General features: G+C 38.8%; 1 protein-coding gene across 1 annotated transcript; it reads left to right on the forward strand.

The window, feature by feature from the left end:
- The first annotated feature begins 8828 nt into the window (after positions 1 to 8828).
- LOC134794774 (apoptosis-inducing factor 1, mitochondrial-like) lies at positions 8829 to 56407 on the forward strand. The gene is made up of 16 exons (XM_063766554.1): positions 8829 to 9071; positions 9916 to 10136; positions 26468 to 26605; positions 29382 to 29442; positions 31433 to 31569; positions 32722 to 32846; positions 38674 to 38861; positions 39744 to 39929; positions 44267 to 44428; positions 45594 to 45676; positions 46182 to 46307; positions 48399 to 48575; positions 49433 to 49554; positions 51373 to 51496; positions 53588 to 53712; positions 56197 to 56407. The coding sequence occupies exons 1-16, from the start codon at positions 8993 to 8995 to the stop codon at positions 56210 to 56212; spliced, it is 2070 nt and encodes a 689-aa protein (XP_063622624.1). The 5' UTR covers positions 8829 to 8992; the 3' UTR covers positions 56213 to 56407.
- The last annotated feature ends 15682 nt before the right edge of the window (positions 56408 to 72089 follow it).

Raw genomic sequence — 72089 nt, forward strand, 5'->3', positions numbered from 1 at the left:
AGTGTCTCGTGTGCTCGTAATTCTAGTAAGTCATCATGGGCAATGCAAATGATAATAATCGACCGAAACCATATAAACACCCAACACCCGTCAACCTTTTACAGAAAAGTTTTTAAAGAAATTCAATAAGCTACTTAGGTCAGGCAACGAATGCTCCAAAAGTTGTAGAGGGAAATGCTCGGAACACAATTTTTGACTCCGTAACTCGGTTTGACAAGTTAGGAGGTGAACATATCAAAAGTCCCCGGCCGTAGCCCTTGAGCGGGGGGGGGAGAGAGGGGGCTTTGAAGGTCCCATTTTCCCGTTTTTCGATTATATCTCGGAAACTATGCATCTCAGCGACATGGCCACTTATACAAAATGAAAGTTTATTTAATTTGTTACAAGTTTATTCAGTCAATTTTTTCGATATGTTGAATAGTTTTTGAGATATCCGCTCTTGAAAGTTTATTTAGGGCTCTCAATTTTATCTTGATATATCTATATCAGTGAAGGTGCTAGGCCGTGTTTGGTATCGTTTTCGTATAAATCTGGGGTGCTGAATCCATTTAAGATATCACATTGACACCATTCCACAAAATAAAAATAAATCTTTTTAGGGTTCCGTACCTCAAAAGGAAAAAACGGAACCCTTATAGGATCACTCGTGCGTCTGTATGTATGTCCGTCTGAATACACAAAATAGTTCTTTACCTATAGATGACAGGAAAACCTATTAGAAATGTGCAGTCAAGCGCGAGTCGGACTTAATGTACGGAACCCTTAATACGCGAGTCCGACTCGCACTTGGCCGGTTTTTTTGAAACTCTTCTTGACGCTTAACCGCTGAACCGATTTCGTTGAAATTTGGTATAGAAATAGTTTGCGTCCCGGAACAGGACATAGGATAGATCTTATAACCAAAATCATCTTTTGAAGGTGTGAAAAGTGGCGTGGAAATTTGTACGGGAAATCAATAACCGCTGAACCGATTTATATGAAATTTGGGATGGTCTACATCTTTGATTTAGTTAAAAATGATGAAAAAACATGACTTCAAACCTAAACTTAAACAGTATTCTTCAAGAAGTCAATTCTGAATTCCCCCCTACACCTCATTTCACACCTTTAAAGCATGATTTTTGAGATAACTTATTATATCCTGTCTCGGGACTCAAAATATATGTGTACCAAATTTAAATTAAAACTGTTCAGCAGTTTAAGCGTGAAGAGGAGTTTAAAAGAAAGTATTTTAATAAGTTTATATGTTTTTACTTCGGAATGGTGTCAATGTGATACCTTAACTAAATTTGGTACTGCGAATTTATACGAAAACGATACCAAACATGGCCTCGTAGCTTTACTGTTGTTTGTTTACTGTTGTAGAAGTCAAAATAAAATTGAGAGCCCTAAATTCTTATTACTTGGCCAAACTTGTGTAGAAGGAAAAGGTAAAATAAAAGTCTTCAGCAGGAATATAAGACACAAATATATTTTTTTTTGCGTTACTATTTCATTCATCAAATATAAACATACCTTGATTATACTATTCTAGTGAGATCCTCATAGATAAACAAAAACATTTACTTAAAAAATTACAAGGTCGAAATGTCACGGAACTTGTGAGAGTAATATGTGAAAAATATAAACTTTTATAACAAAAAAAATCTGGACACAATTTAAGAATCACCCAATTGCGTCGAGGAATCATCTGTATTTTTGCTTGTTTCATTACCTCCTCGCTTCTTTTTTGTCCTTTGTATTCTGTAGCAATTTGTTAGATCTGAAAATAAAGATAACTTGCGTCGTCACGGATGTCGATTTATAGGTTTTAGGGAGTGCAGAATTCGAAAACGATGATCATTTTATAATCCAAGATGGCGGCTACGTATTTTTTCATAAAAGTGGAATCCAAAATAGTCATCATTTTCGAAATCTGCGCCCCCAGAAACCTATAAAACGACATCCATGACGACTTTTATGACATAGTGCATGGCCGCCATCTTGGAATCCAAAATAGTCATCATTTTCGAAATCTGCGCCCCCTAAAACCTATAAAACGATATCCATGACGACTTTTATGACATAGTGCATTGCCGCCATTTTTAAATTGAAAATGTTATCATTTTCGAAATCTGCGCCCCCCAAAACCTATAAAACGACACCCATGACGACTTTTATGACATAGTGCATGGCCGCCAATTTGGATTCCAAAATGGTCATCATTTTCGAAAGCGGGGCCCCCTAAAACCTATAAAACGACATACATGACGACTTTTATGACATAGTGCATGGCCGCCATTTTGGAATCCAAAATGGTTATCATTTTCTAAATCTGCGCCCCCCAAAACCTATAAAACGACACCCATGACGACTTTTATGACATAGTGCATGGCCGCCATTTTGGATTCCAAAATGGTCATCATTTTCGAAAGCGGGGCCCCCTAAAACCTATAAAACGACATACATGACGACTTTTATGACGTAGTGCATGGCCGCCATCTTGGAATCCAAAATGGTCATCATTTTCGAAATCTGCGCCCCCCAAAACCTATAAAACGACACCCATGACGACTTTTATGACATAGTGCATGGCCGCCATTTTGGATTCCAAAATGGTCATCATTTTCGAAAGCGGGGCCCCCTAAAACCTATAAAACGACATACATGACGACTTTTATGACGTAGTGCATGGCCGCCATCTTGGAATCCAAAATGGTCATCATTTTCGAAATCTGCGCCCTCTAAAACCTATAAAACGACACCCATGACGACTTTTATGACATAGTGTATGGCCGCCATTTTGGAATCCAAAATGGTTATCATTTTCTAAATCTGCGCCCCCCAAAACCTATAAAACGACACCCATGACGACTTTTATGACATAGTGCATGGCCGCCATTTTGTATTCCAAAATGGTCATCATTTTCAAAATTGGGGCCCCCTAAAACGTATAAAACGACATCCATGACGACTTTTATGACACAGTGCATGGCCGCCATTTCGGATTCCAAAATGATCATTATTTTCGAAATCGGCACTCCCTAAAACCTATATATCGACACCCATCTCGACTTTTATGACAAAGTGTTTTGCTATCATCTGCATGCAAGACATTTCTATTATTTTTACGTACAAAAATGGCCCCCTGTCAACTTTCAATCGAGATTTAATCGATAATTTATTCGATTAATATTCAGATTAATTCAATTTCAATCTATGTTAGGTCGACTAAACTAATCGCGATTAAAATTTGAGAATTAACTTTTTTTATTCCATTAATTAGTCGAATAAACAGTTAATCGATTAATGCCCATCTCTGACCACGGCATTTTTACACTTTGAGAATATCTGAAAACAAATCAACACAAGGAGCCATTTTGCAAATCCGGTAACTTTGTTATTACTTTTGACAGCGCGTGTCATGTGTCAACACAGAGTCGACACAAAGTCGAAACATTGCAACTACTTTGTGACTGCAATATTTCTCAGCCTTAAACCATATTTATACATCATAATTAACAAGTTTGGTAGTATGTAAAGCGTTATTTCTGTTATTTAAGTATAGTATACGCATCGAAGTACTAAAAATGCTTCAAATAATATAGTTATGAACACAGGCACTGAGAAGTAAACAATTTCATTTCCGGCTAAACTACAACAATGTGGTGGCGCGTTGATTATATTACACTTAGTTTATCAAATCACTCGAGCAGTTTAATTCCCCATAATAATTTAAGTCATATTGTAATATAAATGCAAACAATATATAATTACGTCTTGTAATCCGTTTAAGAGATGGCGTATTAATGTCACTTATTTTTATTTAAGTGTTTTTCCATCTGACAGTTTCCATTTGACAGGAACAAAATGAACGAATGAACGAATGATTTTGGCATAAAGTAGTCGCAAACCCGAAACAATGTGTGCACACGGCGACCACACTTTATGTCACTTTGTGTCATGTGTCGACCCTTCCCCATTTCTGGTAACTGTGTCGACACGGCGACGACTCTGCGACTGGAATTGTGACCGAAACAGACGGTGTCGACACAAGATGTGTCAACACCGCGTCGTAACGGCGACTGGAAATGGTTGTATGGGTACCCGCCCCGGCTTCGCAGGGGTTACACAAAACCTTAATAAATTATACACATAAACCTTCGTTAAAAATCACTCTATTGATAGGTGAAAACCGCATGAGAATCCGAGTAGTTTTTGAGTTTATCGCGAACATACATACAAACAGACAGACGCGGCGGGGGATTTTGTTTTATATGGTGTAGCTGTAGTAGATATTGTATCTTCATATAAAATTTAGATTAATTTATTCTTCTCGCATTTATATTATTGACCCTAATTTTGTTTTATCCATAGGATGAACGGTGGTTGTAACAATTTGCTGCCTTGTTAAAATACCTAATTGTCTTGTTATTTTAAAATGTACTTCAATTCATTTAATAATGATTTGTATAACTTTTGATAGAAATGAAAGGTAAATGTTTGGTTCGATCTGATTACTTATAGCAAAAAAATGAGGTGTACCTATAAGTCTAAATGAGTTTTCAGTTTTGTTCATAATTATTATATTGGCGCATACCCGTTGCATGAAAGTTGGTAGAAAGGTTAAATTAATATTAAAATTGGACTAGACAAATTTGTAATCTTTTAAGTCTCAAAATTCCCTATGGGGATCTAAGTCTCGAGCAATAACAAAATGTTGTAATCGTATAAAGCGTTTCGTTTCATAGTTTTTCTGTAGTGGCGAAATAGATGCTTCTACTGTGTCATGATTTTATAAGCTGTATTAAAATATAGATGACAAGAAGTGAAAGTACCTACATAACTACTAGACTATTTATTAACTTTAGTTATGTGCCAAGGTCTCCTTTTGGAATCACTATGAGCAATTAGAGTATTAAATAAAAACATCCTGTTTACTGTTTTAAATGTCTGCGTTTTGTTATATTATGTACATAGTAGAAAAATGGAACTTAAGCTGAAGCAGTTTAATAATTGGTATTTAAAAAGCCTATCTAACTTAGTGAACTGAAAATACATACATAAATAATAAATATTATTTTTAAGTTTTTAACAAAAGGCTTGTATAATAAATGCATCAATGATTTCAAAGATGTACAAATTTTTCTTAATGTTTAATAGTGTTTAAATTGTTTTACTGTTGTAATTTCTAAATTTTCAAACGAAAACGATGGTTGTCGAATGTAAATATGGCCGACAGAAAGTGTTTTTTTGTTTGTTAGAGACTTTTAAATGTTGGCGTTGCGATATAAATTGTTTAATCGCGTAGCTAGCTCGCCCAATGATATTTTAACTCACTCCATATATCTACAATTTCATGGGAACACTATCGTCATTATGTCATACTTTACTAATCGGCCGCGCTTATTACCTATATACTTACTTTACTCTTTGGCGCTTATCATAAGAGTAGTTACTCATTTTGAAGCGCTGGTGGCCTAGCGGTAAGAGCGTGCGACTAGCAATCCGGAGGTCGCGGGTTCAAACCCCGGCTCGTACCAATGAGTTTTTCGGAATTTATGTACGAATTATCATTTGATATTTACCAGCCGCTTTTCGGTGAAGGAAAACATCGTGAGGAAACCGGACTAATCCCAATAAGGCCGAGTTTCCCCCTCTAAGTTGGAAGGTCAGATGTCAGTCGCTTTCGTAAAAACTACTGCCTATGTCAATTCTTGGGATTAGTTGTCAAGCGGTCCCCAGGCCTCTCATGAGCCGTGGCAAAATGCCATGATAACGCGAGGAAGAAGAAGAGTAACTCATTTTGAAATGTCATTCAATTTTGTACTTTGTGCTTGTACGATATGTTCTACAATTGAAAGATATTTCAAAATTTTCAAAAGGAGTTACTGCTCTTAGGTATGCCTAGCGCGGCAGCATTCCTATACTATCTATTCAAAAGTTCTAGCCAAAATAATAAGTCTGTTTATATTCGAACAAAGTTGCGTGCTAATGCCAATACACTTAAAAGTGGGTGAAAAAAGTTTGGCGACATATAATATAAGTAACTACAGTCAGTTGCAGTGAAATCTGACACCACACCTTAGGAAATCTATGCAGATCGGCTAACATGAGTTGCGTTGCGCGCGAGTCCATACTTGAAGTCGCGCTAGAAGTATGGAGTCGCGCGCTAGAAGTATGGAGTCGCGCGCTAGAAGTAAGTATTGAGTCGCGCGCGAGAATGCAACTCACGGCCCGGCCACGATATTGCACGACATAGTTAAGTGGGAACGAAAGGTCCGATCGCTGTGTGTCTGTTGTCCAACCTATGGTTGCTGCCGCCGCCGCCGGTCCCGCAATGTCGTGGCCGGGCCGTCATGCTAGCAGGTCAGGTAACTATATGTTTGTGGTATGAAATGGTTCCAATTCAATGCCACGTTAAATTGAGAAATGGCGAATATTATTCCCCGCGAATATTATTTTTATTCCTCGACTATGCGACAGCATTTACTAAGTACAGATAGTAACTGTAGTGTATAATTATTTTCCATCGTATTTTCACGGAAACGTACGAACCGTATGAACTTGCTATTTCAGTCAGTCTCGGTACAAAAAGTACTGAGGTTGACTGAATTAGCATAACAAATACGAACGTTTCCGAGAAAATACGATGGAAAAAAATTATGCACTAGTGTCTGTTCGAAAAGAGAAGAGTCTTCTCTTTCCGCACAGACGCTACATCTGTATGACTAGTTTTCTTATGTTACTGTTGTATTTTTAAAAGATTTTTATTTTGTTTATAAGTTAATATATCTAGATGTTGTAATTAATGTGGTTTGCCCACCATTTGGATTGTCAAGTATTATTTTAGTGGCTTAAGTAAGAATCGTGTTCACTATTAAAAATGTATGTATGATGCAATAGATTTGGCATTTTTGGCTGTTAATATTATTTGATCCCTTGATTATTATATTCTTACATCTGTAATAAACACACAATAAACATTAAGTATAATTACTATAATTAGCGGTTTCGTTATGTAATTAATAAAATAGATATTTCATAGTATGATGAGGATGAGTTAATGACTACAATTGTACCTATTTACATCGTTGTGGTCTTTTTGGCTTTTGGTATAGGTCTGGTACAAGCCTTTGAGTATTTGTAACTGGAGACGCCATGGCTGTCATTTTCTGTACAAAACAGTCTGCCGATTTTTGCGGGGGAGGGGCACGTCAAATGTATGGCTATTTGTACATGATTTGTACGTGACGTACAAATAGCCATGTCAGATAAACGTCAGTCCATACAAAAGTTTGCGCAGTTGTGCGAGGTTTTCGTAAGAGGGGTAAGCTCTTAAAGGCGGCTCCGGTTATTAAATGCTCTAAGGTACAAGCCCGTAATGCTATTTATTTTAAATTAAAATAATACCTGCCGGAGGTGTAAATTTTTCCATTATTCCTTTAATTTAAAATTTATAGTAACGCTCGCAGACGTTTTAATCCAGTAACTTTGTCGAATTTTGTAACCTGGCTCTTTTGCGTCAAATCCGGTAGTTCTGATTTTTTGCAGACTTGTTTATGATGTTGGCCCAATGAATAATCCAAGTTTGTGACCTCGAGCGCCGAACGCAACTTTGTCAAAAATCGAATAAACCGCAATTTTTTTAGACAACATCATAACACAAGTCTGCAAAAAATCAGAACTACCGGATTTGACGCAAAGGCAAAATGTATAATTTTACTGTATTATTTCTGCTTGATAAAAAATTAGTTTAATCCTCTATTTATTTTATACTCTAAATTATTTTTTAGTCTATGCATTTTGTACATTCCTCTAGTCTCGGACACAATATACCTACCTATTTATTAAACTAAAAATAGAGGCGCTTTGACGCTATGAAATAAATACCTACCTTACATTTGATAAATTCTTCGTTCACCTTCAATCTTAGATTTTTCGCATATAATATACCTATGTATATATCTATATCGCTTACCACTATTTGACAATTGTAACCTATTGTGACATAAAGTACCTATCCTCGAATTAAGAAATCCTTTCACTAGTTCTTTTTATTATGCCTAAATTAAAGAACAAAATTTTCTTTTTTTATGTAACAGTTACATAAAGTATTTTAGTCCCTTCCCCTGTTGCAATATTGCAACTTGCAAGCGTGCTTCATCCATAGGTTTGTTACAATATGTATGTATATACATATGTACAATATGTATATACATCTGTGAAAGCAAATGTGTGCAAATAGTATAAATAGGTATGAATTTCTATTTTGTACAAATATGTGAATAAAATGATGCAACAACCGTTTTGATTGTTTTACTCTTTGATAAAAAAAGGTTTTCTTTCTTCATAGGCCACTAACATAGAACCATGTCATACATAATGAGTAGTCTGTTCGGAAAGAGAAGAGTCGTGGAATGTATGGGGCCCAATACATTTCACGACTCTAAATTTGTTGAGTACCTAGTTAAAGCGACAAGGGTCTGTATAGTGGCCTAGGAGTCAAAATATAAACGCTATTGCAATCAGTATTGCATATTGCAATCATATAAAACTTTAACCACATGGCCAATGAAGCTTGCACGTCTTATGATGCGGGTTAAATCCAGAACCTGCATGCTACATCGTGCGTGTAACTGTGGCATATGTTACCTATACTTGCGCATGTTGTGTTTGCTCCAGCCACGCAGATTGCGCAGGTTATATGCACTGGTACCACTTACCCATGTCGTTGGACCGAGATGCTTAGTGAAACCATTATTTTTGATACGCAAGTATCCCAACGTGCGCCATGTGCAATGCAGCGTTGTAAAAGTACTTAAACCTTCATGGATAAAAATATATTTACATTAAAAACAAATGGCCATCAAAAAGCAAATTCCAGTTTCTAAATTCAAACATTCGACAAAATAGCGTTATTCTTTCAAAATGACAGGCAGTTTTTAGACCCAAAATAACTCAAATAATAAAACTGAAAAATTCCGAGTCTACCAAAATCACCACGTAAAAAATGTTAATGAACTCACTGAAATGCTGCAGTAAACACATTGGTTCAACCGCCTTCGATATTAACCTCTACAGTTGTGGGGGTAAGTAATTCTTGGTTAATTTCAGAAGGTAAAATGTAGGGTCAGTATAATTTTTGAAATAGGTACAATGTATTACGGTAATCCGACGGATTTAAGTCCAATTACCTACACATGGATCCTGCGATCTTATGGACATGATGCATGGACTTTATGTGCCTAACATATTGGTTTCGTAGTATCTATCTTAATTCATTGAACGCCAAGGTCCCTAAAAGGCGTCGTGCGTCGTCATCGTCAGTTGTAGTGTCTAATGACATGATGATGTTATTTATGGCGTACGCTGTCAAAGCAACATTCATGCCTAAGCCTGATATGGTTCGGTATGATTAAAGGCACTAAACTAACTGACTGAGATTGACTATATCTATACTCAATACTAAGGGTCGATTGCACCAAACCGTCTGTCACCGTTAAAGCATTCCGTAAATATTTATTGTATGGAAAGTTTAATAGATATCTGCGGCGTGATGTTGGTCAGACTGTTAACAAGTGTGGTTGGTGCAACTGGCCCTAAGAGTCAGTTGCACCAAACCGTCTGTCACCGTTAAAGCATTCCGTAAATATTTATTGTATGGAAAGTTTAATAGATATCTGCGGCGTGATGTTGGTCAGACTGTTAACAAGTGTGGTTGGTGCAACTGGCCCTAAGAGTCAGTTGCACCAAACCGTTCGTCACCGTTAAAGCGGAAATTTCATAGTTCACTGCTCTTTGTCGTTGATCAGTTCCTCAATTGGGTTTGGTACAACTGGCTCTAAGGCAACATGTAACAACTAACTTTAAAGCCCAACTACACTACCTAACACGACTTTTTTTTTATAACCTAACACGACTTAACCTCAACAGGAACACATCGAAGATGGTACGCCAAATCAAATAAATCCGGTTGTTGCACCAACGTGCCCCAAACCACTGGTAGAAACGTTGAGCCATGGCCGAAGAACGACTCTCCGCCGCCGCAGTGGCGCTGCGAGTGTCCGCAGGACCCCATGCCGTACAACAATGACCCGTACAGGATTAAAGTACCGGAGGTCGTTGTACCACCGATGCCGCCTGGGAATGCTAAGGTAATTTCACAAGTTTTTAAACACAACAGCTAGCTAAAGACTTAGTGCCTGATCGCGCGTGGAAGCCGCGGACGGACATGAACCAACCCGAGAATAGGTTACAAAAATCGAGGAAAAGGGCGCGAAATTAAGGTGATCCACACTTATGGTTCATGTTGGCACTAAGTTTGAAGCGAGCTTAAGGTTTTCTAGTAGATAAAAATGAATTGGGTTCTTCCGAGCAATTAATTATTTGGGATGAGAGCACTCGTAGATATCTACTTGTTGCTTAACTCAGAATCTATTGGCCAGAACAACCCAACCTTGTTTAATATAAATACAGGTTCAATGAGAATTTCTGGTCTTACTTTTCTGTAGTTTGGTACTCGATTGTTATTCTGTAGTAGTATTTTTAGAGTAAAATAATTTAACATTATAGATACTTATTCCAATTTGCTTTTATCATTGCCTTGCGACCTCCCGATGTTACCGAAGTGCGTTAGACGATCAGAGCCTCTCGTGGATTTAAATATCTAATGAAACCCAGCTTGTACTTTGTCATCAGAGGATGGGAGTCGTGCTCACGCACACAGTCCACACAGACCCCCGCGACCCCCTGGGCATGCAGGACTGGAGCCCGCAACACAACCAGAACGAACAAATGCCACATAACCCAAGCAGCCAACCCCAAGCTGAAGAGGAGGATGACGGCTTTTTCGCCAAGCTGAAGAAGTTTTTCAGAGGAAAACCCAATCAAGATCAAATGACTAAAGAGCTAGATGTCCTCTATTGCCAGACAGATAGTCAGAAAAATAAGGTATTGATTTCAATTCTGTAGAATTCTCAGAGGAGCTGATTTGTCAAACGCACTGAAACATCGGGAGGTAGCCGAGAAAATATACTAAAGTTTCTCAACAGGACTTCAACTATTTCACTGGAGAGCCAACCTGCCAGAATTTTGCACCGCCGCCCTGGTGCCAGAATGTGATTCCGAAGCATGTAAATGAGAAGTTTGCAAGGAATATGTGCAAGTCCGTGGTCGTCATGCCGAAACTCGGCTACCACGGACGGCGCAAATATAAATTCGCTTTTCATGAACCTTGGAATCCGCTTGACCGCCTTTCTCTAATCGCGCAGGCTGAAAAAGATGAGCAGGAACATCATAAAGAGATAGCTGCTGCGGAAAAAGAGAAACAACCATGTATGTAAACCACGGGAGGCCTGATGGGATACTTAGAACGAGTTTAAATTGAGTGTATAAGATATTTGGAGTGTCGCATGGGATTGATAATAAACTATTTGTTATTTCATTGTTTTATTTTTATTTAGCGTTCGATACAATTTCAGCAGCCAAAAATATAGTCGAACTCATATACATTTGAGTGAATAATGTATTGTATTGTAGCACCCAAAGTGGCCAAATAGTTTTCGCGATTTCGAAGTTGGTCCCATAGTAAAAGTTGCTCAGTATAATCCGAAAACCTCCCTGGCAATTATATTTAGCTCGAGAATGCAGTTATACAGGGCGTCCCACGGCTCTGCCATATGGAGGGAAAGTACCCTGAATATTGTAGATGGAACATTTTACTGAAAGAAGACATTATTTTAAATTAGAAAATAATTTAAACTGCATTTGTTAGATTTTTAAATAATTACAAGGTATAAATGTAAGGTTGAACCGGGAATTGAACCCGCTGCATGAGAAAAAAATAATAATTTACCAATGCTCAAAATGAGTCCCATTCTGTTGAATACAAAGTCGCACTCTTTTGATTATTTCGCTAAATTTCACATCAAATGTTAAAATTCATGGTCTTCCTTTTATTTCTGACACTATGTTATTTAGTACAAAATAATCCTTATGATGAAGCCTTTTGATCGGTATGATAAAGCTACAGGGTGAATTTTTTTCTCATGTAGCGGGTTCGATCCCCGGTTCAACCATGTAATTATTTAAAAATCTATGAATGCAGTTTAAATTGTTTTTAAAATTAAAATAATGTCTTCTTTCAGTAAAATGTTCCATCTACAATATTCAGGGTACTTTCCCTCCATGTGGCATAGCCGCGGGCAGTGTTGGCCGAACGTTGATGCAATTGACCATTAAAAATTAACCATTGAAAAGGTTAATTGCCATTAACCATTAACCATTGAAGAAATATAACTATCAATTGCATTGAACATCAATTTGCATTAATATTAATTAATTTCGAACCACTAACAATTAAAAAGAAATAATGGTTATTGCTTTACAAACCATTAAAAATTAAATCAATTTTTAATGAAATTTAAAAATGTGATTGATAATTAACAATTGACAAGAATAAATAGCGTAATCTTATAAAGGCGTCCATGGGATCAAAGGTCTAGTGGAACTCAGGTTTGGTGCAACATAGGCAAATGCTGTTTTAGTCACCTGACTCGTCTTGATGAGCACTTAGAAGAGCAGTACCCAAGACAGAGCTGATGTTGAACAATCGACAAATCCACTTCCACGAACAATCTTTCCCATTTGTACCTACTTCATTGGAGCGGGGACAAATGGGAATAGGCGCTGCATATAAAACAGTTCCATTTGTCCCTTCTCATGTATGGCGTAGGACACGTGGATGGGGGACAAATGGGTATACACCAATAATGCACCCATTATAACCAATAATGGGTGTATTCCCATTAGTCCCCGCGAGGAACATAAGGAAAAGCCTGCATATAAATATTTCCCATTTGTACCCACCTTATTGGTGTGGAGATAAATGGGATCATATCATTTTCCGATGTTTTCCCATTTGTTCCCACCTAGAACAGATGGAATAGGCGCTGCATATAAATCCCATTTGTCCTCGTTTCTCATTTGCCTCCACACCAATAAGGTGGAGACAAATGGGAACACATCATTTTCCGATGTTTTCCCATTTGTTCCCATCTGGAACAGATGGAATAGGCGCTGCATATAAATCCCATTTGTCCCCGTTTCCCATTTGTCTCCAACTCACATATGGCAGGGACAAATAGGAATACACCAATAATGAGTGTATTCCCATTTGTCTCCGCGAGGAACATGTAGGAAAAGACGCTGCATAGAAATATTTTCCATTTTTCCCCATCTCATTGGGGCGGGTCAAATGGGAACACTAATATCGGGTGTATCCCTATTGTTCTCCGCCGTTCATATTATTTAATATAAAACATTCCCATTTGTCCCAGCTTCATGCATGGCGTAGGTCACGCGAATCGGGGACAAAAGGGAATACACCAATAATGCACCCATTATTACAGTTATTACCAATAATTACCAATAATGGGTGAATTCCCATTTGTCTCCGCGGGGAACATATGGGAAGACCCTGCATAAAAATATTGTCCATTTGTCCCCACATTATTGGGGTGGGTACAAATGGGAACACCAATATCGGGCGTATTCCCACTTGTCCCCACTGGGAACAGATGGGAATAGGCGCTGTATAATTATAAATAATTCCTATTTGTTCCCATCTCATGAATGGCGACGGTCAGTTGGGGCCTTTCCCAAAATTTTCAGTGGTCCTAAAATACGCGGGAGTTCCTTACCTATTCAGATTTGCCATCTGAGTGTGTATTAAAAAAAATCATTCGTCTAATTTATTCGAATAAAATAACGAAAATTCATTTAATATTCGAAATTCTAAACGAATGGTTTATTCGCGAAAAAAATATTCGCGAATAATCTCACCACGAATAATTGTTTATTCGAATAATTATTCAGTGAAAAATGATTCAGATGATAAATGATTCGAATAATGCCCAACTCTACTGTGTACTGCCAGGGTTCAGCATCAGCCCTATCTTGGGTACTACTCTCCCAAGTGCTCATCAAGACGAGTCAGATTACCAAAACAGCGTGCGCCTATGTTGCACCAAACCTGAGTTCCACTAGGTACTGCTAGGGTTCAGCATCAACTCTATCGTGGGTACTGCTCTCCCAAGTGTTCATCAAGACGAGTCGGATGACCAAAACGGCGTGTGTCTATGTTGCACCAAACTGGAGTTCCACTAGGTACCTACTGCCAGGGTTCAGGGTTATTTTATTGAGTCTCATTTTAAAATATGTATCACGAATATCACTGAAGCTTGTATTATGAGTAATATGGTTATTTTTATTTATAATTTTAATAGTTCCAAGGAAAAGTAACATTAATTATTAGTTTATGAAAAAGAAATTAATTCCATTAAACGTTAATGCAATTGAGAGTAATTCTATTAAATTTTTTGAAACTTTAATGCCATTAAATAGGCAATTAGATTGACAATAAATGTAATTAAACGTTTCAAAATTCAATTCTAACTAATTTTAATTACATTGATGCGTAATGCAATTGATTAATTGCGGAATTAATGGTTAATGCAATTGATTAATTGTTAATTAGAATTAACCATTACGGCCAACACTGGCCGCGGGACGCCCTGTATTTAGCCATGCTGTATATGGTGTAACGAACTACATAAGTACCTATTTGACCACTTTCGCAACTATCAATAACTTAGTAGGTGAACGTTAGAAAATCAGAAAAAGCACGTTGTGTTTGGTGATAACTGTGTCCATACCATACAGGAGATTTTAATTCGATTACTTATTCGAAAGGCTATTTATTTCAGGGGCTTACCGACACCGAAGGGAGTGTTTTAAATCGACACTATATATAGTTGCAAATTACCTATTCGCACGTGTATCGTACAACGTTTTACAGTAGGTACATATTTATAGCCCTTTAAATTTTTGACATAGACACGGAAAGAGCTTATTGCCGCACTAGTGCGGGAAAGTAGCACCATATATACCTACTGTAAATAAGCAATTTAAAAGTGCGAACCATTAGTAGGGTGCTGACAATAGTTTAGGTTGCCTGTTATAGGATTATAGGATTTTTTTACATGGGTAATTCATCGGAGCAGCCGCTACACGGGCTGGTAAGTAGGTATATACTTGTATATCCTGTGTATAATTTACGTTCAGAGGTCTGACGAACGCGCCATTCTCAAACCATTTGCTAATTATATTGCGAATTAACCCATATAACCATTCCAGTCGCAGAATCATCAAAGTGGTAACTAAATGTCAGATGTGTCGTAACAGAGTCCACACAATGTGTCTAGAATTGTTTCGAAACAAAGTGTCGTCGCCGTGTGTACACTTTTCCGTAACAAGGTGTCGACACATTTGTGTGCACTTTGCGTGCGGTTTGCTACTAAATCTGACAGCAAATTTGTGACAGCAAATGTTAATATAAAATACCTCTTGAAAACCAAGGTTTGTCAAAGTACTATTAGTGTCTCGTGTGCTCGTAATTCTAGTAAGTCATCATGGGCAATGCAAATGATAATAATCGACCGAAACCATATAAAAACCCAACACCCGTCAACCTTTTACAGAAAAGTTTTTAAAGAAATGCAATAAGCTACTTAGGTCAGGCAACGAATGCTCCAAAAGTTGTAGAGGGAAATGCTCGGAACACAATTTTTGACTCCGTAACTCGGTTTGACAAGTTAGGAGGTGAACATATCAAAAGTCCCCGGCCGTAGCCCTTGAGCGGGGGGAAGAGAGGGTATTTTCCGGTTTTTCAATTATATCTCGGAAACTATGCATCTCAGCGACATGACCACTTATACAAAATGAAAGTTAATTTAATTTGTTACAAGTTTATTCAGTCAATTTTTTCGATATGTTAAATAGTTTTTGAGATATCCGCTCTTGAAAGTTTATTTAGGGCTCTCAATTTTATCTTGATATATCTATATCAGTGAAGGTGCTAGGCCGTGTTTGGTATCGTTTTCGTATAAATCTGGGGTGCTGAATCCATTTAAGGTATCACATTGACACCATTCCACGAAATAAAATAAAATCTTTTTAGGGTTCCGTACCTCAAAAGGAAAAAATGGAACCCTTATAGGATCACTCGTGCGTCTGTATGTATGTCCGTCTGAATACACAAAATAGTTATTTACCTATAGATGACAGGAAAACCTATTAGAAATGTGCAGTCAAGCGCGAGTCGGACTTAATGTACGGAACCCTTAATACGCGAGTCCGACTCGCACTTGGCCGGTTTTTTTGAAACTCCTCTTGACGCTTAACCGCTGAACCGATTTCGTTGAAATTTGGGATAGAAATAGTTTGCGTCCCGGAACAGGACATAGGATAGATCTTATAACCAAAATCATCTTTTGAAGGTGTGAAAAGTGGCGTGGAAATTTGTACGGGAAATCAATAACCGCTGAACCGATTTATATGAAATTTGGGATGGTCTACATCTTTGATTTAGTTAAACATGATAAAAAACATGACTTCAAACCTAAACTTAAACAGTATTAACTTCAAGAAGTCAATTCTGAATTCCCCCCTACACCTCATTTCACACCTTTAAAGGATGATTTTTGAGATAACTTATTATGTCCTGTCTCGGGACTCAAAATATATGTGTACCAAATTGAAATTAAAACTGTTCAGCAGTTTAAGCGTGAAGAGGAGTTTAAAAAAAAGTTTTTTAATAAGTTTATATGTTTTTACTTCGAAATGGTGTCAATGTGATACCTTAACTAAATTTGGTACTGCGAATTTATACGAAAACGATACCAAACATGGCCTCGTAGCTTTACTGTAGTAGAAGTCAAAATAAAATTGAGAGCCCTAAATTCTTATTACTTGGCCAAACTTGTGTAGAAGGAAAAGGTAAAATAAAAGTCTTCGGCAGGAATATAAGACACAAATATATATATTTTTTGCGTTACTATTTCAATCATCAAATATAAACATACCTTGATTATATTATTGTAGTGAGATCCTCATAGATAAACAAAAACATTTACTTAAAAAATTACAAGGTCGAAATGTCGCGGAACTTGTGAGAGTAATATGTGAAAAATAAAAACTTTTATGAAAAAAAAATCTGGACACAATTTAAGAATCACCCAATTGCGTCGAGGAATCATCTGTATTTTTCCTTGTTTCATTACCTCCTCGCTTCTTTTTTGTCCTTTGTATTCTGTAGCAATTTGTTAGATCTGAAAATAAAGATAACTTGCGTCGTCACGGATGTCGATTTATAGGTTTTAGGGAGTGCAGAATTCGAAAACGATGATCATTTTATAATCCAAGATGGCGGCTACGTATTTTGTCATAAAAGTCGTCATGAATATCGTTTTATAGGTTTTAGGAAGTGCCGATTTCGAAAATGATGACCAGTTTGGAATCCAAGATGTCTGCCGTGCACTTTGTCATAAAAGTCGTCATGGATATCGTTTTATAGGTTTTAGGGAGTGCAGAATTCGAAAATGATGACCATTTTGGATTCCAAGATGCCTGCTGTGCACTTTGTCATATAAGCCGTCATGGATGTTGATTTATAGGTGTTAGGAAGAGTAGAATTCGAAAATGATGACCATGACCAACGTGCACGGCAGACATCTTAGATTCTAAAACGGTCATAATTTTCGAATTCTCCACTCCCTAATACCTATAAATCGAGATCCATGACGACTTTTATGACAAAGTGTACGGTAGACATCTTGGTTTCCAAAATGGTCATCATTTTCGAATTCTGCACACCCTAAAACCTATACATATAGTAGTTCGCCCCGAACTGTGAACTCGCGGTTCGCCAAACAGATCAATTGAATGCAGTGCTACTTAGTCTGAGATGGGCATTTCGTAATTGATTCCTGATTCCACGATTACTTGAAATTACTTTGTAATCTGATTACCGATTCCTAGATTACTTTGTAATCTAACAATACCGAATTACTAAGTACAATTCCATTTGAGGAATCAGGAATCAATTTTTCGAATACTACAATTACTAGTAATAGAAATCAATGTCGATTCTTCATTATTAGGTACAGGAATATATATTACTTAATTCCTTTCAGATTACATTTCGTACTACTACATAAGTACTATCAAAAGTACATTTCGATAGTAGATATAGATGTTGTTGACTTACTAGGATGCATCTACCGATACCTTATTTGAAACAGATGTGCAGGTTTCGAAAATGATGATCATGACCAATAAAACGACATCCATGACGACTTTTAACATAGTGCATGGCAGCCATCTTGGATTCCAAAATGGTCATAATTTTCGAAATCTGCGCCCCCTAAAACCTATAAAACGAAATCCATGACGACTTTTATGACATAGTGCATGGCCGCCATCTTGTAATCCTAAATAGTCATCATTTTCGAAATCTGCGCCCCCTAAAACCTATAAAACGATATCCATGACGACTTTTATGGCATAGTGCATTGCTGCCATTTTGAAATCGAAAATGGTTATCATTTTCGAAATCTGCGCCCCCCCAAAACCTATAAAACGACACCCATGACGACTTTTATGAGATAGTGCATGGCCGCCATTTTGGATTCCAAAATGGTCATCATTTTCGAAAGCGGGGCCCCCTAAAACCTATAAAACGACATCCATGACGACTTTTATGACATAGTGCATGGCCGCCATCTTGGAATCCAAAATGGTCATCATTTTCGAAATCTGCGCCCCCATAAAACCTATAAAACGACACCCACGACGACTTTTATGACATAATGCATGGCCGCCATTTTGGAATCCAAAATGGTCATCATTTTCTAAATCTGCGCCCCCCAAAACCTATAAAACGACACCCATGACGACTTTTATGACATAGTGCATGGCCGCCATTTTGGATTTCAAAATGGTCATCATTTTCTAAATCGGGGCCCCCTAAAACCTCTAAAACGACATCCATGACGACTTTTATGACATAGTGCATGGCCGCCATCTTGGAATCCAAAATGGTCATCATTTTCGAAATCTGCGCCCCCTAAAACCTATAAAACGACACCCATGACGACTTTTATGGCATAGTGCATGGCCGCCATTTTGGATTCCAAAATGGTCATCATTTTCAAAATTGGGGCCCCCTAAAACGTATAAAACAACATCCATGACGACTTTTATGACACAGTGCATGGCCGCCATTTCGGATTCCAAAATGGTCATTATTTTCGAAATCGGCACTCCCTAAAACCTATAAATCGACACCCATCTCGACTTTTATGACAAAGTGGTTTGCTACCATCTGCATGCAAGACATTTCTATTATTTTTACGTACAAAAATGGCCCCCTGTCAACTTTCAATCGAGATTTAATCGATAATTTATTCGATTAATATTCAGATTAATTTAATTTCAATCTATGTTAGGTCGACTAAACTAATCGCGATTAAAATTTGAGGATTAACTTTTTTTCTTCCATTAATTCCATTAATTAGTCGAATAAACAGTTAATCGATTAATGCCCATCTCTGACCACGGCATTTTTACACTTTGAGAATATCTGAAAACAAATCAACACAAGGAGCCATTTTGCAAATCCAGTAACATACCAGTAACTTTGTTATTACTTTTGACAGCGCGTGTCATGTGTCAACACAGAATCGACACAAAGTCGAAACATTGCGACTACTTTGTGACTGCAATATTTCTCAGCCTTTCATCTCAGCCAACCATATTTATAGATCATAATTAACAAGTTTCGTAGTATGTAAAGCGTTATTTCTGCTATTTAAGTATAGTATACGCATCGAAGTACTAAAAATGCTTCAAATAATATAGTTATGAACACAGGCACTGAGAAGTAAACAATTTCATTTCCGGCTAAACTAAAACAATGTGGTGGCGCGTTGATTATATTACACTTAGTTTATCAAATCACTCGAGCAGTTTAATTACCCATAATAATTTAAGTCCTGTTGTACTTAATATAAATGCAAACAAGTGGAGTCCCCCAAGGGTCTATATTGGGCCCACTTCTATTTAACATTTTTGTGAATGACATAAGTACCTGCTTCCAGTTCTCTAAGTTACTCAGCTTTGCTGGCGACATGAAAATTTTTGCTAAAATTACCTCACCGGCTGATGCATATGCACTACAATCTGATTTAAGAAGACTCGATACCTATTGTATCATAAACAAATTAGATTTAAACCCTTCTAAATGTTCCACAGTAACCTTCTCTCGTAAATCAAATAATATATATACCCCATATTCACTTAAAAATAACATTCTTCAGCGAGTAGCAATCATGAGAGATTTGGGTATTATTCATGACTCCAAACTTATTTTTAGTGAGCACATTGATAGTATAGTAGGTAAAGCTTCCAGGTCACTTGGTTTTATAATGCGTAGTTCAGTCTGTTTTACCCGTCCCAAAACTCTTAAAATCTTGTATTGCGCTTACGTGAGAAGCAAACTAGAATACGCATCTCAGATATGGAATCCTCAATATCAAATTTATGTTGATAGGGTTGAGAGATTGCAGTTAAAATTCGTCAAATTTCTCTGTTACAAAATGCGAGTTAATTATAGTTCTACCAACTACCTCAAGCTGTGTAAGAAACATCATTTGATCCCACTTGTTAAGCGCCGTGAAATTGCAGATATAGTTTACTTAGTAAATATTATAAAAGGTAATGTAGATTGTCCAAATTTGCTTAATAAGATCTTTTTTAATGTTCCGTCAAGGAGGCTTAGGCATTTTCGTCCCATTAGTAATAACCAAGCTGCTGCTACTAGGTATAGGAAAAACAGCTTCATATGCAGGGCAGGCATGAGTTTAAATAAAGTTCTTACAAATTGTGATATTGACATATATAGTCATAGCATACCAGTAATAAAAAATAAATTAATTAGATACTTCATGGGTGACAATAATTCTGGCGCAGGTCAGGGCTCGGTACATTATTAAATGTGTACTATCCGTAAAAGGTTTTCTTCTCTTTATTTATTTTTGTAAACATAGATCATATACATATAGATCATCTGTTCTTGTGCTTTGTGAACTTGTATGTGTAACTAAGTTGGGCAAAAACTTTCTATAATTTATTATATTTCTATAAGTGAGAACCTATAATTGGCTCTGTGATTCTATTGTAATTTCTGGATATATATAGCGCTGTTGGTTTTCCATGTACTAAAATAAAATAAAATAAAAATAAAATAAAAAATATATAATTACGTCTTGTAATCCGTTTTAGAGATGGCGTATTAATGTCACTTATTTTTATTTAACTATTTTTCCATCTGACAGTTTCCATTTGACAGGAACAAAATGAACGAATGAGCAAATGATTTTGGCATAAAGTAGTCGCAAACTCGTAACAATGTGTGCACACGGCGTCCACACTTTAGGGGTCATCCATTAATTACGTCACACGTTTAGGGGGAGGGAGGGGGTCAAGAAAATGTGACATATTGTGACATGGGGGAGGGGGGAGACACAAACTTTGTGACGTCACTTTAACTTCATCAGTAACCGAAATTTTTTTTTTAATTATTTTATTCGCTGTACATTTAAATAACAAGTTTTTAAAACGATAATCGTTTTTATTCTTTTAATTTTCTTTCCTAAGCAGTTTTGGGTTATAAAATTACTAATATTTATATCGTCAAAAATATTTTGATAAAATATTAATAATACTTAGGTACTTACTTAATTCGATTTGACGATTTCGTAGAAAAACGTGACGTCACACTAGGGGGGAGGGGTTTGCCAAATGTGACCAAATGTGACAAGGGGCGGGGGGGTCAAAAAACCTAAAAATTCGTGTGACGTAATTAATGGATGACCCCTTATGGGGCATTTCATATGAAGCGGACAGGAAAAAAAAAGTGAGGTTCCCGAATTTGTTTATATTTGGTTTAGTTCTTCTTCTAGTAGGTATAAAACCGGACGCCAAATATTTTTTATATATGACGTTTATTTTAAAAATTATTAGGTTTTCAAAAATTTCCGTAATTGAAATTCCGATTTTTTGAAACTCGAATATCGAATAATTAAAATATATAACTTATTATTAAACCAAGCGTTTTGTATAGAAGTTTTAATGATCTTTTTAGCGAAGAAATCAATTTTGAAAAATAAAAAATAAATAATGATTAAAACCGGAAGTAAACTTTTCGAAAACATTTTTCGAAAACTTTGACCAGTTTTTTTTTATTTTTTTTCATCTCAAAATATAGCCCTAAGTATGTACAAAATACACTAGATTTTGTAGAATGGGATCTCCATTGGTTAAGACAATAGGTCAATAAATGTACATACGTGTCGCCCTGAGTGCGACGTACCGTACTGGTATATAGCAGCTGTTAGGCGATATATGAAGTTAAGATGTCTGCCATCTTTTAGCAGTGAGAAGAACTAGTTACGTATGCAAGAAAGAGATGGCAGTATGACGCCACGCCATTTTGATTTTCCGTTATTGTTTTAGTTGTTACTGTGACCTTGCTGTGAATTGTGCACATTTTACGACACTTAACAATTTAATTATGGCTCCGTACGGATATCGATGTAATAATCCGTTTCGTTTAGTAAATCATCGAAAGACTAAAAATTTAAGAAAAGTTTCTATGTGCTTAGTGCAAAAGTGGGGCTGTCCACCAAATGTGTATGTGTGTGCATCTTGTAGGAAACGACTTTTAAATGAATCACCTCCAGTGCCAGTGCCTCCAGTAGCTAATGAAAACGTTGTGCAATGCAGTCAAACATCGAGTGAATTTTCGCAGAACAACCAAGATGAACCTTTTATTCCTGAAGACAAATTCAAACATAATTCCACTCAAACTGATACAAACATAGAAAGTGAAGAAATTTTACAGCAATTAAAGGAGAAATTTAATGATCCGTCGACGTCTATTTCCATGAAAACTATGATTTTGACAGTAGCACCAAAATCGTGGACAGAGAATAAACTAGCGGAAGAGTTTGGAACATCTAGGCGACAGGCAAGAAAAGCAAAACTACTTGTAGACAAGTTCGGTATATTTTGGTCTCCCAACCCGCGTGGTAGCAGCCGTAAACTGTCAGCTGAGGTCGAAAATATGGTAAAATGTTTTTATCTCCGAGAAGACATTTTGGTGCTACTGTCAAAATCATAGTTTTCATGGAAATAAACGTCGACGGTTCATTAAATTTCTCCTTTAATTGCTGTAAAATTTCTTCACTTTCTATGTTTGTATCAGTTTGAGTGGAATTATGTTTGAATTTGTCTTCAGGAATAAAAGGTTCATCTTGGTTGTTCTGCGAAAATTCACTCGATGTTTGACTGCATTGCACAACGTTTTCATTAGCTACTGATGGAGGCACTGGCACTGGAGGTGATTCATTTAAAAGTCGTTTCCTACAAGATGCACACACATACACATTTGGTGGACAGCCCCACTTTTGCAATAAGCACATAGAAAATTTCTTAAATTTTTAGTCTTTCGATGATTTACTAAACGAAACGGATTATTACATCGATATCCGTACGGAGCCATAATTAAATTGTTAAGTGTCGTAAAATGTGCACAATTCACAGCAAGGTCACAGTAACAACTAAAACAATAACGGAAAATCAAAATGGCGTGGCGTCATACTGCCATCTCTTTCTTGCATACGTAACTAGTTCTTCTCACTGCTAAAAGATGGCAGACGTCTTAACTTCATATATCGCCTAACAGCTGCTATATACCAGTACGGTACGTCGCACTCAGGGCGACACGTATGTACATTTATTGACCTATTGTCTTAACCAATGGAGATCCCATTCTACAACTTCTAGTGTATTTTGTACATACTTAGGGCTATATTTTGAGATGAAAAAAAATAAAAAAAAACTGGTCAAAGTTTTCGAAAAATGGTTTCGAAAAGTTTACTTCCGGTTTTAACCATTATTTATTTTTTATTTTTCAAAATTGATTTCTTCGCTGAAAAGATCATTAAAAATTCTATACAAAACGCTTGGTTTAATAATAAGTTATATATTTTAATTATTCGATATTCGAGTTTCAAAAAATCGGAATTTCAATTACGGTAATTTTTGAAAAGCTCATAATTTTTAAAATAAACGTCATATATAAAAAATATTTGGCGTCCGGTTTTATACCTACTAGAAGAAGAACTAAACCAAATATAAACAAATTCGGGAACCTCACTTTTTTTTTCCTGTCCGCTTCATATGAAATGCCCCTTATGTCACTTTGTGTCATGTGTCGACCCTTCCCCATTTCTGGTAACTGTGTCGACACTGCGACGACTCTGCGACTGGAATTGTGACCGAAACAGACGGTGTCGACACAAGATGTGTCTACACCGCGTCGTAACCAGGGCTGCCATATCGTTGAATTGGATACGAAATTCGTATAATCGAAAAATGTTCGTATCTATTACGTATAGTTGGTCAACCGGTATAATTGGATACGAAAAAAAACCGATGTCAAACTACTGACAATGCTTCATAAAAACAGTGTGCCAATACTGTTATACGATTTAAAGAAACGGCAACTACTTAAATACACGTCAACGTGGGATATAACTGCGAAAATCCATGTTCGCAAATTGCGGGCATCTTTCTCTATCATTCTTATTACGCCTTCATTGGAGTAAAAGAGAAAGATCCCCGCAATTTTGGGGCTTACCGCGAAAACCGAAATTGGCCAGATTTAAAATATCGATTCAAAAATAATCGTTTTTTTATTATTTTGTACTCTTATAATGCAATCGAATTTCGTATAATTGCGGGCATTGGATCGTATAATCAAGATTTATGTACTGGCAGCCCTGGTCGTAACGGCGACTGGAAATGGTTGTATGGGAACACTCTGCTCGCGTCCTTTTCGTAAAAGGGAATAATACGCAAAACGCTGCGTAGGGGGAGCCACTACTAGCATAGAGGGTGGGTCTACTGCGAAATACGAACATCGAAATCTCGTTTTATCTGCCTCTCTATCACTCATGCATATTCGAACGATATAGAAGCAGTAGATCACAAAATTTAAATTCAAAGGTCCTTGTAAACAAACCGCCTTGATGCATCAAAAGGTGATTTTGTGCGGCCGTTCACTTTCTTCTTAAGCCTCCTCCACACTCGTGCGCGAATCGCGGCGCGAAGCCGCGAACGCGAGTGTGGAGTCGATTTTCGCAGACAGCGAAATCGACTCCACACTCGCGTTCGCGGCTTCGCCCGCGATTCACGCGCATAGTCTGGAGGGGGCTTTAGACCAAGCCGCCTAGCCAACATGCCAATCGCTTACGCTCCGTAGCGAACGAAACGCAACTGTCACTGTTGCACTAAAGGGTACACAGTGGTCAAGGGTGGTCCATGCCAAGCCTTGCTTTGCAATGCGCAACTGTAGGCCTATATCACGTAAATGTTCACACAACGCTGCTTCAAAAAAAAAAAAAAAAAAAAAATTGCAGGTTCTGATTGATATAAATTTATAAACTGAAAGACTTCTGATTGATATAAATCTATAAACTGAAAGACTTCTGATTGATATAAATCTATAAACTGAAAGACAGTCTTCATTGCTCCACGATAATGACATTTTGGGCTATCAACATTTAATCAAGCGGTCAAAAATTCACGCTGTCAGTGATAAACTAAACAAACAATAGAATAGAATAGAATATGTTTATTGCTCACATATTGATCTTACTCTACAAGTACAATAAGGTTACAACATGTTACCCTACAAGGGCATTGCAAATACACGTGCATATAAAATATGTATACACAATGGCGACTGTGTGAACACCACAGACCACGGTACGCCACGATTCCTTTGAAGTGTGCATAAATAAAAAAACCGGACAAGTGCGAGTCGGACTCGCCCACCGAGGGTTCCGTACTTTTTAGTATTTGTTGTTATAGCGGCAACAGAAATACATCATCTGTGAAAATTTCAACTGCCTTAGCTATCACGGTTCATGAGATACAGCCTGGTGACAGACGCACGGACGGACGGTCGGACAGCGGGGTCTTAGTAATAGGGTTCCGTTTTTACCCTTTGGGTACGGAACCCTATAAACCGACAACTTCTCGATTGCCCACCACGGCTGACAACTGACGGCCAGTCGTCCGCCATCGTATACCATTGCCCCCTGTACACAATGGCGACGGCGTGGCATGGCCGCCCATCCTTCACCACTGTGTACTGGGGCCTTAATATGGAAGTGTGATATGGAGAGACACACAGCGTTTCGTTGTCGTGGCGTAAGCGATTGTCACCTTGGCTAGGCCGGCATAGCAGGGCACACTCTTCGTATGCGTGTGCGTGCGCGTTCGCTAAAATGTTGAAGCCGTACACACAAGCAGTGTGCCGTCTCTTATAATGATTTGCATATTACAACGTGCACTTACATGTGCATGTCTACGCACAGTCCTCCGCTGTGTTCAGGCTTTTATAAATGGCGCGTAAGCAGGCACTCGCGAGATCTGGACGAACCATAATATTTTAGATAAAGGTTGCTTCTCAATTTCGTACAAATTTAGACACTAGTATGGCATTGAATATTTTCAGGCTTCAATAGACTGCGCGCGAAAAGGCACTTGCACACCGCACCCGCCGCCGCCGCCGCCATGCCCGCCGGTCCCTAAAAAGCCGTTTTCGTGGTTCTACATCTTGGTTACCACCGCGTTCCTTGCTGCCATGGGTGCGGTTAGTACAATCTTTAGGCGCTTAGCACACTGGATACGACTCCCACGTCGTTACGATATGCGATCATACGTGCGCTGTCTCGCTCAAACATCGGAGCGATGTGCGATTCGTATCCAGTGTGTTAAGCGCCTTACTATTAACTCCTCATTTCTACCTCAGAAAGATAGTGAAAAGAAGATTATCTGCATACTGCATAGGTAATCACAATCACAATTTATAGATATTGGGAACCTTTTTAGGGTTCCGTACCTCAAAAGGAAATAACGGAACCCTTATAGGATCACTCACTAGTGCGTTTGTCTGTCCGTCTGTCACAGCCCATTTTCTCCAAAAGTACTGGACCAATTAAGTTGAAATTTGGTACACATATTTACATTCGTGACCCAAATACCACTTTTGGGGGGTAAATGAGAAAATTTAAAAATAATGTTTTTTAAACTATATAGTGTTACATGTCAAATCATGTCATTTGAGAATCTCAAATATATTTTTTTTGTAATTTTAAAATAAATCGTTTAACGTTATTTAAGAAAATAAACAAAAAATTACCATTCCTCCCTTTATCTCCGAAACTAATGGGTCTAAAATTTTGAAAAAATATACAAAATAGTTCTTTACCTATAGATGATAGGAAAACCTATTAGAAATATGCAGTCAAGCGTGAGTCGGACTACTTAGTTTTTGATCCGACCCCTACGGGTTTTTTGAAGGCAATTCACTCGCGTCACATACGTATAAAAAATACATTGTTAAAAATTGGGTAATATACGGAACCCTTGGAACGCGAGTCCGACTCGCACTTGGCCGGTTTTTTTTTTAATGTTGGGGAAATGCGTTTACGCATGCCACCTGGCCCGGGGGAACCAGGGGGTAAGACGGACTAACCAGTGGAGGACTACCGTCTAAAACCACCAACGAGTGCCGACCCCGCCTTAGTCGGGGTGCCGGGTCGCTATCAGCATTCGACCACGTGGCATATTGGGAACCTGGCTATGAAGGGTGCCCCTTAATACGCCTAACATTAATTGTCATAATATGAATTCGCATAACAGTTTTGGCATAACATAATTGTGCATAACATTGAACAGGCATAATATTAAAAAAGCATACCACTTATTGCGCATAATAATGAATCCGCATAATTTAAATATGCATAACATTATTAACTATAACTTTATTTGGCACAAAATGAATTAACATAATTTAATAAAGCAAGAGAATTAGATGGATCAAGGCAAAACCAACTCGGTTAGGTCAGGTTCACAAGACTAAGGCAGGATCGAGCGAAACGAAGCGAAGCTGTTGTAACAAATAATAATCTATGAGCTGTAAAGCATTATTAAGGCGTAGTAAGTTCGTGTTCTTTTTTTTTTTAATAAGTTTTGGTTTTTTAAGGTTTTATAAATATTTTTCATATTTTGATTTTATTGTGCAATTTTTTTTAAAGTGCGTTTTAGACCTATTTTAGTGATTTTATTTACAGAGCAAAAGTCAAAAACTCAAGATTCGAATCGCTGAAAGCCCTAGAGAAAGGCCGCAAGATTGCTAATTAAATTTTTGGCAACCGTATTGTGATATTTGTGATCTAAAAAAGCGCTACATTGACTTAAAACTTCGTTCTCTGAACCTACTGAACCAGCCGTTCTACATTTTTATTAATTTGCCTTATATTTATTTTATACCATTTAATAATTATGCAAAGTAACTTTATGCTTATTATATTTATCCCAAGTCATCGTTATGACAATTTACGTTATGCGCATTAACATTATGCGTAATCAGTAATGCGGAATAATGTTATGCGATTTAGAAATTATGCGTAACATACGTTATGCCAATTTGAATTAGGAGTATTACGTTATGCGAATTAATATAGACCCGGCTATGAATGTTCAAATACAATACGACCATTCACTTTGATAGATTTAAAACGGCCATAGAATTACCATTATTCATTATTTACTGAAAATGTTCCTGTAACTAGTTAGATTACTATATATTCATATTCACCTACTGTAAAAAATCTCGCATAAATATGTATTATGGCTTAAAAACTAGAATTTTAAAGTCGCCCCTGCATTTGAAAGTCACCCCGGTCAATGGTACGTAAGCGTAGGGATGGCATCATTCGATCGATTTATACGATATTTTGACGGCCTCCTAGCCTAGTCGGTAGTGACCCTGCCTACGAAGCAGGAGGTCCCGGATTTGAATCCTGGTAAGGGCATTTATTTGTGTGTTTATCACAAATATTTGTTCCTGAGTTATGGATGTTTTCTATGTATATAAGTATTTATATATTATATATATCGTCGTCTAGTACCCACAACACAAGCCTTATTGAGCTTACCGTGGGACTAGATTGATCTGTGTGAAATTGTCCTATAATTACAAGCTTTTATTTAGTTTCACCTGACCGTTGTCTGTCTGTCGGTCTGTAATCAAATCTTGCAAGTTAAATTTGATCCACTTCCCGGTTTCCGATTGAACTGAAATTTTGCATGCGTGTATAAATCGGATGACAATGCAATATTATGGTACCATCGAGCTGATCTGATGATGGAGACAGGAGGTGGCCATGGGAACTCTGTGATGAAATAGCGCAACCTAATTGTGTTAGGGGTTTTTAGAATTGTCTCAATGAGTATTAGTTGTCTGTCGTAAGAAAAGTACAGTCAGCCATAAAAGCTTGTACCTAAAATGAAATTTTTGCCAAAAACTTATATTTATTGATTTATTAATTATTATTATTTTTGACATGGTTTATCTTTGCCAGGTGTACAAATATTGGGCATACAACGAAAAAATGACGAAATCGGGGATTTACGACGCAGTATGTAAGTTGAAATTAATTTTACATTTCTCATGCTCTGAAAGAGGGTCATTGTTGTTCTAAAAGGAGTGCAGAAAATGATACGTTTCTGCACTAGAGCATTTTAGGTTCTAAGTACGAGTCTTTTAGAAATTGATTTTCGCTCATGTCGTCTCGGATATGGGTGAATCTGGTATCGATGCATTCAGTGTAATGCCCTGAACGCAAATATATGAGATGACAAGCGCGAAAGTGGTGGGGGGTGCTGTGACGTCATAAAGTCAGCTGCACGCACTTTTTATTTTTATTTTCTTTTAAACATACCAGGCACCAAATGAAAGAGCTTTGTGAGTAGATTACAATTATATAACATACTGTAACATTTTCAATACTTGTTCTAACAAATTATTAGGAAACAATCAAAAGGGTCTAGCAGGCTAAGCGAACAAGAAGTGCCCCCAACGACGGATTTGGTCTTTCTTTCAGGTGGTGTACTGGCAGTTCCTAAGAACACTCTATGCTTAATATCAGTCCTCGATCTTCTTTTGCTTTCGAGTTATTCAGGATAATGTAAAATAATCAGTGTATCATTCAAAGTGTAATATTTTGTAAACTGTTCAAGTTAGATTAACCAAACAAAATTATATTTGACAACAATAAAATAGACTACATAATGCATATTTTTAACCTGCATCATGTCCTTATATTTCATTAAAAAAAAAAACATTTTATTTTTCTGCTCCTTTTTTTTTCTTTTCGCGGAGGTTCACCTACAAAAAAAATATGCAAGAGTAGCCACTAATACCCAGTAGGTAAATACACATATTAAAATAATTGCATAAATATTCGTGCGTCATGTCAAAAAAAACATTATCGAACAAGTAGTTACTAGCATATATAAATAAAGTACCAGTGCAGTGTGAAGATAAGTTAGTATGTAGGTACCTATACAATCTCTTCTAATAAACCTAATATCAGGGAGACTGAGCTTTGCTCGAAAAACATAAAAAAAAAATCAAAAATGCGCGTTTTCCCTAAATCAATTTATCGCCCCCGAAAACCCCCATATAGCAAATTTCATCGAAATTGTTAGAGCCGTTTCCGAGATCCCCAAAATATATATGTGACCAAATCCGTCGTTGGGGGCACTTCTTGTTCGCTTAGCCTGCTAAACTCTTTCGCAATCCACAGTTGACTTTCAAGTGCTCTAAATTGAAAATGGCTGAATAGATTAGTCCAAAATAACTAAGTCCTAGTGACTGTGAATATCCTCTATATAATGTTAAAAAATAATTAACCAAATATATCAAAAAATAAGAAAAGTATACATCAAGTTGAAAAATACCTAGTATAATTTTCTGGTACGTTAAACTGCAACTATTATAAAAAAAATCTGACTACACACATTTTTGAAATGTTCTTTTCACTAGCTTTCATTTGGTACCCATATTGCTACAGTAAGAAAAGAAATATTCCCCCACCCGTCCATTTTTTCATTTGCGGGCGTGATTATCAAAATTTATATAGCCTGTGTCACTACCACAATTCTGACGAATTCAACCACACCTCATGTGTCAAAAATCGTCCAACCGTTTGGGCAGTAGGGCGTGTCAAATAAATAGACATTATATACGTCGGTACCCATGCTCGAAAAACATTAGTAACATTAAGGGTAATGTTACTAATGTTTTTCGAGCATGGGTACCGATGCAATGCTAATGCGATGCAATGGTATTTTTACCCATCTGATGCAGTTGGGTAAAGATACCATTTAAAACTATTTTGTTACTAGAAACGTATTTTTACCCGACTGCATCAGAAGGAGGGTAATGTTTTACGAGCGTGGGTATGTATTGTACATAGGTACCTATATGTCTATTTATTTATGCTCAGCAGTGGGCGATAAAGGGCTGATATGATGATGATGATGTCTATTTATTTGACACGCCCTACTGCCCAAAAGAGCTGGACAGTTTTTGACATATGAGGTGTGGTTGAATTAATTTTTATTACAGGGCGGCCTCGGAAGAAGGTGAAAAGGCCGTACCACGACGCCGATCTGCCCCCGTGCGTGCAGTACCTCATTATAGGCACCGGACCCGCGGGGTGGACCGCCTATAACACTATCATGCAACATGACGAGAAAGCCAAGGTATTAGCACAGAATAAGTAATAGTATTATCGTACAGAACGACCACGCACCTCCCCGCCCCGACTCGCATTACCTCGCCCCGCGACTCGCCGCGACCAGGCGTGGCTCACTCCGCGATTTCGTCGCTTTGCAACAGGTAGCTAAAGGCTGTACACAATGGGCCAGCGCCGGCCAGTCCAAGGGACGCAGCCATGCAGTAGAATGAGATAGTAATATCACTTGCTCCCTCTAACGCATAAATGCGTCCCCCAGACTGGCCCACGCCGGCCCAATATGTACAGCGGCCTTTAGAAATTCCCCTTCATCTTGGACCTCACGATTTTTTCGGCAAAGAGAAGCCTAGTATTCAACACGGACATCAATTAGCCTAAAAACAGTCCGACACAGCTAATTTCATTACCATTTAGATCTCAAAATTTCGGTACATTTGGTTAAGTTTTGGAGAAGGAAAGAGTCGAGTACGAAACCTCGTTTTACGCAGGATTTTTCGCCTAACCTGGCGTTGTCCCTATCGCACTAGTTTTAGGAGCCACTTCCGTTAGCGAGACGGATATATGTAGTGCACCTAAAATATTTAAATCTCAGCTCCCGTATAAAATATCAAATACGTCTGTATCGTCGTGTGACAACCAAAGCTCACTAAATTACATAAAAATATTAAACAAAAATAAACCTTATTGAGGTGTTAATATGGTTCACTATAGCTATTAACTTGTGGTAGTAGGGGAGACTCAGGTGAGTTGTGACCGAGGGGAGCTGTAACAATGAAGATTTCTCGAAAACTATAAGTGTTAGCGAGCTGGTACCAGCACTCTTAAGCCCTTTTAGAAATGCGCTTTTTGACGTAGTACCTGCCAACGGCGCATACAAAGTGGTTTTGGGTACAACATTAGGTACCTACGTACAGTCGACGTCAAAGATATGTTTACACTTTTGCACCTTATGCCTTTGTAATAAGGCGAAAAATGTAAACATATCTTTGACGTCGACTGTCCCTGCGGTGGTTCTTAGCTACGTTTGATAAATTGATCCAGTAGTTTCCAAATTTGTGTTAAGCATTTTTGTCATAAAATAGTTTTTTTTTGTCATATAGCGTAGGAGTTTTATTAATTTAATAGTTACCTATAGGTATAATATATATCGTGTCTGCAGGTGTTCTTCGTGACGAAAGAAGACATATTGCCATACGAGAGGCTTCCAATGTCCAAATTTATGTGGTGGAACAAATTGCCGCCTAACATGAAAACTCTGAAATACTTCGATCAGAAGTACAAAACGTACGTATTGTAAATAGACGAACACCTTAATCTTGGGCAAAGCTAAGCACCGGTCGACAATACACAAAACTATTCTCAAATATATTTGGGTGTTTAAATGATAAGTACCTACCTATAATTATCAAAAATTGATAAATTCTGACATGGAATAATTTCGGAAAGTTCTCATATTTTTATATACAAATCAATTTTTTTGATTTTCAAACTGGAAACCTTTGACTCTTGTAAAAATTTTGAAGTAGGTACCAAAAATTGCACATCCTCACATTCATCATCAACTCATCTCCTAGCCGTTTTCGGCTACAGCGACTGCTTTTCTACCGCTGAGAGCGTCGCTGGTGCGCTCTCAGGTGACTGACGTAGCCAATCTCCAATCCTTAGGTACATTATATTGGCTACAAATATAATGACCACCAAAAAATACTTTGGTACCCTAAATAAAAAAATCATGCATACCAAAAAAAATTACTGAACACCAAAAACATAAGGTCTAAAATTACAAAAGTACCACCGTTTTAATTACGACTGCACTTCGAATTGTATTCGAATACCAAATATATTGAATAATCACCAAAAATCATTAATGATCACCAAATCTTGAAGACCATATTAATGCGATATTTTCACCTAAATAAACCACTATGATTACCAAAAAATGTATACATATTACCAAATAAAGTAAAATGATGCCAAAATTACTAGCCCCTCCCGCTCAACCCCCCGTACCCCGCACCGTATACCTACCTAACCTAACCTACTCTTCTAGTAGCATACTGAAATGCTACTAGAAAAGTGGGTTAGGTTAGGTTTGAACTGCGACCCTTACAGAAAAGAAATTCTACTAGAAAAGTGGGTTAGGTTAGGTTTAAATTGCAACCCATACAGAAACGATATGCTACTAGAAAAGTGGGTTAGGTTAGGTTTGAACTGCGACACTTACAGAAACGAAATGCTACTAGAAAAGTGGGTTAGGTTAGGTTTGAACTGCGACCCATACAGAAAAGAAATGCTACTAGAAAAGTGGGTTAGGTTAGGTTTGAACTGCGACCCTTACAGAAACTAAATGCTACTAGAAAAGTGGGTTAGGTTAGGTTTGAACTGCGACCCATACAGAAAGGAAATGCTACTAGAAAAGTGGGTTAGGTTAGGTTAGAAAAAGGTGAGGAAGTGGATTAATTAATTTAATAGGATAACGATATATTAAATATTTGCACATTTTTAATTAAAATGTGGTTACAGTTTTGGTAGTCATGTACTATTTTTGGGTATACAATGATTATTTTGGAGTATTTGCTTTAATAGGATAGCAAGATTTAAAAATTTGGTTAGAATTTTACATTAAAATGGAGTTCTAATTTTGGTGGTCATTTACTATTTTTGGGTTAACAATGGTTATTTTGGTGTCATTTTATTTAATAGGATAGCAAGATGTAAACATTTGGTTATCATTTCACATTAAAATGGGGTTTGAAATTTGGTAATCATTTACAATTTTTGGGTTAATAATGGTTAGTTTGGTGTCATTTCCTTTAATATGATAGTAAAATGTAATAAAATTGGTAATCATTTCACATTAAAATGGTGTTATAATTTTGGTGATCGTTTATTATTTTAGGGTGGTAAAGTAGATTTTTTTGGTATTAAATTTTATTAAATCTGGTGATCAGTTAAATAGCAGCCCATTATATTTGCGCTGTCAACCGTTTTTTTTATTCTGACGCTTTATGTCAGGAACGCAGAATGTCAGATTAGCAGGATGCCAGATTCGCAAAAAGTCAGATTCTCAGAATGTCAGTTTCGCAGAATGCCAGATTCGCAAAATGTCATTTTCTCATAATGTCAGATTCGCATAATGTCAGATTCGCATAATACCAGATTCGCAGGCTGCCAGATTCACTTAACGCCAGGTGGTTACTGTGGGTACCAGGCGACGAAATACTTACTTAAATAGAATAGGCATCATTACTTAATTCTCCCATTGCACCATTTTTTCATGTCTCTGTTTGGCCTTATGGTTGACTGATAGAGAATGCCATTAGGTATTAAGCCCGCTTTTGTTCATTTATGGGGTTCCGTAGCCAAAATGGCAAAAATGGAACCCTTGTACTTTTGGTGTGCCGATCCGTCCGTCCGCATGTCACAGCCACTTTACTCGGTAACCATAAAGCGTCTTCTTCTTTGTGTTCTTCATTACTGAAGGTCTTGCCTGTCTTGAAATGCCTTCACCGAGGCCTCGACGAGCTGCTTCCATTTCACCCATAAAGCGTACGTACATGAAATTGTTACAAAAGTGTGTTTTGTTGGCCGCTACTTAGTTTTGGACGTAAATTGTAAAAAAAAAATATTTTTTTCACATCACCTATTCGGAAAAGGGCTTTTTCTTCCCCGCTAGGAGGGATCAAAGTGGCACTTTTCCTCCCTGCTACACACAGGCGGATTTTCCTAAATGTCTGGCCAAAACTAATGGATTGAATTAAAAGTTAGAAACGCTTTAGGAATCAAATAAAAACATTTAAATTAAACTACAGCTTTATTTAAGGTCGATTCACTGTTTCTATATTTATTTTATTAGTTTTTTTTTCTTACATGTCCAATAAATACTTTAGTTCTTTTGGATATAATCATTTATTTTTGAATCCTTCTTGTAATGTTTTCGTGAAATATCTGTTATGTAAGGATCAGATGATACAAGAAGGTTATTAAACACATCCTCTACATTTTGGATCCGACTAAATTTTCTCGAATAACTTTCTCTGTACATTTTTATGTCTTTATTTCTCGATTCTTGAGCTTCTTCTGAAAGTAACCCCAAAGGCACTATACAATTTTTCATTATTTCATGGCCATGAAATAAGATTTTATGTACAGTTGTTGGTAGGGGGTACCATGGATAATGTTTGATAAAGACAACATCTGTCTTGCAGCAATAAATTTTAAATTTATTTGGATTAACTGGAAACGTACTTGTAAGTGCCAAAAGGATTATAAGAAAACGATATATAATATTTTTGTTTATGTCAGTAATTTCACCTGAATCTTCGAAACAATGAAAAAATTTTCTCGCTGTATTCCCGTCATTGCTACTACCAAATCCGGGTTTGGGTTTGTCCAATATTAGGCCCATTTTTTTTCTAAATTCTTCTTGGATATATTTTTTTCTAACGTCTACTTTACTCTTATTCTCTGCACTTCGAACTTGCCACCTACATATAGTTAGTCTATAACTTACATGAAGTAAACATTCAAAAAGGCGGATCCAGGCATGTAGTGGGGATATCCAAAAATTAAAAAAATCCTCGTTGACTTTTTTCCTTGATAAACTAAGACGTATACTATTAAAGTCTTTTGATGTCAAATGACATAGGTAACATCTTTGGTTTGATTTAGTGTCAGTAATAGCATTAACGGTTTTCCCATCAATCATACACAAAATTAAATTATGCTTTAACTGTATTTCAATACCATTCTTAATGATTTTATTTGAGTTTCAATGTCTTTGACGCACTGCTTAATCAAATCGGTCGACTCTTTGGCGAAAAGGAGCATTAAGGGTCTGCAACTTCTCGGGGAAGATGCAGTTGGGTTTCTCCATATAATTGTTTTACCACTTCCGCTTAGGTTGTCTACTTCTAACTGTATAGGAGCAATAGTAATCAAATATATACTAGAATCTGAAACCGTCTCATCCTGAAATAGTTGTTTATATTCAGCTTGGCCAGATGTACCATCACATCCCATTTCGTAATCAAAGACATGGTATCAAGTTGGTCTTTAGAAAGCGAAGAAATTACTTCATGCAGTGAATGAACAAGTCTCATTGCTGTATGATCTAACAAGTCTTGGACAGCTATTTTTACAGATGATTCACTGACCAATATATTTTTAGGATAACATCTCTTTTTGGCGGAAGTAACATTTTCGTAAGGAGGATAGATGTTGCAGTAATGATCACTTGCACTTTTCCTAATTAAATTGTATTGGAACTTGGTAAGTTTTGCTCCAACAACAAGTGCTAAAGCTTCATCTGGTGTGAAAGGAATGTGAGATTGTCCAGAAGTGGCTTCTTGTTTTGTAATTATAGTTTCACATTCTTTAGCAGATTTCAGATCACCATCTCTTTTGAAGTTCATTTTAGCAGCAAACAAAAGTTCACTACTAGTTTTTTCCTTACGTATTAAGTCTTCGGTTTTTCTGCGTTTGGACCGATCACTACTCTCACAGAAATCTTTCGAAGGTCTTCCGCTTACTTGCTTTGAAACTTGTTTCTTAACTACGAAACAAATACCATTACTAAGCCAATTACATTATTTTCTATTGAAATAGGCATTGTTTCTTCTAACAGATGCCCACTTTTGTTTGTAGTTGAATACGAACTTAGATAATAATTGTTTTGAGTCATTTGTTAGACCATCCTCAACACCTAAGAAACTTGCTACTTGGTTAAAAAGATTGTTAAGTTTTTCATTATTATCTTTCGAATTGCACTTTCTATAATATTCAAGCAATTGTTGACGACTTATAATGATATTCTCAGAAGATGAACCTAAAAACAATGAAAAAATAATAAAAAAACTGTTTTCGTGATTTTTACTTCTAACTGATAATTGTCTAATAAAAAACAGATTAGCACGTATTAGCAACCTAAACTATCAAAATAGTTTAGCTAATATGTTTGTCTTTACTATAATATTCATTCAGTAGTCAGATTCTATTGAATATTGAACTTTATACACTAATATAAGTAACCAACAGGTAAAAATTCGATTGTAAATTAACTTTTTTTTTCCTGTGTATAAACAAACTGAAAAGTATGGACATTCATGTTAAATATATAGTTACATACCTCCAGCTTCACAATCCATTATATAAATCACACCAAACAACTTCAAAACAATAGAATATGTTATATAAATACACTTAGTTTTAACAAGTAATTAACCTTTGGTCAGAAGTCGATATTTCGTTAATGTGGGTAGTTATGAAAACGTTCGTTTAAATTGTTATGAGGGTTGTCATTAAATCTTAGGAACGATACAGATACAAAAAATAAAGTCACGTGACTATTATCGTTGATTTGGTACATTGGACTTTTGGCCAGAAATTTACGAAAATCCGCCTGTGTGTGCTAGGGGGGATCAAAGTGGCACTTTTCTGTTCTAGGACACTGTTTTTGTTATTTTTTGCATTCTTTTTTTAGCTTGAATAATATTTTAAAACATAATAATTTCCTCATAGATTAAGATTTTTATATTTTCCTCATAGTTGATGTGAAAAGCAGTATGTGTCACACGGTATCAAAATTATTTCGTCTTGGGCGTTAACACTTGAATCCCTCATTACGCTCAGGATTCTACTTTAGAATCCCTCACTACGTTCGGGGTTCTATTGTAGAATCCATCGCTTCATTCAGGATTCAATGTACGCCCTTGACGGAAATATATCATTTTGATCCCTTGTAACACAAACTACTATAGTGGTTTATTACATACATGATATTAAAAAATGGTGCAATGGGAGAATGAAGTAATGATGCCTATTCTATTTAAGTAAGTATTTCGTCGCCTGGTACCCACAGTAACCACCTGGCGTTAAGCGAATCTGGCAGCTTGCGAATCTGGTATTATGCGAATCTGACATTATGCGAATCTGACATTATGAGAAAATGACATTTTGCGAATCTGGCATTCTGCGAAACTGACATTCTGAGAATCTGACTTTTTGCGAATCTGGCATCCTGCTAATCTGACATTTTGCGTTCCTGGCATTAAGCGTCAGAATCGCTTTTTTTATGACGTCACTTTTATCAATCTCTTTCTACTTTTCTCAGAATGTACTTATCAAAGTGTGAAAACTTCATGGATCCCGTGAAGTTCTACAATAAAGAGGAGGGTCCGGCGGTGTCCATCGCGTCCGGTTGGTGTGTGCTGAGGATTGATGCGGAGAATCATATTGCCTACATCAAAACGTTGTGCGGGGAACGACCCATGTATTATGAGAAGGCGTTGATTGCTGTTGGTGAGTGAACTTAATTACAATGCCAAAGTATTCGTAGGTACAGTTTTTAAACTTTACGCATCATCGTCTTAGCGCCACTCGCGGTTAAGCGGTTAAACCGTTAACCCAGTATCAAATTGTACTGATAACCATGGTAACTCCAGTCCAGGTTTAACCGGTTAACCCAGGATTATTGAATAATGCAAGTGGCCCTTAGCGTTAAAACGACATTTAACCACGGCTCGCTAAAAGACCCTGGGTCCACTCAGCAACTCTATCTACAAATTGACACAGACTGAGTGATGAGTTGTCCTATCAACTCAGAGCGAACTTAGTCCAACTTAGATCTTGCTGCATAACTCCAACACATCTGAATTTAGAGCGATGTGACAGCATTGACGTATATCTCAGGAATGGCCTTACGGGCAATAAGAAAGGGGCCACAGCCAGTGGCGGATTTGCAGTGTTGGCCGCCCTATGCCCCAGGCCCTGTAGTAACTACTAGCCGCCCCTTTCTCAGCACCCATCTCTAAACTGCGGCCTTGCTGCCGCCCCTAATATTTTGCCGCTCTAGGCCCGGGCCTACTGGGCCTTAGGGAAAATCCGCCACTGGCCATAGCGGTGTGACACCGCTACAACGCGATTGGTTGATGAGTTCGCAACACGCGCGCGATTGGTCGCAACTAGTTGCGTTAGACTCCACGATTGGCTCGAATTCGTACACCGCTGAACTAGTACTATATTTAGAGCCCGTAAGGCCCATCCTGAAATGTACGTCAATGTGTGACAGACAGACAGACGGACAGACTGAAAAAATCGCACCATAACCTTGGTACCTTTGCCTGGTTTAGTACCTTTGTGGCTTTGTGGTACGGAACCCTAAAAAGAATGTTTCTATTTCAGGCTCACAAGCAATAAATTTGAACATGTTCAAGATAGCTCCCAAAGAGGTCCGGGACAAGATGACGACGTTCCGGAAGATCCGGGATCTCGAGACCGCGTTCCGGAGGGTCAGGGACGCGCGGCACGTCACCATCGTCGGCGGCGGCCCGCTGGGCTGCGAGCTGGCCTGGCATCTGGCTAAGATGGGTAACGCATTTGTTTTTGATTACTGAACAATAGGGTGTATTACTGCCGCCAGAGTGTAGCGCTAATTAGTTTAGTAAACCATACACTCGCGTGCAAAAATATTGCATCACTTTGCATTTTTTCGTGCGCACCCAATATATTTGTAAACTAGTTAATTTCGCTAAATTATTTTGTGTAATCATGTTCCTTGAAGTTTTAGCTTTACGAAAAGTAAAGAAACATGGAAAGCGGCCCAGTATTTTTCAAACTATCGGCATTTTCCCAATTTGTGGGCGGTTTCACGTTATCACGCGCACGAGTTGCGCTACCCTTGACCCCTATAAAACGGGGGGTAGAGAAGGGGTTGTTATCAGTCACTTATCAGAAGTCGATCGTTACATATCTCCGCGTATTTTCCCGTGAAAAAGACCTGGAAAAACCGGGCAAGTGCGAGTCGGACTCGCACACGAAAGGTTCCGTACCATTATCTATAAAAACGGTCACCCATCCAAGTACTGACGGCCCGACGTTGCTTAACTTCGGTCAAAAATCTCGTTTGTTGTATGGGAGCCCCACTTAAATCTTTATTTTATTCTGTTTGTAGTATTTGTTGTTATAGCGGCAACAGAAATACATCATCTGTGAAAATTTCAGCTGTCTAGCTATCACAGATCACAAGATACAGCCTGGTGACAGACGGACGGACGGACAGCGGAGTCTTAGTAATAGGGTCCCGTTTTACCCTTTGGGTACGGAACCCTAAAAATGGAAACCACTGAAGTTGAAGTCCGCCAAATCGTCCAGCCCCTGCAAGCGGGGCGTAGCCCACGTTCAGTAGCTGTGCCGAGCTGAATCTGCAGTTTGCAGAGTTTACCAGAGGTTCCAGGGGACTGGATCCTTTACTTCAAGATCAAGAAGCGACCGCAGAAAGTGTACATCAGAGAGGGACGACCGCTTCTTTGTCACAACATCTCTCCGAGATCGACACCAGACAAGCATTGCCAACCAGCAGCGTCTGCGTGAGGTACGAGGAGTGGCTGCCAGTGAGTGGACAATAAGAAGAATACATAAGAAAGCGAACTTGACACCCAGGAGGCCCGCAGCGGGGCCCAGATTGCTGGCGCGACACCGTACAGCCTAAAGAGAGTTTGCTGAAAATCACAAGGACTGGACCATTGAGCAATGAACCCCAGTTCTCTTCTTGAAAGAGTGCAGAATGTACTTGAATGGATGTGACCGAATAGGAAGAGTCTACAGAAGGCCAGAAGAACAGTTCGCTCAATGTTACTTCTCCGAAAGGGTCGCCTATGGCGGTGGATCCGTAATGTTCTGGGGCGGCATTTCCTACGACGGGCGGACAGAGTTGGTTTTCGTGCCTGGCGGGGGCCGTGACAGTGGACCGACCGCTGCCTATCACTGATATCCTGGAGGAACATGTTGTTCCTTATGCCGGTATTTTTTGATGAGGAACCTCTCATAGTGTTCATCCCGCGTAGCATTATTCCCGGTCGCATTTTTCCCCACTAGCGTTAGTTCCGCGTAAGCATTCCCCTAAGAAATAAAAAGAATGCGAAAAAAACGACTTGGAAAGTATTAATGATAGAGAAAGGAACGCCGGTGAACACATGATAATGGTGACATCTATGAACGAAAACAAACTCTAGTGTGGAAAAATGCGACCGGAAATAATGCTACGTGGAACTAACTTTAATGGGGAAAAATTCGACCGGGAATAATGCTACGCGGAACTAACGCGTTTGGGGTCTAGCTACTCGAAAAACCGGGTACGGACGAAAAAATGCAAAGTGATGCAATACTTTTGCACGCGAGTGTAGAGTAGGTAACTTATACATACTAGGCCTTTAACTGTTTTTTGACAAGTTTTTACTATGACATTGATGCATCAAGGCGGTTTGTTTACAGGTGGCCGCGGAAGGCGAAAATCGAAATTTCGTTATCTGCCTCTCGTTATCTATCTTAATAGGCAAGAGTGATAAGCCGGGTACTCATTAGCGAGCCGTAACCGTAACATGCGTGATACAGTAACGAGGTTCTAGTGTGTACGCGTGTTACAGTTTCGGCTCGCGACGTCGCCGGAAGGCTGTCACCGAGCGTACTCATTTTGCGAGCTGTAACTGTAACTAAACAGATACAGTACGAGGTTCTAGTGTGTACGCATGTTACAGTTTAGGCTCGCGACGTCGCCGGAACGCTTTCACCCAGCGTACTCATTTTGCGAGCTGTAACCGTAACCAAACAGATACAGTACGAGGTTCTAGTGAGTACGCATGTTACAGTTTCGGTTCGCGACGTCGCCGGGACGCTTTCACCGAGCGTAGTCATTTTGCGACCTGTAACTGTAACGGCCTGGCCACGACATTGGTCTAAGGCGACTGGCGGGGCGGCTGGCGGCGCGGCAAACGCGAGCGACCGCCAGGCATGCCACGTACTTTCAGTAGCGGCGGCAGCGACTAGGAGCGGCTGAGACGTAGACGTATATAAAAACATGTTTTTTTTCAAAAGTGCCTGGAATATATTTAATTGTTTGTCAATGGGTGCATGGGCTAAATACAGGAAGACAAATTTATTTACATCTAGTTTTGTATTTTATAGATTATATATAGAAAGCACCCAGAAAAAATACGAGTACACAAGAATGAGTGTGGAGACGTTACAACATACTTAAATACGCGAAAGTACATTTAAAATTTCAATATAAACGCTTCCGTGTCCATGTCGCTCGATAAAAAAACAAAATGTTTTGTTCCGCATGGCACCGCCCGATCCGTCTCGCCGCCTAGGCCGGTCGCGCCGCTCTAAAGTCGTGGCATCGCCCGCGCTGCCCGATACAAATGTTCGAGTCGCGCGCCGCCCCGCTCGCCGCCGCCGCCGGTCGCCCGGTGCACGCCGCGCGCGTTGCCGCTCGGCGACAAGGCTCGTGGCATGCATTATGCGTCGCCGGGTTATTGTTTTTGCGACTTACCGCCAGTCGCCGCCGCCGATCGCCTTAGACTAATGTCGTGGCCAGGCCGTAACCAAACAGATACAGTAACGAGGTTCTAGTGTGTACGAGAAGGCCACTGACAAGCCGGATCTGATCCGCAGTTTTGGTTTGTAACTCCACGATGAAGTATTTCTCGCTTGTGCAGCATACATACTAGATGCCTACTCGATGATCATAAACGGCCATGATGATGGGGGATTCATAGAATGTATCGGGAAAGAAGATCCATAGTATACTTACTTAGTATACTACATAGTACACTATTTTCCCTGTAGGCATCTATCAGCAAAATACATTTACATCTTCTGACCATTCACTCATGACGAAGAAATACTCGAATAATATAGTTGGTTCGCAGTGGCTAGCAACAACTGATCTTGACGTCCTCGAGCGCACTGCGAGCGCCCTTTGGTTCGCGGCAAAAACCGACAATCGTCGGATCGCTGCGAGTCGCTCGTGTAGCGTTCGTTGCAGGCTCGCGAACCACGTACACACTATGTTTTTGGTAACAGTCACAGTTACAGTAACGTGCAACGTTACGGGTTCAGAAATTAGTACGTTGTAAACGTCGGATCGCTGCGAGCCGCTCGCAGCAGGTTTGCGAACCACGTCCACACTATGTTTTTGGTAACAGTAACGGTTACAGTTACGTGCAACGTTACGGGTTCAGAAATGAGTACGTTGTAAACGTCGGATCGCTGCGAGCCGCTCGCGTACCGCTCGCAGCAGGTTTGCGAACCACGTACACACTATGTAGAGGCAGACACCAAAATTTTGATTGTCGTGTTTCACGGTAGGCCATGAGATTGACCTAGTGACGCATGATGTGTCATTGATGATGTCAATGAGGTTTGTTTACTGTATGTGCTAACCTACGCAGAGCTTTGCCTAATATTCCCTATTTAACATAACCAGGCCACTTATGGCCTCTTGTCTAGTCGGTAGCGGTAGTGATCCTGGCTATGAAACGGAGGTCCTGGGTTCCAATCCCATGTATTTGACGTTAATCAATTTGTCAATTGTGGTTAGTACTAATAATTCCACATTCTCTCACAACCATTTTTAATAAATGCTCAGTGTACTCAGATTACGTTGTAAATATGAAATACCTACTGAGATTGACATGTAAATCTATGTTTATAAAGGAACTAGCGACCCGGCGGCTTCGCACGGGTTAACAAATTATACACCTAAACCTTATTCAAGGATCACTCTATTGATAGGTGAAAACTGCATGAAAATCCGTTCAGTAGTTTTTTAGTTTATCGCGAACATACAAACAGATGTTTTATAGGGTGTAGTGATAAAATATGACTTATTATTACTCACAAATCTCAACTCAATTTATTTACAGAGGAAAAAGTGGAAAAGGACGAGAAGGACAAATACAAACCGCCTCTACAGGTTGCCCTCATGTACAAAGACGCCGGCATACTCGGGAGCGTCCTGCCCGACTACTTAGGCGAGTGGGCCGCGGAGAAACTCAAGTGCGACGGCGTCCACATCATGCCTAAGAGTTAGTGTTACAACTATTAGCACGACTTGCATCATCCCACTTACCCAGGGTTAACCGGTTAACCCCGGGTTAGTGACTGCCCACATGTACAAAGACGCCGGCATACTCGGGAGCGTCCTGCCCGACTACCTGGGCGAGTGGGCCGCGGAGAAACTCAAGTGCGACGGCGTCCACATCATGCCTAAGAGTTGGTGTTACAACTATTAGCACGACTTGCATCATCCCACTTACCCAGGGTTAACCGGTTAACCCCGGGTTAGTGACTGCACACATGTACAAAGACGCCGGCATACTCGGGAGCGTCCTGCCCGACTACCTGGGCGAGTGGGCTGCGGAGAAGATCAAGTGCGAAGGCGTACACATCATGCCTAAGAGTTAGTGTACTATTAGCGCGACTTGCACCATCCCACTAACCCAGGGTTAACCGGTTAACCCCGGGTTAGTGACTGCCCACATGTACAAAGACGCCGGCGTACTCGGGAGCGTCCTGCCCGAGTACCTGGGGGAGTGGGCCGCGGAGAAACTCAAGTGCGACGGCGTCCACATCATGCCTAAGAGTTAGTGTTACAACTATTAGCACGACTTGCATCATCCCACTTACCCAGGGTTAACCGGTTAACCCCGGGTTAGTGACTGCCCACATGTACAAAGACGCCGGCATACTCGGGAGCGTCCTGCCCGACTACCTGGGCGAGTGGGCCGCGGAGAAACTCAAGTGCGAAGGCGTACACATCATGCCTAAGAGTTAGTGTTATAACTATTAACGCGACTTATCTAATTACATAGGTCACTATAGCCGTTCAAACAAGTTTGTCAGTAGAAATAGGCGCGAAATTCAAATTTTCTACTGAACAGTAACCCTTCGCGCCTACGTTTTTTAAATTTGCCGCTCTTTTCTACTGACGGAAATGGCTTGACAGAGTATAGATACGTTTTGCAATAGACAAATAAGAAACAAAGAGGTGGCCTATCACGTATACTTTTAAACACGATATGTCCATAGACAATGTTGGGCGCCAAGAATATTTACTCTCTTTTTAAATTTCCTTATAGAAGTTTCCTTTCTGTACGGTAGTACAATTACCTACTTATTCTGTGCCTAGAGGTTGTAGCATTCGTCGTGAAAGCTAATGATTTTATTTTATGACAATATTCTTCATTTCAGCGACACCATACGACGCTTTCCTGACAAAGGACGGTCGGCTAGAATTGACGCTGAACGATGGGTCATCGTTTATAACAGATTATGTGAGTTTTTTATTACAAACTTAAGTTTAGAGCATGGGGTCCGCTTGGCTACTAATGCCGAGAATTGGCGTAGGCACTAGTTTTTACGAAAGCGACTGCCCTCTGACCTTCCAATCCAGAGGGTAAACTAGACCTTATTGGGATTAGTCCGGTTTCCTCGCAATTTTTTCCTTCACCGAAAAGCGACTGGTAAATAATTAAATATCAAATGATATTTCGTACATAAGCTCCGACATACTCATTGGTACGAGCCGGGGTTTGAACGGACGACCTCCGGATTGAAAGTCGCACGCTCTTACCGCTAGGCTACCAGCGCTTCGGGCAAAAGCTAGTATCGTCGGGTGACAAGCAAAAGTCACTAACTAACATCATTGAAATTATTGGACAATAAACCGTGTTACAAGTGTAATAAAGTGCATTGTTACTTTAATTTTTTGATAGTACTTAGTGAGTTTTGTTTGTCACCCGACGGTATGTTATAAAGCTAAAACTATATTTTCGCCAGGTTTTCGTGTGCATCGGCACAAAACCTCGCATGGACATAGCCGAGCCCTCGTTCTTGGAAGAGGACAAGGTCAACGGCGGTTTCCTGGTCAACACCGAATTGGCGGCGAGGACACATCTTTATGCAGTAAGTTAAAAAATAACAACGGGTTGCACTCCGGGAGTGCCGGCAGAAGTGAAAACTCAATGACATTGTAACAGTTTTTCGATCAGGTCACGTGTCCGTCTTACGAAGCGTCTTACGTCTTACGCTCTCGCGAGTTAAACATTTACGCTGTCGCGAGTTTAACATTTACGCTGTCGCGAGTTTAACATTTTTTCCCCATCACGAAATCTTACGTCTTACGGACACATGACCTGTCGCGAGATTAACATTTTTTCCCCATCCCAAAAAGCGCACAGCGCCGCTAAAGAAATTTTCACTTCAATAAATATAATACTACTAACTGAGGCGCAGAAATCCCGGCTCAAGGTTTGCCAAAGGGCAATGGACCGAAGTATCCTGGGTGTCCGAAGTCTGACAGGGTGAGGAACACAGAGCTTCGCTCCAAAACCCGAGTCGTTGATGTTGGGGTGAAGACCGCCAGGCTAAAGTGGGACTGGGCTGGACATGTCTGCCGGATGCATGATGACAGATGGGCCAAAATAGCCACTAGCTGGCATCCCCAGGGTAGTCGAGGCAGAGGCAGACCGAGAAAGAGATGGCGGGACGACCTGGATGCATTCCAGCGGGATTGGCGGGATCTTGCTCAGCACAGGGAGGATTGGAAAGGGAGAGGGGAGGCCTTTGCCCAGCAGTGGGACACACACATAGGCTAATAAAAAAAAAAAAAAAATATATATATATATATATTTACAGTACATCTGGTGCTTCATTACGACACCAGTGCTATAATAAGCACATTACGTAACTACATCGAAAATTTAAAGGGCCATATGCACTGTAAAACGTTGAACGATACATGTGCGAATAGGTAATTCGCAACTCTTGTCGATTTAAAACACTCCCTTCGGTCACTCGTTGCGAACATACAGTCAGAGCCGCCATTTTACTGTGTAATGTGATAATGTCATACACACATAGAGATTTTCATTGACTCATTCGTTCCATTCGTGCCAGCTCTTGTGTATTTACCTGTACACAGAAAACATCCATAACTCAGGAACTTATTCATGATTAATAATAAATAATTTAGCCTATATATACGTCCCACTGCTGGGCACAGTCTTCCTCTCAAGCACGAGAGGGTTTTGGGCTATAGTCCTCACGCTGGCCCAATACGGGTTGGGCACTTCACATACACCTTTTGAATTTCTTCTCCGAGGTATGCAGGTTTCCTCACGATGTTTTTCCTTCACCGAAAAGCTAGTGCTAAATATGAAATGATATTCCGTTTATAAGTTCCGAAAAACTCATTGGTACGAGCCAGGATTTGAACCCGCGAACTCCGGATTGAACCAACGTCAGATCCACTCAGCCACTACCGCTCATGATTAACACACATCATCATCATCATCATCTCAGCCATAAGACGTCCACTGCTGAACATCCAAGGGGGAGGCTTGGATCTCCATACGTGCCGGTTGGAAGCCACCCGCATCCAGCGTCTTCCGGCGACCTTAACAAGGTCGTCTGTCCATCTTGTGGGTGGACGTCCTACGCTTAACACACAAATATAATATTTTTTTACCTGGATTCGAACCCTCCATGCTCGTAGGCAGCAGTAGCAGAGGCGTTGTTTAATTCCTGGTATTCCTCATATAGTCAGCAGCAGGAGCTGTTAAGCGGGCCATGTTCAAAATGATCTTGACGCGACTTTATTGTTAAGAGAATAAGAGCGTCCTCTTTTTCATCAAATTTCTAATATAATTTTAAAACAAATACTGTTGTTCAATTGCCAATTAACGAAGAGCACCACTTAACCTCTTAACACAGGTATTTGTTACTTAAAAAGAGGCGCCAAAACTTACAACTACCTATTCGCTATGTGCACGACTGGTGCTGCCCTCATTTTGTCGGACTTTCTACGTTAAATCTTATTGAGTAAAATTAGTTCAAGCGGCTGCCGCTAGTACTAATGTCGGACATTCCATAAGATTACCCGTGTTTGTGACGATCAGCGCCAGTTCCCCCTCCACCGACTTCGCATCACCTTCCCAATATAAGTAATTTTAAAACCGAATAATCATTTTTTTTTTTTTCTCATTTTAATTTCAGGCGGGCGACGCAGCGAGCTTCTATTCCCAGTGGAAGAACATCCGCCAACGGTTCCAGAACTACATTCCCGCCGTGGAACAGGGCCAGCTCGCCGGCTACAACATGACGGGGTACTGGGACCCGTGCAACGTCGAGAATTCCTCCTGGCTTACCCTGGGCGACGTCTTAGAGATGCAGGTGTGTATCTCATGCTACTTCAGTCAACCTCAGTACTTTTTGTACCAAGACTGACTGAAATAGCATGACTCGTCGTTCCGTGAAAAAATGATGGAAAATAATAGGGTACCGTAAAATGGGGTGAGTAGGGTTCGCGGGGAGAGTTGGGTTATGAATGGGGAGAGAAGGAATGAAAGGGGGGTGATATGGTATTTTAAGGCTACTGCTACAAAAATAATGTATTCCAATTTAAAATGGAGCTATAGTAATACTCATAATAAAAAATATCGATCCAACAATCTTCCAAAATCACCTTTGTACGTAAACCCAACTCACCCCAAATACGAGAGACTACGGGGTGAGGTGGGATTTCCTGTTTATCGTCAAAGTTATGAAATGAAACTACCCAAAATAAAATAAAAACTAAAATACAAACGTCCGGAACACTTATTATATACACCATTCAGTTTGCATATGTAAAAATAAAATGTTATCTAGGTTTGAATGTCAGTTTTGCACCTACTCACCCCATTTTACGGTATTTGACTGTATTTAAAATATTTTATACCATGCGTATAAAGCATTAGAAGATTAATAGAGAAACGTAGATTTCAGCTCCCCATATAATTATATCGACGCGCATTCGGCAAAAGTCGATAGGACAAAGCTTTATGTCCGCGCAATAAGAGCGAAATAGCCGTCGACGCGTCGGCAGGCGCCGGCCGATGCAAGCCGAGCCTCGGATTAAGTACACGTATTTAGGACAAAATGAAGATAAACGATTTACAGCTTTCTGGTTATTAATTCCTCCAAAAACTCTAATTTGATGGACCTATTCGGAGAGTTCAGTCTGTAAAAAAAATGATTTAATTTTTCAGATCGTTGGCGACGTAGGTGCTTGTATGCCGATCATAGCGCTGTTCAAGCCGTGCCGCCCAGAGGATTTGCCTCCTAAGGACAGAGAAGAAGAAGCGAAAAAGGAGCTGCGTTGTTACAGGGAGTAAGAGATTTCACACAAAGTCAAAACCTGATTTGTCACAAAAAAAATTGAGTTAATGTTATCAGTCTATAGAACATTAAAAATAGCACCTATATAAAATGTTTGCTTACTGCATAAATCTTATTTTCCTATAGTATTATAATTTTGTATAGCGGGATGATATGCTAAAAGAGTTTTATCTACACACATGTCATTAGTGCTCTGTAATGCGTTCAGAAACCGTAGGAAATGACAAGCTTTATTACAACCAATTTTACTATGAGAACTTTCTTATCTGTGGTAGTAGGAAAATTTGTACTTTAATGTACATAACGTTATAGATTTGTGTAGGTTATGAGTTTAAATTTGGAACGGCAGTCAAAACTCAAGTAGGTCTCTATTCTACTATCCATAGATATTAAAACAGTTATCGATACGAAACGTCAATTTAGTATGTTTTTTAAATATAAACCGCACGATATTTGATATCGAGTGACATGAGAATAGGGACTTCATTCTTTTGTCTAGGAATTTAAAAATACTACGGATGTGTGACATGCGTGAAAAAAGTTTTCATTCACCGCCATTTGACCTACAGTTTATCTTTTAGTTAATTTTAAGTATGTGTTTAGATAAAGTAGTGTATGTTACTGTACACAATTAGGCATTAAAACACTCGTGTGATCCTATTAATAAACTCACTAACGTTCGTTTCTTAAACCCACACTCGTATTTTAATGCCTCTCATTATGTAGCAGTCACATAAACTACTATTGTCCACAAGAATTTGCCATGTAAAAAGTGATTTGTCAGTGTCACTTTAGCCAATCGCTAGTCTATTTTGCCACCATTTTGCCTAAGGAGAAAACACTTTTTGTTTAGTTTGATGTAAACTTTCTTACGTCTAACTTTTGGGGTTACGAACAAAATATGATTCGTCCTTATAACGTTCGTGCATAAAAGGTTTAGTCCAAAATGTCCAAGCATAACGATTTGTCCATTTTTAAATCGCAAAAATCTAAGTAAATTTGTATTGGTAGTTATTCTGCATAATTTTAAAATGGTATTACTGCAATATTCTTTTTAATTAACAGCGCAAAGTTTTAGTTGTATCAGTGTAGGTAATACGAAATAATCGTTTATTCAATTTATCTCAGTTTGACATCACGGTGACAAATCAGGTTTTGTATATAAGCTCCTCGTTCGCTGGTCGACGTGTAAGTTGTACATTCAGCACAGTGGTGGCGTAAGGCCAAAATTTAATAGGGGCAAGGCCGCAAGGTACATTTTGCGAGAACGTCTGAGTGGACGAATTACGCATAAACCATTGCCGCGCGAGGCCACTCGGACCGCGAGGCCGAGTGCCCACGACGCCTACGCCGTAGAGCGTTTTCACATTGTCCGATCCGATGTAGGATCCTACATCCGCGTAGCCAGGCCGTGGGCGCGCCCGGGCGCCGTCTGTAGCGGTCATAGGCCAAAGGTATGGTGCCATCTTTTCGAGCGATGACGCCATACCTTTGACCTACTGGCGATACTTTTTGACTTTTAACAAATTTAACACATATTAGTGAAAAAATAAGGATCATAGTCAAATGGCGTTCTAAAAGTGTTAATAATTTGTGCCGAAAGATGGCAGTAAATGTACTACATAATTTACTTTGACAATATACCTCTATTTCGAATTCTCTTTGCTAATACTGATGTGTCGATATCAGAAACTTTTCCATTTGTAAAATGGAAACTTCCTTGATTTTTGCGATGTTTTCCAGAAAATGTATTCTTGATATTTCCACCAACTTGTAAATAAATCTGTAATTGTGAATATATTGTTACCAGTGCGGCGGAGTACAAGGAGCGCTACAAGAGGGGTATGCTGTGCTACCTCCGCGACGAGACCATCGTCGGCTTCGTGTTCTGGAACATGCCGCCCATCGCAGAACGCAAGGAAGTCGCTACTGAGGTGACTCATCACAGACTACAACACAATAAGCGAATGGAAATTAATACAGGGCGCCTCCGAAAGTGCTTGCCATAGACTAGGAATCCTCTAGACGGAGTTTAGAGCAATTATTTCATGAAACCGATGCTGCCAAAAATACGGGGGTGCGCCATGATTGGTCGGTTCAAAGACACGGACGTCACACAAAGACACTTTCGACTCGAAAAGGAGTAAAACTACCGTATTTGTGGCAGACGGGGTAGAGCTACTATGCTCAGTCTGGAGGATGTCTTGTCTGTGGTGCTTGCACACAGCACATGCGCGGCGTTTTTTTTTCGAGCGCTGTCGGATTTTTGACGTTGAGCGCTGGCCGTTAAATCAACTGAGCGTACCGAACTCTCAATATCGGATTTTAACGACGCTTTTTAAACCCTCGTGCGAACTAGGCCTTCAGGGATAATTGTGAACACCTAAGCGATCGTTACTGTCCGATGCCTAGTTTCCTAGTGAATTACTAAAGCAATTACATTTCCCTGTTAAAACATGCAGACACTTGCGCAGGTAGCCCGCGTCATGACTTGCTCCAGTTGTTATCCTTCAACTTAACGCATTCTCTGCCAGGGGGCGTGGCCTTGGAACAAACCTGTATTACGGTGAACGCATATGTGCGTTGGTGGCAGAGTATGTGTTAAGTCCAAGGCCCCAACGTTTTCTGTTCTCTTTGACGGCGCAGCAACCAGTATCATTTCATTCATTTCCCTCTCCTCGCTCTTTTAAAAATGCCATTTCTCAAAAAAGGACAACCACACCGTTGACAAGATGAACTTCAAATCCAAGTGTTGCCTTTTTTGGTGCATCCAGGCTGTGTATGTGTGCGTAAAAACGTGTATGTGTGCTCTTTTAGGGATGTCAAAAGTCGATTTTAATCATGTTATATATCGATAAACCCTACACAGCGGAACGAAATAGCTATATATTGAAGCTTCAATATCTTCGTTAAACATAAACATAATTGAAATGCTAATTAATAATAAATATATTAGAATATAATAAATTAATTCAATTATTGCGGAACACATATTTTAGTAGGTATTTATGTATTTTAATTAAATATCTGAACTTTCCCTTGGTTCCCTGCTGGGGCGTGACGATAAAATTGTGATCTGATAACCACAATAAAGAATAAAAGCGTTTTTGTTCATTTTAGGTATCATTAAATCTTTGAACTAAAATTAAAATTGCAAGAAATGTCGATAGTTTATCGATATGACTTTGTCGACATGGCTACAGCAAGGTGGTGTTAAATTGTTAATCGTACACTAAACAAAAGTGGCAACAGTGACAGCTCGCTGAGGCGTCATCTAAGTATATCATATATCTATGGTTAAGTCATGAGAAGAAGTGGCGGATTTGCCCTAAGGCCCAGTAGGCCCGGGTCTAGGGCGGCAAAAAATTAGGGGCGGCAAATTGTGACAAAAAATTCGCTGAAGATAACAAGAAATAACTTAAAATGTAGTCAATTGATGGGTGCTGCGAAAGGGGCGGCTATAGGGCCTGGGGCCTAAGGCGGCAAAGACTGCAAATCCGCCACTGATGAGAAGGTTATAATAAGTACATATGTAGTAATTAAAAACCCGTACGATGGAAACTCGTTTATTACAGGCGCAAACTCGCAAAGGCTAGGGGCCCATTTCTCGAACGATATTAGTCTAATATTATTAGTATGTTGTCATGGCAACCCATACGATTTGACAGTTCGTGGACTAATAATATTAGTCTAATATCGTTCGAGTAATGGGGCCCAGGAGCCCATTTCTCGAACCATATTAGTCTAATATTATTAGTGTGTTGTCATGACAACCCATGCGATTTGACATTTCGTGGACTAATTAGTATTAGTCTAATATCGTTTGAGAAATGGGCCCCTGGGGTAGGGACGTCACATGCATACATGTCAGAAGGGCTTATTACACTCTTACCGGGACACTTTATGCTGTCTAGCTGCTATACCTTTGTCTATCTTTCTCACCAAAAAGCCTCCTGGAAAAAGGGCTTAGTGCATTGTGATTTTTTTTTCACCGGTTTTTACTATGATTATTATTTTCCTTCTAGATTCTGCGGGCCCGACCGCACTACAACGACATCAACCTGGTGGCGGACCTGCTCGGCTTCTCGGAGACGCACTGCGTGTATCTCAAGCCCGAGGAGATGGTGGAACCGGGACCTTGCATTGAGGTGTAAGTTCCCTTTGGGCTCAGAATAAAAAATAGTACTAGGTACAGAAGACTCACTCTCTAACAAAACGCGTCTGCTACGATCAGGACAGATATGGCCGCTAGGTGGCGACAGCGCCACGCGCGGCTTATGGCTAGCCACCAAAATTGGTGTGGAACGGATGTACTTGTAGCTACCTGTTGCAAAGCGACGAAATCGCGGAGTGAGCCACGCCTGCTTTGGGCTCCAGTTGACAAAGATTTGAATGCCTGAAAGCTACCATTTTTTATCTCATTACGTTGGCCCTTACCACAGAACAAATAATAGTACTGCCGTAGGTACAGAAAGGAAACTTCCTACAAAACCGAAGTTTGACAGTGGTTCACGCTCGAATCATGCTGTCCCTTTCTAATATTTAGCACAATCCCTTTCGGCTATTTAGAGTTGTCAAAATTCAAGCTATTATCTTGTCTGTGGTCGTGCACGCAAAAGGTCGTCAAGTTGTGTCAACCCTAAATACTCGGAGCAATGCTGAGCCGAGCGGAGCCCAGCTTGGCCGAAGTCAGGAGTTTCGCCCTTTAGTACCGTTTGGTAACCAAAATTTCGTAACCAGCTACAGAATGGGAATCAAGATTCCCAGTTTGTAGCCGGTTACGTATTGGGCCAGCGTGTTACAATTTGGTAACTAAATTTCGTAACTAGCTACAAAATGGGAATATAAAATTCCCTGTATGTAGCCAGTTACGAATTGGGCCAGAGTGGTACCGTTTGGTAACTAAATTTTGTAACCGGCTACAAAATGGGAATCCAAAATTACCTGTTTGTAGCCGGTTACGTATTGGGCCGGAGTTACTGATCGGAGTTTATTCTACCAAATCGAGGCTAGAACGGTGTACGGTCAGATGATAGAGTCGAAAAGTGGTAAACCACTTTCTTGACTGACTGTATATACGAAACCACTTCAGACTTATTGTCATTGCATACGTTTATTTTAAGTTTTAATGATAATTTCTCGCTGACTGTACATTTTATCAAATGCCAATTGTCACCACTTAAAAAGTTAGAGATGGTTTCTGAAGACCATTTTCGAGTGACAGCAAGCTGCCTTTACTGCCCCATCTCAACATTGCACCCTGTATACAACTTTATGAGCCACTCAAAAGTTCCATTTTGTAACCAGTTACAACGCGGGATATTTTTTCCCGTTTGGAAGCTGGTTAACCAACCGTGGCTACGAATCGGTAATTCAAAAGTCCCATTTTGTAACCAGTTACAACCCGGGATTTATTTTTCCCGTTTCGAAGCCAGTTACCAAACGTGGTTACAAATCGGTAATGGAAAAGTCCCAATTTGAAGCCAGTTACAATTGGCATTTCTTTCCCGTTTCGAAGCTGGTTACCAATTTTTAGTTACCAAACGGTACTAAAGGAGTTTCGCACCCCTGCCCTTACTTTACTTGATGTGAAGCTTTTGAACGCCATCTGTCACACCCAAGAACGTCATGCACTCGTAAAGAAAAAATGTATCGGGATGACCTTCGAGCAACACGGAAGGGAGGCGGCATTCGCACTATTTCCCCTCTGCCGAGGTACAAGATTAGCGCGTCAATCTAATCTAGCGCGGGTAATAAAACTAGTTGCACTTGGATTTTTCACTAGACCGAGTCCAGACGCGCGCGTGAACACTGCTGCACAAAAATGCCTGTTTGCTCGGTTTTTTGTTATAAAAAGAGGTCGGGGACATCAAATTTACAAAAAGAAAGTGTTACATTTCACATGTAATATTTTTTTTTTCATATCATACGTTTAATTACATTCAAACACAATTATTATATTTTAGGCTCATGTAATTGTTGGATTTATCGATTTTGCTCGCTCAGTACAAATTGCGGATCGGTCGAGCGACAAATCCGACTTCTCATCTCTCAGAATACAATAACATACTTCAACGAAAATGTGTTAGTGTGCGTGTTGTGACACTTGTCACTCGTCCGTACACAAAAAGAGAACGAGGTTTGCAAGATTTGTCTTTGACGTGTGTCATTTTCTATGTATTTGTGTCGTCATTACAGATTGGATTTTGTATGTAAGTGTGTGAGAAGTGCGACTGTGTGCACCTTTCCCCCCGCGAAAAATGGCAGAAAGATTTGTACGGTGAGATATCGCTTGGGCCCCTCCCTTCCGATGTGTCGGAAGCCGGTGTTGCTCGAAGGGGATGACAGATGCTAAGAAAAGTCACGTGACTATTTCCATAAATTATTTCAGATGGCCTACCGCGAACCTGACGTATTGCCTCCCTGTCACACTTACGTACGAATTTACACGTGCGACAGAGAGGCAACACGTCGATCGTGTTTCGCGGTAGGCCCTCAATTTCGATTTGTCATCTTGGCTAGGGCCATTGAACAGTCAGCATTTTTGATTATTATGATGAGAGGTATGAGCGAAAAACAAATTCCATACAATTTTTAAAAGCTCCTGGCATACATTCATTCTCTTTTTTTTCAGATATCGGGAATTCTAGACCTGGAGTAACTATTGTGCTGTATACTGCAGGTTATCAACGTGCTAGTTATAGTCTGTCAAGCAAAGTAAGTCAGTAGCAATGTACAGCAAAGTGAAGTAGGGTAACACTCAAAGACCAGTATTGCGCTAAGAGTGGTAACACACTATCGCACCGCACCAAGGTCATTGTGCGACGCACCCATAAGTAAGAGCGAGAAAGCGATATCTCTTTCTCGCTCTTACTTATCGGTGCGTCGCACAATGACCTTGTTGCGGTGCGATAGTGTGTTACGGCCTTAAGAAAAACAGCAACGCAGAGTCTGTTCGGAAAGAGAAGAGTCGTGGAATGTATTGGGCCCCATAAATTCCACGAGTCTTCTCTTTCCGCACAGACTCTACATCGAACCAAAACATGTCATCTCAAATTTCACAAATATTTACGCTCAACGAGCATGATTGTACATTCTTCACTTCATGCACAATCTTATTTAATATATTTCACGATCCACATTCCACAGATAAAACACAGATGACACGCGATTTTGGAATTATTCGAAAACAGTGTTGCTAACCCGGGATTTTTCAAATTTGCCGCCTTTTGTTATTGACAAGATTTGCTTGACCAAGTATACCTATCTCTCCGGTTTAAGTAAATAAATTGTTTTGTATTGATTCTTGCAATGTCAAAGTTTTGAAGTAAATTTTCTTTTTTTGTAATAAAGGAAGCTATGCTAATTTATTAAATGTTCGTTTAATTTGCAATTAATCCTAATGAAAATAAAGCATTAGGTAAATTGAGACCCCTTTTTTAAGGTAAAAAGTCAATATGACCCTTCGGCGCAAAAAGTACAGTCACCATCAGATATATCGCAGCGGCCAAGACGCTCACAAATATGTAAACACGCCTCTATTGTCAAGGCGTTAGAGTGCAGTGCGTGTTTAGTAGTGATGTACCGACTATTGATTTGGCCGACTAGCCGACTAATCGGCGCTCGAATGGCCGATTAGTCGGCCGACTAGTCGGCCAGATCATTAGTTTCGTATAAGTTCTGGTGAAAAACAATAGTTTTGCTCCTTTGATTGCGCTATTCATCATATTAGCTTGGCTAAAAGGTGTTCTCTACAGGTTCAAAGACCTATCACATGAATCCTCGTTCAATTTCTGTCTTTCTTTTATTTTGCGATCCTGAGCAGACCGTCAGTACAGCTTGAAGGAGGTATTTCCGAGGCTCTATTTCCCGTACGTAGTTAAGAACCTATCCCCTGTGGTACGTGCCCTGTCTAAATTTTGCAATAACATTAATGGCTCCACAATTTAAAAAAAAAATATATATATTTTACTATCGAACTTGCCCATGAAATTAAACGAGAATCAGCTGAGATCGACCTGTAGAGGAAAACACCAGCCCACCAACATATGATAATGATCCAACGGTCAATTTTATGAACAAAAGTTTTCGTATGCACCCTGAATAGGTATTTTAGTAAAATAGACATAAAACATGGTAAATATTTACTGTTGATTTTTTTTTTTCTATTTTTCTTTCACTAATAAAGTGCCGACTAATCGGCCATTTTTGCCGACTAGTCGCCGACTAATCGCCGACTACAAATGTGGCCGGATAGTCGGCTTTCCCGACTAGTCGGTACATCCCTAGTGTTTAGATATTTCTAATGGCGACTGTACAATACGTAAAACACGTAGTCTGTGCGGAAAGAGAAGCGTCGTGGAATGTATGGGGCCCAATACATTCCCAATACGGGTTAACCTTTTCGACTCCGTGTCAAACACAAAAGCTGTCACTCGGACGCCACGTCACCGAAGTGTCAAAACTGAAATTGAACTTTATGCATATGTACGTAGGTCTATGTTGCTCCGTGGTCTATGACCGATTAATCGGTCTTTGGCGTTGAACCTGCGGTGCGGATATATCGGTCATTGGCGTCCAAAAGGTTAACACTGATTGACTAGCACGTTAGAGTCAGACCGTGAAAAGTCTGCAGCGATTTTGATAGCCCACGCAGTGCAAGTGTCATTTTAAACGTCAAACTTCTATGAAATTATGACTTTTAAATAGATAACACTTACACTGCGTGGGCTATCAAATCCGCTGAAGACTTTTCTTGATGCGACTTTATCTTTTCGCGGATTAGCAAAGTAATATTTTGGTTTTAATCAATTTAGAGGGCTCTAATATCACCATAAATCTAAAATTGGAGATTGACACCAATTTCATTTCTTATCAAATCAACCGATTTCATCAGTCCCGTCTGGATACCACATAGATATAATAATATACAGAGATACCTTCCAAGCGAGCTGTCAGTGGGACCACTTTTGTTTAGTGTACGATTAACAATGTGGCCCACCTTGCTGTAGCCATGTCGATAAAGTCATATCGATAAACTATCGACATTTCTTGCAATTTTAATTTTACTTCAAAGGTTTAACGATACCTAAAATGAACAAAAAGACTTTTATTCTTTATTGTGGTTATCAGATCACAATTTTATAGTCACGCCCCAGCAGGGAACCAAGGGAAAGTTCAGATATTTAATTAAAATACATAAATACCTACTAAAATAGGTGTTCCGCAATAATTGAATTATTTTATTATATTATAATATATTCATTATCCATTAGCATTTCAATTATGTTTATGTTTAACGAAGATATTGAAGCTTCAATTAATCGCTATTTCGTTCCGCTGTGTAGCGTTTATCGATATATAACATGATTAAAATCGACTTTTCACATCCCTAAAAGAGCACACATATACGTTTTTACGCATACACACAACCTGGGTCTACCTAAAAAGGGTACACCTGGATTTGAAGTCCATCTTGTCAACAGTATGGTTGTCCTTTTTTGACAAACGGCATTTTTAAAAGAGGAAGGAGAGAGAAATGATACTAATTGCTGCGCCGTCAAAGAGAACAGATAGCGTTGGGGCCTTGGGATACCACTTTACGCCTCGCACAAATCTGACTGTTCCTATGCTGCCCCCTATATAGTTGGTCAAACCAAATTGTCAGTAAATAAGAACAAAAAAATTATACTCATCCTTTTCTTTTGGGTGCTAGTACTAGTGTAAGACAGAGATAGTATGATTCTCTCTGTCTATGTTTGAAATAAGACAGTCCTTTGACAAACAGAACTATTGTTCATGCACGGGGCCTTTGCTCTTAGAATTTTTTGAATTTTATTAGTAGTCTGGCAACATCATCTCATAAAAAAAAATTAAACGTCAAACCCATCACCCAATACCCATGTCTGTCAGTGTCAAACCCAAACTCGCCAGCCACTCCAGCCAGGCCGTTAGCCCGCCATCGTGTAATGTACCCATACCCGCTACCCCCCACAGCAGACAGAGCAAGAGCAGAAACAAACAGATCCATGTGAATTCCATCAGATCATTCAGATCAGAATTACAGAACTTGTTTCGTAAGCGTAGCTCGAGCGTCACTCCAGTGCCTTGCATAAATTTCATTTAAATATCTGATATTGCATCAGCATCACAAATATTTTCGTCTCTTGAATGTTTCGTATCTCCACTCCAGTCTGTTGAGATAAGCTAGAGTGCAGTTCTATTTGTTTTTTGTGCTGTTTTGTCAATAAGTTTCGAGTGAAATTTTAATTATTAGGTTATGTTCACTTTCACCACTGCAGTTATGTTTAGTTACCTACTGTATCGGTAAGAGGTTTATGTACAGAAATGAAATGTGCAGACGAATCTCAAGAACTTCAGTAAGGTTTGTGTCGCAATGATTCTGCATTGAATTTCTTGTTAGCTCTTTTCAACGAGAATTTTATCCGTCAAGGGTAGAACTCATCTGTAACATTTGACATTTTCTTAAAATTTTTGTTAGCAATGAATAATTTAACCTACTTAATACCTAATTATTAACAGGTAATATTAGAGTGAAAAATATTTGGGGAGTTGTGGGCAAGTTCTCTTTGCCACATTTCATACATTTAATTTTGACACGCACAGCGTTAATTGAAATAATAAATATGTTCTTAAAAAATCGAAAACTACTTGTTGTTTCTGTTGTTGGATTACTAAAGGAAATATACGCAGGGTGTCTCCTGTCTGGTTATGTATTTGAGATAGTCGCTTGTTGCCTTGCAGTCATAATTTAGGAATGGTCAATCTTGTGTGTGTCCATAATGTTATTGTCTTCATCCATATCATATTTATATATATAGCCTTATATCAGAAATACATTTTTATAGGGTAAACATACCTGTTTTCGGCCATTTATCCGACTTGCTCACTTACGCCTTAAATTTCATCCTAATGCTGTGCACCTACAGTGTGTATTTTTTTATTATAGCATCCTATGATAGTCTAGTTTATTAGAATGACATGTATGTGGACAAATGCCTTGTTAATAAAATTATAAAAAAATATTAATTCCAAAACTACTAAAAACACCAGTTATCGGCCATCTTGTTCAGTTTTTGGCCTTCTGAGCACCATTTATCGGCCGCCTAATTTAAGGCAGAAAAATGGCTTGTATCATTTAGGACTTAGGGTTGATTGTTGTTTGAAAGAAAAACAATGGATTCATTCAATAAAAGCGGTTTATTTCTTTTAAAAATCAGCCTGATTAGCTTTCCCTACACACCAGCAGGGGGTAACAGGATGGAAAGAAGAAAAAGACAAATAGTATGTCCCTTGTTACTTATTATAACTTCCTAAGACTTCTTTCCTGACACTGTCAGCAGTTTTGCATAGTAGGCACTGGTATGGCTGAATAGCTGCTTGGCTGTATGATAAATGATTAAGATTTTGTACATTTTAGGTGATACCATTGAATGCATTGATTACAGCCTATATTCTTTTCTCCCTCTTCCTCAGTCTCACTTATGAGGTCACAATCGCAAGATCCACACTTTATATGGGATTGCGTTTCTTTTTCTTTGTAACATTTCTTTTCTTTCTTTGTGGTTGTTCTTTCTTTTTCTGCTCCCTTTCAAGTTTTCTTTTTTTTATTTGGTTTTCTTTATCTTGCTTTTCTTTTTTTTTCTTTCATAATGAACTTGCCAGGCTTTCGATGATAATAGCACTGGGAAGATGGTCCAATGTACGACCCGGTTTTGTTTTGTTAAGGACAACAGGGAATTTTAGGTGTTTTTCGAATGGATTCACTTCATTGTTGGTGGCTGGGGCGATTATAATATTTTCCAATATTTTTGGATTTGGATTCCATCTGTACCGTTGCTATTTTCAATTGGTATTGGAGCTAGAGTGTCACCTTGATTGTCAATGTCCGAGGCGATTACAATCGGAATATCAATAATATCTCCATGTATTTCCGACAAATTCAGTTCGTTGAAAATTGATATGTCGTTTAGCGAAATATATGAACCGATCTCTGGAAATCGAGGTTGACGCAGATTCCAGAGTCGGTCGGTTAATTTTAAAAAACAAAATGCACGTATTAGAAAGTTTCTTAAGCGAAAAACAGTACAAAGCAATCTGTCTTACAGAAACCTGGATTAAAAAGGACCATAAGGATTACATTAACATACCTGGATATCACCTTGCCGCCAACTTTAGTTGATCACAGAGGAGGAGGCACATCGATCCTGCTAAAAGATGGTATCGAATAGAGACCCGACATTACAGAACTTTCGATAGAGCGTGTTATAGAGTGTTGTGGTGTAGAAATTAAGCCAGACATATTGTTAGTAACTATTTACAGACCTGACCGTACCATAGAATAATTTTTTGAAGTTTTGAGAAATGTATGGAGTTTGTAGTTTACCGACCGCAAAAAGACTCAATAAGTTTTTTCTTTTTTTATATATACTGAGTAGTCTCAGTCTGTCTCAGGCCTAGTGGCCTTATGCGAATTTGCTGTACTTGCCTCGTTAGTGGACACGTGTGCATCGCAAGGTTACACAGGTGGACACGTGGTCCATGTCCCAATGGGTAAGGGGATACATAATAAAATAATGTATTAACTCATTAAACATTTTTATTTCGTCAATAGACTTACAAAATTTATACATTACATATGTAAAATAAAATTAAGAAAGATTAATAATATCTAGCATAAATCTATAAATAATCTATAATAGGTATCTATAGCTGGTCAAGCAGATCTAGTCAGTAAAAAAAGGCGCAAAATTAAAATTTTCTATGGGACGATATCCCTTGGCGCCTACATTTTTCAAATTTGCCGCCTTTTTCTACTGACAAGATCTGCTTGACCAGCTATATCTCCTTATGTCCTAATGGTAATGTTTGATGTGGTTTGGATGGGATTGAGAATAGCTTATCATCATAATTCTTTAGAGCTATTTTGTTCACAGTTTGCGAATATAACTGGTGACCTTTACTACGGATAACATTCATGTTCCTATACTGAGGTGGAGCGTTCATTATACAATTGTAATAATCCTCACCGGAAACAGTTTTAGCTATGACACATTTCTTTATGCCCTTGATTTTTTTAATAACATTATCCTCTTCCTTCTCTTTACCCTCGATTTTCCTTATAAAAACATCCTCTGCTGCTGCTTTCTCTATATAATAACACTTTGATCTTATTCCTATAAATCTTGATATTATTCTTCCACTAACCTCATCCTTCATTTTTCCCAATACATTCTTATTAACTCTAGGTAAAGTGTAAATATTATCTATTTGGAAATCTGATGTATCGAATTTATCCTCTACATCCGGTTTGATATCCTCATAGAAATCATTCTTATTAATGTCATAGATGAATGAATCTGTATCTGTGTATAACAGTCGTATATTTTCATTATATTTGGGCAGCATATAATTATAATGGAAATCATACATATGGGTTTTACTTAGTTCTAAGACCCTACGTATATAGGCTTATCATATTTTATACAATTTCTAGTCATTTGTATTATCGAAACATCATCACTGATTATGTATAAGCTATGAAAATTAAGACGACCGATTAGAGCGCGCGCACCTAACCGTCTTCCCTGACTCTCCCAATTACTTACAACTCTAACATTCCGCCGTTTTTCAACGTTTTCCATAGTTTTACCAAAGACTGCATTGTTCATTAATTTATAAAAATCTTTCTCAAACTTGTTTCTAGACTGTATTCTTTTGTCTATATTAAGATCAATGTACGATTTAAGCCATGGACGTTGAGTAAACTCAAGGATGCGGTGGATTTTTTTTACTTCCAATCCATGTCTTATAACCTGTAGCAGATTTAAATAATGAATTATATACAGTGGAACCTGGATAATTGCAATCTCAAGGGACCGGCCATTTTTTGTCAATTAACCAGGTTTTTCATTTAAGCAGGTCGTGTCAATTAACGAGGTTCAAAAAATCGTTGTGTCAATTATAGAGGTTTTCATTAATAGAGGTTGCGTTCTGACAAATTTCTTTTATGGAGGTGCAAATAACCATTGAAAGTAGATTTACACGCTTACGTTCTGGGTTTCTGGTCTATTATATAGCTTCTGTCTATACTTGCACGTATACACTACATTAATTACTACTTTATTTTCTTATTAATCATTTGGATTTAAAAATTCCCTTGAATTGTAGAAGAAAGTTTTATTAGAATGTAAAAAGCATACTTTGTTTTTGATTTAATCAAAACTATTTCACCTACTACAGGCTGCGATAAATACCCAATAAATAAATTGAATTCTGGATGAAGATATAAATAAAATGATCCTTGCTATTAAAATATTGTTTCTGCTGTCTACAACTACATTATTTTAATTACAGAGGTAATAAGTAAGACTAGTTTCAATAATAGAGGTAAAAATAAGAGTAAAAATAACGGATTTTTTTAGCACAGTGTCAATTATAGAGGTCTTAGTTGCGATGTGGTCAATTACAGAGGCAAAATTACGAAAAGCCCTAAAAATCTAAATTGCAATTATAGAGGTTCCATAATTTCAATTATAGAGGCCTTTTGGTCTCAAGGGACCGGGACCGGACTTTTGGTTGCAATTATTGAGGTTTTCCATTTATCCAGGTGCCAATTAACCAGGTTTCACTGTAATTGGTTTTATCTTCTAGTGTAGCTAATAATTTATTTGTTTTACTCATCCCTATGATGGAACCTTATTCTCAAAGCAAAACGGGAGGTCATTGTGTAAATCATGTAAGCTCGTAGGATACTCTAAATCTACTTCAAAAAAGTAACCCTTATCATTGTCAAGGCATAATTTACTAAAATCGAAACTGATGAGGTCCTCTTGAGATAGCCAGCGAAAACCTCCTGTAGGTAAATACTGAGACATAGCCCATCCATATAAATTATTAGCATCTAAATATACTATATAATTAGAGGGTTTATCTGAATCATAATTTTTCACATATTTATTATTTGCTTCTGCATATTTCCCACAACACTGACTCAACCCCCCTCGTATTCCGGATGAAATGATTTTATCATAGATATGTCAGTAAGTAGTTCCAACTCGATTTGAGTATGCTTTAGCATAGAGTCCCAGCTGAGTCCGGGAGCGGTATAATAATGAGCCGGGTCAAGCTTATACGTCTTAAGACAGACGTCACGGAAGTTCCCAAAAACTTCTGCCAATAACATGACGTCACTCTAAAGGTAGTGGTCGCTATACTCCCCCAATGTTCCAATTTTGAAAGCATCCCAAACATCTTGGGCATGTTGGTAATCCTTATCGGAAATGGGGGAGCTGGCGAGGCTGTTATGGAAGGCAGTCTGAGGAGGTAGTGAAGTTTCCTCAAGCTGCCCCCACCCCTGTACATACTCATAGGGGAACACCCCCTTGCGCGTTATCAAATGTATTTTATCATGAGGGAAATGTGAGGTAATAATGTTAAACTGATTTTTTTGGAAGGTTTTGCACTAACGTATCTAATGAGGACGCCATAAATCTAAAAGAATCTACAAACCTATGATCTAACTCTAAAACATCACTCTTCAAAGTAAGTGATATAAATTTCTCTTTATAGTTTATTCTGAGGTATGACATTAACATTGTCATACCTTTTCAAGGACTTAATTATAAAGTGTGGTGTGAGTCATACCCACTGAAGTTATGCATCACTATTTGAATTTCATTAACAATTTTATAATTCAAGTTGCAGTTAGAATGTGCAGCGCCCCTAAACTCACCTGTGAGATGACAGTGATCCCGTACCCTATCATCTCCCAGCTCCCAACACTCCCCCACAAATATGACAGTTTATTGGAGACTCGAATTATACCTGCTGCTCTCGTGTAATAGAACGCATAGGTATTATAGTTTTAATCTTGCTTACAAAGGGCGCTAACTCGGTCTCTAATTATTTCATAAACTCTTTCGCACAGTCCTCGCCGCGAAATGAAACATATTTCGATTTTGATTCATCGTATGAGCATTTGATAAATAACCAAAGCTATGCGGCTCATGTGACTGATAGTCTACAGTATATGAGGAAGATTGAGATGGCGCGCAAGTGGGTATTATAGGTTTTAATAAAGCCTCGAAATCAGCATTCACGACAACTGGTGCTTGTAATTGATACCGAAAGTTTTTAAATTTTAGTATACTGTCTCCAACATTCGGTAAAATTGTCTTTACATGGGAATAGTCACGTTTTACATGTTGTTTGAATTTTGCTTCATTAGAAAAAGGTAAAAGACATCCATCACAAAATACTGCACTGGTATGTTACGAATAATGCCCAGTGGCTGGGATTCTGATTGGTCGAAATTTCGAAATATTACTTTAGATTTTTCAATAGTATCTTCTTTTAAATATTTTTTGTGGTAAGTAAGAGGCATCACTGATACTTCGGCACCTGTGTCCACTTCAAACTGCACTTTTATGTCCATAACCTATTGTCAGTTCTATTAAATGTGGTGGAATCCTACTTACTCTGTCAAATGTATAAGTTTCATACTCTTCATACAAGTTTTTTACTTCTTCCAATCCTTGATCCCCTTTGTTTTCTTCTTTCGATACATCCAACATATTTGTCTGTCGATACTCTTTGGACACATTTTATATATGTGACCTTGCTGACCACATTCCGAGCAAAACTTTGTCTTCAGGGTACAATCTTTTTTATTGTGGTTGTCTTTGCCGCAGCAGAAACATTTATTTTTGATGTTATTATTCTTCTTTGTAGTTTTTTCATACCTCTGTCTTGGCATTTTAGAATTAGTCCGGGAGAGAGTGTAGTATGTGTGAATTGGAACGCTCTCTTCTGCAGTGTCGTGCCTTGTGTGTGGTTAAGCTCCAATAAAATAAATCTACAAAAATAAGTAGTTTTAATCCAAGATAAAATAGATGACATCTAGACGTCTTGGTCCCAATGGCCCACTACGCAGAATTGGCTCGAATAAAGCGTACAGTGCAGATTTGATGCCCTTCCTCAGACCGTCCTCGGTGAACAAGGACTGTGGAAAAGGTGACAGTTCGAAGGCCAGACACATTTCGAGATCCTCAATCGATCTGTTGACAATATTCATTCGCTGGAACAGCAGTAGAGGATTGATGGATACCCGAGTGTTGTCAATTACTACGCTGCTCAAGACTGCCGACAGCGGTGAAACTTTTTCTTTCCGCTTTAATTTGATTTCATTTTAATTGACGCCGATGACTTTCTTCAACATTTCCGTCCCGATTTCAAAAGCCTGATGGCAATTTATGCCGTCATTCCCGATTACTCCCGTGCTGATGATAGACATTAAGTCAGAGTTCACTGGGAAAGGATCATGCGCATGAAACCACTGATCCACTTTTTCAACATCGGCATTGTCTCTGCCCACACGAGTTGGCCTGCAATCGACATGCTGCTCGCTGGTTCCGCTGTGTATGTTGCAAAAGTCTTCAATTTCTTCGCAAACGGTTTGCAGATGTATCGAACCCATCGTCCATTTTGCAGCCACGTCCTCACTGGCTCCACGTTGGAACATTCCTCCACAAATTTTGGCTTCCCGGTTAAGAGTCTGCTCAACAGCTTGGTCAGACATAGGGCTTGCAAATATTCGAAACTTCCAGGTATTCGAATATTCGACTTTTACTGACGAGATATTCGAATATTCGAATAATTATTCGAATATTTAAAAAAAATAAGAAAAGGAACGAAAAATCGGTTTATTATCGTTTTATTCAAAAAAGCTTTTTTCACATATTGCTAAAATTAATGATATTTTGCAGAAATCCACTTATTGACTAGATTTTATCATCCTACTCTGAAATACCCACGTTTATAAAAGCAAGTAAGTACCTAAAACGCAAAAATTAGACATTTTCAATATTTCTTGATATAACTTTTTATTATAAATGCGTCGTTGCGTGAATTAATATAACTTTAACCATCCAAACACGTATGTAAGAGAGAAAACATTTTAGTAGGTAATCACTAATCATTTTCTGATTTAAATTAACTTCTTGTCGTTAAGAAGCCTGTAAAATGGCCTTTAATTCCATTGTATTTTGAATCTTTATTGACTTTATTAGTCTTGGCAAGTTTAGTTTTGATTCCTAATGTTCGGCTGTTATATAATAAGTTATATAATTGGTATTGGAATATTTAAGGGAAAAAGTTGGCTGACTACGGGGTGGATTATTCGTTAGCTAAAGGTGCATGGTTAGATTACCTAGTTCGGTAGGTTTGGTATTATCAAATTAGTGAATTGCGATAAAGGGCAAGGTTTAGACTTCGAATATTCGCTTAAGGTACGCTTTTACTCAATAAACAAAATGATCCTTTATCTTAAAACTTACGTAAAGTTACTTGTACCTAGAAAAAGCATTAACCGCACCGTAATAAAACATACTTTTTGATTTCCTTTCCTTTTGAAATTGAGTTAGGTTCTTAGGTTTAACTGTATTCACGAAGCCTATTGAGAGGAATACAGTAAAAACATTATTTCCTTCGCATTTGGGTACCTACGGTTCCTCATTCACTGTTAATACCCGGCAAAATACACAGAAACTGTAACTATAACGGATGAAAATAGATTTTACCTAGTAATAAAAAATATTCGAATATTCGAAACCTGAGCGGCCGAATATTCGAATATCAAAACAGGTCAAATATTCGACATATTCGAATATTCGAATTGCAAGCCCTAGTCAGACATAATGCCTGACCAGAATTTGTCGGACCGTCTTATAGTGAAGTACCCTTCAGCTGTAAATTTGTGGAAGTTCTCTGCTGGCATTCGGTTGTGTAGATCTTGCATATCTTGCAGGTACAAGTGTGCACTCTTCGCGTACAAGAAATGTCCACTGGCATGGAAGAAGGACAGCATTCGTTGAAGTGTGTGAAGATGAAGTTCCCAGTTTCCTGACCGCTCAGCCTCTAGAAACTGCGTCAGCAGGGTTACCATTTTGAAGTACTGGGTCCATAACTTGGCAGTGGGTCCGTTCCGTTCACATTGGTTTAACGCATAAATGGTTGGTTTTCAGCATAAATGGTTTTCACTGCATCCGCGAGTCCGCTGCCACTCATTATGTGACCTATAATAATAAATAAATAAAATATATTTATTTTCCGGTTCCTGAGATCCACAGATTGTTAGTTACAAGACACTTATAAAACTACATTAGTAAATTTAAAACATAATAAAAATACTTATTTTCTATGTCGTAAGACATGAAGGTCGGTATATCGGCGGAGAATATCCGAGTCCCACCTCTCTGCTATCATTCTCAGGATGCTATTTGAGCTCCCCCTCATCCGCATCACCACAGATGCCGTCTTCTTCCTATGGTACCCAGAAACGAAAGTATGACATGGAATCCTCCGAGGCGAACGATGATAGATTCAATGTCAGACGAGAGATCGGCGTTACCAACAATGTCGCGAGCTTTCCAGTACAGTGGCTGATCAAATGTGACTATATATGATTTACAGTTGGAAGCCTTGCTTTTCGCAAGTGCGAAGTTAAGCGTCGTGTATATAGTGTCGTAATCGGAAGGCGGAGCATGAATAAACGGCATGAAGACGATCTTTGACCTTGAAAAGGTTTGGTTGGCTGTGGCTTCTTCCATAAATCCGTTCCTACCTGGTATCCCACTTGCACAGGCCCATTTCCCGTAGAGCCACATGAAATCGCCAAAAGTTGGGAGGTCTTGTGCACCGAAACTTCACACGTTTCGAATTTCTTGAACTTTAACTTTTGCAAGACCACTCATTTTTTCTTTGCCGTAGTACAGAACTTCCACATGGCCTGCTTGTGCGATGGCTGCTGCAGATCGTTTCTCAGAGTCCCGATCGATTGCGACGTCTGGTTCAATACTGTCGAATGGAGTTATACATTGAATTCCACCCATGCAATGAAAAGTGCCATGAACATCGAGGGTATCGATGATGAAATCCGCATTGTCGTGAACGAATTGTCCTTCACTTGGCGCTGTGGACGCATGATAGAAGAAACTTCGAACATCGAGATTTCTCTGTACGATGAGCATAGACCCAAAGACGACAGGACGTTAATTAAAGTTTTTGAACCGAATTTCTTGTACAAGAAAGCACCGACCCCAATTTGTAACGAAGAAATGAATGATCGCGGCCGGACTGCGGATATAACAGCATGCGCAAATTGCGCAATGGAAGTGCATTCCCTTTTGCACGGCTCAAGCGATCCCTTTGTACCAAAGGGGATGAATTTGGCACACATTTTATTTATAATTTATAATTGAATTAATAGTGGAATATATGAGATCTTTCAACACTATAACTCATGCCTTAGTTCAATATGAATTATAACTCAGTAGTATTTAATGTCCTGCTTCGCTTGTTTGGTATTATTAAATGACTTTGTTTATGAACATACAATCTAGCGTTATGATAATTGAGGATTTAATCTGTATGGTAGTAATATGGTCATCCATACCTTATATATTTGCTTCTCCCGACAAAGCCTGAGATGTCCAGAATTCCAGGTCAACATTACAGGTGAGCAGGGCACAGTAGTTATCCCCAAGACCTGTTAAAGTATTAACACATTGATTCCAATTGAATAACTAAATATTTCCTAAGTTAGTTTATAAGGATTGTTACATAGAGTGGCAGTCAATATAGCTATACTCTGGTCACTGATTGTTTGTAAGTTACTTTGCCAAACGCTTATGGCTTAACCAGTTCACTATAGACCTGGTCTCATTCGATTGCCCTATACCATGGTATATCAATCCGAAATAATGGCATAAAGCCCACACACATTAGAGGCCCACTCGTCCAAGATTGTGGTAGGTCCGCGAACAACACATCTTCTGTGCATGATACTTACAGGCTTGCTCCAGCGACCTAAAACGAGTGCCCCATTAGCTGTCACATGCGAACCGTTCTTCCATGTGATTAGAGGCCCAGTCCGCAACCAACACATCTGTGCATGAACCCTACAGATTGTTCATGCGACCTAAAACGCTTACTTGGTTCTTATTATTAGAGGCCCACTCGTCCAAGATTGTGGTAGGTCCGCGAACAACACATTTTCTGTGCATGATACTTACAGGCTTGCTCCAGCGACCTAAAACGAGTGCCCCATTAGCTGTCACATGGGAACCGTTCTTGCATGTGATTAGAGGCCCAGTCCGCAACCAACACATCTGTGCATGATACTTACAGATGGTTCATGCGACCTAAACGCTTGCCCCATGTTATTATTATTTGAATCACCTTATTTCACTGGTAAGCTATACCATCCCTCAAATCAACACGTGATCTGGAACCTCAATCTAATTTGCATGCCGCCTTGTATGCTAGAAATGAACTTTATTGGAATAAGCTTTAGTGACAATTTATAACACCACGCTAGAATTGAATGCCAGAAACTTTGTGCATTCAAACATACAGATATAATCTTTTATCTCTAAATACTTAGCTTGCTTTTACGTGCTGAATTCTGGAAATCTCGAGCCACAAACACTGAATTTAGATTTAATAACTAGACAAAGTTAACGAGTGCAAACCGCCATATTCACATTGTAACGAGCAAGGAAAAATTGCGTCATCTTACCATCGACAATATTTTCTGTTTTTCTTTCTATTCCGTTTCCGGACTTAGTGTTGCTATGTATGTTAATTATTCACAATCATCGCGCATTTCGCGACACTGCCCCGCCTCTTTGATTGAGTTTTAATTGATGGTTGACATTAATTCTTGCGTCCATCTATGGATCCTTTTCATAGCCTGAACGGCAGCTGCTCGACGTTGATCACTCGGTTCAGCCTGGTGACTCGACGTCGCTTCATCATTCGTTTCTGTGTCTGTACCAGAAGGAACTGGTTCTCTGGAGTAGTTTCCATAATTTGTGTCAAACTTGTATTTTTCCAACAACTCTCTCTGATCCATCGTTAAATCGTTTAGTTTTTGATGATCTTCATTAGAGCTACTAGTAGTTAACTACTCTTGAGCTTAATCTCCACCAAGTAGTAAATGCACTAACCAGAGAAACAAGTAATTCAGCCACATGTATTGACCTCATATTCTCTAATTATAGAAACTTTGAAGTGAATGTAGAAGATGAGGGACTCTCGGATCACAAATTTTTAACATATAACTTTAAGCAGAATGTAAATTTGTCGAGTAACATGTACACCCTCAAAATAAATTTTAATTATAACAATGTAAATGATATCAAATGGAACAATATTTTAGCTAGACACAATAACATTAACACTAATTATAATATATTTCATTACCATTTACTCAATGTGTTTCCACAAATGTTTACTGTAACAACTATATACCACCAACTATGTACCATGGTTTCGCAATAAAGAATTCCATTCTATTCTACAAAAGAACAATAAGTCAGGTATTGTGGTTATTTGAGCACTATCATAATATTTAAATAAAATAAATATCTGGGGTCAATCTTACAAATCAACCTATACAGGGTCCACCCTGTATAGATTCACGACCAGGGACCTTTCCGGAAATGG

The sequence above is a fragment of the Cydia splendana genome, chromosome 11, assembly GCF_910591565.1.
Source record: "Cydia splendana chromosome 11, ilCydSple1.2, whole genome shotgun sequence".
Lineage (NCBI taxonomy): Eukaryota > Metazoa > Arthropoda > Insecta > Lepidoptera > Tortricidae > Cydia > Cydia splendana.

Excerpts from the sequence above, each read along its gene's own strand:
- LOC134794774 (XM_063766554.1), top strand. The coding sequence starts at position 8,993 with ATGTTAATGAACTCACTGAAATGCTGCAGTAAACACATTGGTTCAACC. Across the intron at positions 26,606-29,381 it reads TCCTTGCTGCCATGGGTGCG|GTGTACAAATATTGGGCATA; the intron begins GTTAGTACAATC and ends TATCTTTGCCAG. Across the intron at positions 39,930-44,266 it reads CTGGCATCTGGCTAAGATGG|AGGAAAAAGTGGAAAAGGAC; the intron begins GTAACGCATTTG and ends ATTTATTTACAG.